At 36.8% G+C, this 72089-nt stretch overlaps 2 protein-coding genes across 6 annotated transcripts in view; both read left to right on the top strand.

Moving 5' to 3' along the window:
* Positions 1 to 135, top strand: part of LOC127965473 (dnaJ homolog subfamily B member 11) — a 4709-nt gene extending 4574 nt beyond the window's left edge. The window contains exon 10 of the mRNA XM_052566288.1: positions 1 to 135. This exon is cut by the window's left edge and continues 870 nt beyond it. The gene's annotated coding sequence lies outside the window, so the exon portion shown is untranslated.
* A 17488-nt stretch (positions 136 to 17623) lies between these two features.
* LOC127965280 (DNA-binding protein SATB2-like) lies at positions 17624 to 61363 on the top strand. Of its 5 annotated transcripts, XM_052566025.1 has the most exons (14): positions 17662 to 17757; positions 19277 to 19464; positions 28064 to 28279; positions 31811 to 31993; positions 41969 to 42095; positions 43215 to 43338; positions 44050 to 44152; positions 45203 to 45244; positions 45357 to 45934; positions 46864 to 47076; positions 47913 to 47999; positions 48821 to 48973; positions 51545 to 51739; positions 57147 to 61363. In XM_052566025.1, the coding sequence occupies exons 3-14, from the start codon at positions 28108 to 28110 to the stop codon at positions 57765 to 57767; spliced, it is 2598 nt and encodes an 865-aa protein (XP_052421985.1). In that variant the 5' UTR covers positions 17662 to 17757; positions 19277 to 19464; positions 28064 to 28107; the 3' UTR covers positions 57768 to 61363. The 5 variants fall into 5 exon arrangements, with proteins under 5 accessions (XP_052421984.1, XP_052421985.1, XP_052421986.1 ...); XM_052566024.1 differs by lacking the exon at positions 19277 to 19464 and having other exon boundaries at positions 17624 to 17757; XM_052566026.1 differs by lacking the exons at positions 17662 to 17757; positions 19277 to 19464 and adding an exon at positions 18827 to 18932.
* Positions 61364 to 72089: the final 10726 nt, after the last annotated feature.

The following is a 72089-nucleotide window of genomic DNA, read 5'->3' as shown; positions in this document are numbered from 1 at the left end:
TATGTTTCCTGTGCTCATTTGTGGACTCTACCTGAAAAAATGACCAACTTCTTAGGATAACTTGTGCACAAGTGAAGGATAATTTGTCATTTTCAAATAAAAAATAAAAAGTTTCTAATTATGGTTAAAAATGGATTTGATATGAAAACAGAGTATTTGTTTATTATTATTTTTATTTTTTTAGATTTCAGACACATGGCGTCAAATTTCGAGTTCCTTGCCTAACTGGATCTCTTTTAACTTTAATGGTTACAGTGAAAATCGAGTGAATATGAATTGGTGTAGTTTCAGCAGTAACTAGCTTGTCCTGTAGAGGGCAGCAAATGATAGATGATCTCCAGGATTAGTCTTCTCAGAGTTTCTTGAGACTAGAAGTTTGTATAAACTAATATTATGCAGTTTATATTATGCAGAATATTTGTTTAAATTTACTGAATTTAAAAGTTATACATTTATATAGAGTTATTATATTGTTATTAAATTGCAAGTGAGGGCAGTAAATGATAGATGATTTTCAGTATTACACCTCTTAGAGTTTCTTGAGACTAGTAGTTTATGTATGTATATATGAACAATTACATATATTATGCAATATATATTATGTAGAATATATACTATTTAAATTAATTGCTTTCTATTTGAATATTTAAAAATGTCATTTATTCCTGTGATCAAAGCTGAATCTTCAGCATTGTTACTCCAGTCTTCAGTGTCACATGATCCTTCAGAAATCATTCTAATATGCCGATTTGATGCTCGAGAAACATTTCTTATTATTTTTTAGAATGATTTCTGAAGGATCACGTGAGACTGAAGACTGGATTAATGATGCTAAATAATCAGCTGTGAAATCAATTATTTTAAATAGTAAACATATTTCGCAATTTTATGTTTTTTTTTGTTTTTTTTGCTGTACTTTGGATCAAATAAAAACAGGCTTGGTGAGCAGAAGAGACTTTTAGAGAAACATAAAAAATTCCAATGTAAAAAAATTATATTATTAAATCATTTAATATTATTTGTATTTGCAAAATGTATATGACGTTACTGGTATATGTATATGTATGTATATATACCCCCCCCCCCCCACACACACACAATCATATGATACATTACATGTGTGTGTATTAATGATGATATGACATTTATATGATGTACATTTTATGTCTACTGTGTGTGTGTGTATATATATATATATATATATATATATATATATATATATATATATATATAATTACATTATTTATAAATGATAAAATGTCATAACATGAAGGCAATCCCACATTTGTTTCTCAGAACTCCAACTGTATTTAGAACAGAGTTATTAATGCCCACATTATAGGCTGCATTAATTACAGCTCATTACAGATCAAAGGCTTTTTCTGTCTTTAATCATGCAGTGGAATCCCACCCAGCTTCATAAAAACTACTGTGCTTGTGAATGCCTTGTGAGCATGTGACCTTTTGGTAAGGAATAAGCTCCATATACTGAACACTCTTAATATGGAGATTGATGTGTGTCTTTGCTAATCACTGTCATGTTTGCTGATAATACAGTGTGTGTGGTGTCGTTCAGAGTTGAATGTGTGACTGCTTGTCTGACACGGAGTTCACCCATTACATTAGGTTATGACCTCTGCACTGCAGGTGGTTTTACTTAGGCTGTGTTGGAGGCACTGTTGCGCTGAGTCAGGCCTGAGCCCCGTTCTCCAAGTCCGGGGCGAGAGAACGGGTGGTCGCCCTTCTTGGGGAGGTCGTCTGTCAGGGTGTAGCCTGGAACTATTAGAAGCATCTGTTTGTATGACTGTTTTACAGTGTGGTTTTACATGATGTGATTTTCCCTCTGTGTATCTGTAAGGCTGTGTGTGAACACTGTACACATGTTTGTTAGACTGAGCGACAAGGATGAAGAGAATCCATCTGAATGTAAAGGACAGTCAAACCAAATGTGTATACGAGTGTTATGAGCGTTTGTAATTAAAGGGATGAAATAAGGCGTTTCCTTGAGGGTCTTGTAAGCAGTATAAAATGTACGCTTGGAGCAGTGTTGGGCAAGTTACTTTTAAATTATAATTAGTTACAGTTACTAGTTACTTCTTCCAAAAAGTAACTAAATTAGTAACTCAGTTACAAATTTTAAAAGTAACTAGTTACTTAAGAAAGTAACTATTGCGTTACTTTCAAGTAAAATTAAATTTTAAATGCTCAAATGTGACCCCACCTCTACCCCTCTTTAAAGGAACTTAAAATACATGTGCATGTTCAATTATTTATGATAAATCTGAATATTATAATGAAATGGACACTTAATACAATACATTATTAACAGAAACATGAAACATTGTACACACATCTAAAAAAAAAGTGAGACTAGCCTCCAATCAAATGGCATGTATGTTGATATTATGTTTATATAGTGGATCAATGCAAATAACACGATAGATTTTTGGGAACTTTTGATATTTCCTTTTATTGTTTCTTTAATTTCTTGAAGGAAAAAGTAATGTATATACTTCCATTTAGAGAAGGCTACTTTTGGATTATTTGGGCTCGTTGCCATACCTGTCTCTCGTTGACTGACTGGCTTGTGTTGTTCGTTGTGTGTCCTGTCCTGTCCGACTATGCGTTATGATGGGTTGTTCGCAATTCATGAGCGTTAGAGATGATGGGTCGTTCGCGAATGAGCGTTAGGGATGATGGATCGACTCGTTCGCGAATGAGCTTTTGATGAGTCGTTCGCGATTCGCGAATGAGCCGACTCTAAGAGCCGGCTCTTTTAGTTGAACTTCGGGAGCTGGCTCGCATATCTGAAGAGCCAACTCTATTTTTTTTTTATTTATTTTTTTTCAAATTTAGCCTATAGAAATTAAATAGTTATGTAATAAAATTGAAATATTATAGTCAAAGTCATTTAAAGAGCCGTTTGTGAGCCAAAGAGCCGGCTCTTTTCAGTGAGCTGAGTCAAAAGAGCCGAATTCCCATCACTACTATGCGTGCTTTCGAACACCCGCCCAACTCTACCTCTGATTGGCTTACAATGAAATTTTACTCTACCTCAGCCAATCGTCAGCATTTATGCGCTTGTCTTGTGCTCTGCCCACTTACCAAGGAAGAACAGTAAAAAAAAAGTATTTGCCTCTCGCTCAGAGATCTAGTTGGTCTGATGAAAAAAAAAAACAGCTTCATCATCAGTTATAGTAACGCGCCGCATTTTTTGGCAGTAACGGTAACGGCGTTATTAAGATGAGAAGAGTAATCAATTAGATTACTCGTTACTGGAAAAAGTAATGCCGTTAGTAACGCCGTTATTTATAACGCCGTTATTCCCATCACTGGCTTGGAGTATATGGGGGGTCCCTCTCAAACATCTCCTTAGCATCTGCTCAGTAGAGTCATTCACCCACAACTCAAAGCCACAGACTTCTCCATTTACCCTGCTATTTACCCTGCTTCAGGTTTCCTTCAAATCATTCTCAACCAAGACTTACTGTATGCCACTCTTCCTCTGTTTTTCCTCTCACATGGCCTCCGGAATAGATTTTCAGCATTCCTTATGGTTGCCTGCTCTCGCTGTACAGTATAAAGTTGTATTGAACTCCCACAAATATTAATACTTAAGAAGAGGGTGTTTCTATGGTGGTCCACCGCAGGGTTGACATAGCAGTCGCTTGAATCTGGTCTCAGTCTGACTGATTTAATAACTGCTCATGTTGTTCACTTTCTTAGCTGTGGTCTTCGGCAAATATAACTTTGACGGCGCTAAAGTTCATCCCTTGTGCTCTGTACCTACAAACAAATTAAACACTTTACTTGGCAGTTCGGTAAAAAATGAGTTAATAACAAAATAAATAAATAAAAATACTATTCAGTCATCATGTAGCCTACTCCTCCTGATGTTATTCCAAACCCGTATGACTAAGCTACTTTCTTCCACATAAATCAAAACAGTGAACATTTCTACTGGTCGCTTAATAAAATGGGGACTGAGAATTAAGCATCAAAAATGAAATGCTCTGTAAGTATAAAGCGGTCCATGTTCTTCAAAACACTTCAATATTAATTGTAAGAAAATATTGATATCCATGTATCTCTCCTCAGGGTGATAATGGGAGAATTTAAAAAAGCCCTCATTCTACAGAATTTCTCCTGTGTTACACAGAAGTTTTGCAGCCAAACACGTTTGGAGAAGCTTTATTAATTAACTGATTATCGGATGTTTGGTTTTATTGTGCTAATATTTTATAACAGACACATAAGCACAATAGTTTCCTGATGAGGGCAGTGTTCTCTTTACAATGGTAATGCAGGAACCATCTGTCACAGAAAGCTGGGAGCTTGGGATGTGTGCCACCGAGTGAGATGAGGTCTGGGAGCACGCCTGAACACACTGCTTTTGGGAACACTTTCTGAACAGATCCTTGAGGTTCAAAACAATCCTGTCAGGCCGTAGATTTTAATGGCACAATTGCAGAGACTTCCTATAGCTGTGCTGGGTCACAGCCACCCGCTTACCCTGTAGTTTGCTGTATGTCTTCTAAATGATTTATCATGTATAAATCATTTTCAGTCGGTTTCCTTTTTTTTTTTTTTTACGATAAGGATGTTTAATATAAATGGGCTAACTTATTTTCATTCATTCATACATTCATTCATATATTTTAATGAGACAGTTCCTGGATGTGCTGGCTCAAAGCACTTCCACTTACGCTGACATTGCTATATGTCTTGTTAATAACCGTATCTTTTTAATTGGTTCATTTTGACTCATTGTTTAATTTTTCTAAGTTTCGAGTCTCAATCAGGAATACTATTATTTCAGTTTGAATGGAGAAACCTCTAATATGCAGATTATAGTTTATAGTTTGAATTTAATAAAACCTATTTAACATCATGCATCCGTCTATGGTAGGTCTATATTCAAAAATTCCACAATTTTTGCCATCTGATAATTTACTGTACCAAAGTATGGTCAAAGTATGTTTTCCAAAGGGTTCAGCTATTACAATAACAATCTGTGTCATGTTTAGCTGCTTGTGGTTATCAGTGCTCCAACAACATACAGAAAGCACATAGTGTGGAAAAAACAGGGTATCCAAAATAGCAGTACTTGATGGACAAATCCAGCTATTTTGTGGCCGGAAGCCTGAAGTGAACAAAAGGCAGCACTTATGTAGAATAATACATGTCAGTTGTCTTCAGCCCACTGCTGCTTTGAAGGCGGCCATGGATGGCCAGCACCGTCCCATGGCGCGGGGAGCCTGTGTACGTCGTGGTACTATATAAAAGGCTGTCGATTCAAAGGCAAAAAGCCTCAACTATTTAACAGCGAGTTGTGGGCTCTAATTATGGGAAACGCAGGCAGGAAAAAGTGGCTTGGGGTTTTTCAGTCCGTCTGTTTGTGAGGACGAGATGCTGTTTATTGAAATATTTTCAGAGCTAAACATAGACAACTGTCATTATGGACGCCCTCCTGAGAATGTCACAAAAATACTGCATCCCTATTTCACAAGCTAATGTGTCGCTGTGGGGGCTGAAACTGGACTTCGGCATCCACATCCTCAGGAAGAGGTGGTAGAGTCTTTTGAAGCCAGAGACACAGACAGCGCTCAGACCACTGTCTGATTAAAAGAGTTCTGATGGCGTTTGACGCAAGGATAAGCAAGGCATTTGTTTCCTCTATGCAGGCATATACAGGCTACTGTACAAACATTTACAGGGTCATGTTGTACTAATATCCCATAATGGTTTGCTTTCAACTGGAACTGAGTGAGGCACTCTGTCCCATTTGACCTCCCTCAGCTTTTATCAACATTGATGTGGTTTTGAAGTAATATGCAAATACCATGGTACATGAATATGGTAATCACTCATTACCATAATATATACAAAGTGATAATTGGTAACACTATTTGATACAATCAGTGTACCATGGTATGCCACAGTATTATTTTGTAAGAGTATTAGTTTGTCCGTCCATGAGTTGTTGGTGAAATTACCCACTCTTGAAATGCTCACAAGATCAGCAGGATTTAAAAAAATGAGGTTAAATGTATGTATGTGAAAGTACAGTAAGTGTGTATTAGAGATGCTTGAGGACCGGAGCGCTGAAAGCAGTCTTTGTGTGGGTGTGGAGTCCATCTTACGCCCTCCCCGCAGCCGCGGTGGCGGATCACAGTTAATAACTGTGTGGTTGGCTGTCAAGAGCACTTAGCCTGATGCTGGGCAGGCAGGACCTATGAACAGAGCTTCCTCTGGCCGATTGAGCGTGCATGCGTGCGTGCGTGTGTCCTCATGCATACACTGGTATCTTGACCTTAAAGTAGAGGAGAAAAAACTTGCATGTGAAGGTGCTGAGATGATTCTGTAGCTCTATGTTCTTTCTGAGTTTAGGATGATATTATAGGAGTTTTTGATGACTCTTACTAATGTGTATTGAGCATTTTCTGAAGCAGGCTACAGTTACTGATTGTTTTACAACATTATGATACAAAAATGAATAGTGTAAATATCGATCAGAAAGAGCAGACAATGACATAAAATGCAAAATGCTAACTAGCTGTTCTCTTGTGTCTCTCACCAGTGTGAGCTGATATTTACAAGGAACTGTTAATGAGCAAAACCTGATTCAAATGGCTTTTATTTTGTATTCAAACAAAGCAAGCTATATATACACTGTTTGGGATTCAAAGTCCAGCTCATCCTCAAGTGTGTAGATTAGATAAAGACAGGGATACCTTCAGCTGTTTGCTCTGTTCCATTCCTATTAGCATCTGATCCTCCTGATAGAGATAACAAGGTGACTTCTTTGTATTGAGGAAAGAAGACATTATCTGTTGCTGAGGTTTGGGAAGCACATGGACAGTCACAACAATAACACAGAATAACACAGAATTGTAAATTTGGCATGAGTGAAAATATGTGACTGAGCAAGTGTTCCCTAAATAGCTTTTGGGCTGCCATTTCATGGGTCTAAGAAAAGTCCAATATTTTTGTCTCATCGATCATAGCTCATTGATCCCTTCCACACCTTTCCGCAGCCCATTTTTCCAGATCGCTTCATTGGTTACTGCTGCATAGGCTGTCAGTCAGCATGCTCCAGGGCTCCTGTATCAGACTCCCATGGGTGGAGGCTGGAAAAAGTTCCCTGCAGTCAGGCCAACAAATTAGATCCCAATCAGTTAGAAAGCCCCAAACACTGCTTCTAGCCAGACCCCCAAGTCTGCAAACACAAGCCACCTTGCAGCTCTGATTCCACCTAGAGCTGCACAAAGCAGAGACAGCTTTGGCCTTGTCCCTGACAAGACCCCTGAGCTCACCACCATTCCCTTCTCCTCTCCCCACACACTCTTCCTGAAAGAAACCAGGTGCTACAGAGGCCGAAATAGTGTTGGCTGTTCTTCTCCTCTCACCCCTGGAACTGGTACGCCATTTTCAACCACTTGGATCATTTGCACTATCACCTTTCCACTTGATTTTTCAACTTCTCGCTTTCCAGTTTCAAAGCAACAGTCTTTATTTGTAAGTCACTTCAGTGATGTCAAAATTGTACAGTGCAAATTAGAATGTGGAAAAGGTTCAGCTCGGTTTATCGAATGGGCAATTATTTACGACAACTCCAGTTTATGAAGACATGATGTTTTGTCTGTTGTATAACCGGCATTAAAGTGACATATGGATATATTTTTACTATTAGAAATAAAAGTGCAAAGTTATTATGATTCATATTTGTCCAGACTAACTCTGGATTGTTTTCTGTTAACTTTGTGTTACCCCTAATATTTGAACACGTTTTTGGTAAATACTATTTACGAAGAGGTTTCCCTCAATAAACTCTGCTTATTGATATTAAGTAAGGTTATTAGTGTTAAGGGATCTATATCTGGGTCATGCTGAATAAGACATTAATATGTGCTTTATAAGTACTAATTAACAGCCAATATGCTAGTAATATGCAAATAGGTAATAGTGAATATGTGTTCCCTAAAGTGTCATCAAATATTTAAATGCAGTCTTTTATCAGACTCTACTTACTGTAGCAACTATAACAACATCTTTGTGACTTGAGTTGTTGTGCAAGTTATTTATGAACTGTATGTGGCTTCATTTAGTGAACACTGTCTCCATAAATGAATCTGACAAGTTTTCCCATGCAAAATCTGAACAATACACCAGAGTTTATTAAAAATTTGGCAGTTAGTTGAACCATTTTTTTTTTTCAAACTATATACCATATTGTTAATTGATACTGTTTCAGTGAGAATAGACAAATATATATCACCAGATGTGTGAGTGAACAAATTAAGAAGGTGAATTGTCAGATAGGGTTACTTAAAAGCTTGTAGTTACACGACACTGGCCAAAAACCTGAGCCAGATTCATGCTCATTACTTTTCCATATTGCCACTCTGAGATCATATTTGTCATTTGCTTGAAAAAAAATAACAAGTTTTTGACATTTCCAAAGGCTTAATTCTGCATGTCTTGCATAAGAAACCAATACATTTTCATTTGACAATACTTGTGTTACAGAGTATAAAAATCCAAGTTATTATTCAGTGCCATCACTCAGATAATTCATTTCATTAGATAGATTGTGCTGAACTGAAGTCAAGCTGTTTGCATAACCATTAATGTACTTGCTGTTGGACCCCACCCTTCATCTGAGAGTCTTTATCCTCTAAATAGCTTGAAGGCTATTAAGTTAATTAATGGCACATGGAGAATGAGGATCACCCAGAATCTCAGTCTCATGCAGTTTTTATCCCATTGTTTTCTGTATTCTCTCTCTCTTTTTTCTTCTTCTTTTTTTTCTTTTCTCAGTTCTTCAGACAAGTCCAGTACACTAAATACCTCTGTTCCCAATCCAGGCAGAACCAATGGTCAAGTATTACTCATTCAGAGATTCCATTCCTTTTAATTGTGGCTCTGGCTCCACCTTTGTTCAATCCTGCCAGCATCTTTTTCTCTAATGAACTGTGGGTATGCTGTCATTGTCCAAGAGCTGAGAGTAAAATAGGTTGGGAACGAAACTGACACGGGGACAAGCAAATACATGGCAAGATGGCACTTCTAGGAAGTGAAGTTATCTCACGTGGTCCATTAGATAGAGTATCGAAGAGGAAGAAAGTGTCAAGAATGTGAGAGTCTAAGCAAGGAAAGGGGGGTTAACATCAGGGGGGAGGGTGCTAAACTGATCTGGTTTGCTCTCTGATGAATATATCTGTATGTGATTATTTTGACAGCAGTTATAAACCCATAAGGCCTGGCCCCAGTTCCTGCTCTTGTTGATTTAACCACTGAGCCTCATAAATAATGGCTGATTAAGTGGCTGTGCCAGCTCTCTTAGCCCAATTTACCGCTGCCTGGGTCTGAGTGCTGTGGCCCTAAATGTGTTCTACATTAGTATTACCGAGGAGGACCGGGAATGTGTGGCGACTGGTCCCATGAGCTGGAGGAAGCTCTCAATGAAAGAGAGCATCTTTTAATAATCATTTGAGCAGTCCTAAACTGTGCCTTGATTCAAAGGAAACATGGCAGAGATATACTTATGTCATAAACAGTCATAAATATGTCACGCTGAGTAAACTCATTAGTTACGGAAGTCTGATATTTTTAGATGCAAATACATGTACATTTGCTCTAACTGCTCTGTTTATGTCACTTTTTTCACTGTGTATCAACAACCCAGCTGCCTTTTTTAAAACATAATTTTAACCTTTAAGAATACTGTAATTTAACAAACCTTGCTAAACCTTGGCAACTCTCAAAATGAATATCCATTGTTCTAACTGTACATTAAAATGTGGTGATGCCTAAATAAAAAATATATTATATATTATAAGCATTAAAAATATATAGTGATTTATCTGTAATTTATTTAGATGGAATAGTATGGAATTTAGTGAATTATCTGCCATTTATTGGTTTTATGTCATAACATTACTTTATAATTGTCTATCAGTATTAAATTATAATATATTTTTTGTATTGTATAAACACTCAAAATTAGTATTTATATAGTGTACTTTCTACCATGCATAATAATTATAATTAAAAACATGTTTTCTATTTAAGTAATGCATAAATAATTGTTCTAATATTAAGGGTCACAAACTTAATTCATACAATTTTAAGATGGTCTAGTTATTTCAGCTTAGTTTTACTTTTACAGCAGACTTTGAATACTACTGTACAGTTGGCCACTGAAGTGTGAGAGCTCCCTCCAGCTGTCACTTATCCTGTTCAACAGTGCAACGACTTGGCAAGCAGTCTTTCTGACAAGGGAAGCATGCGCAATGGTGGTAAGTATGCTTTGAAATTTCATTTCCCCCCTTTAGTGGGATAACATTTCACCACTTTAGATTAGCCACCCCAGGTCCCATCAACACATTTAAGAGGGTGACCTCCACCCTCCCCCTCCGGGGCGCACAGTGAGACGTCTGAGATGACGGCGCTGTGTTAACCTGGCCAAGGGCAGCATAGCAATAACAAACACAGGATCAGAGAACCAGTGCGACCCCTGACCTCACAGCCCTTTCCCAACACCACATAGATTATTATCAACAGGAACGGCTTCCAAGACCCAAATAAGACAGGAGGAAATAGTCACACTAGGAAGTATTTTTATACATTGTTTTGTTTTCAATATAATAAGCATATAATTAATTTTTATTTTTTTTTATGTAACGTCTTTTTCTAAAAACATTTGTTGATTTCATGCAAACGTAGCCATCATCCACATTTAAACTTAAATTTCTGTTTTAGGACAGTGGTGGAAAAGGTCGCTTTAGTAACGCTAAACATTGACTAATGCTACACATCCATTTTAACTTTCAAAATAATGCAAAACGAAGGATACTGTGTGGTTTGCAGCCAAATGCTGTAGCTGTTTTCTTCAAATCTGTGATACTTTGCATTAAAACATGTCTCTTGTGCATGCCACTGAGTCATAATGGTAAATGAACTGAAATGTAGACTACAAACATGTCAGAGAGAAAGAGGAGGATCAAGTTCTGTGGTACTGCTCTGAGTCGAGTCTGACAGACTGCTCGAGTCCTGAGCTCTCAGACCTGATTGAGGTTTTAATAAGTAAGAGTAATATGACCTGGCTCCAGTCCCTGTTTCTCTCTCTCTCTTTCTCTTTGTATTTCTCTGTCCTTTCACTCAGTGTTTGAGTGCATCAGAAACACACAAATCTATTCCAGCTTTGGGAAACTTCACAGAGCCAGTGACGATTTAGAGCTGAGAAGGTGGATCAGTGATGTGTAATAGTGCTCACTGCTATAACCCTCCTTTAACAAACACATCAGCTCACGAAGCGGTTGCATTCGACAAAATACTCCGTTTGTCTGACTGGCTTAACTCTTCATTTTATTGAAGTTTGTCCAGAATAAACCATCAGTTCACTACTGAAAGCAAACTGTAAATCAGACACTTCTGACAGGCGACACGCCAATCAAAGACATTAGCTGGCAATGGCTCGGTTCTTCATTGGTGAGTGGCAGTAAATGATTCACACTAAGTGTCATAGTTCCGCCCAGTCATGAAACCAAACTTGTGCAGGCGCTTGCTTTCATTGATTGACTAGGCCGCTCTTTTGCCAAACTGTTGTCGGCAAAGGCAGTGAGAGTCAAAAAAACCAGATGACCTGATGAAGAGTGTCCAGAGTCATCTGCCTTTATGTTCTGGTTTAACAAGTGGTGAGTAAAAAGGGTAAGACCATTTCATTTGATATCTATCAGTTTGCATGTTTGCCTGAAGATATCTGGTTAAATGTTTTGGAAACATTCTCAGTTGCATTAATTGTAAAGCCCAAATTTACAAGTGGGATTTGCTGATGGCTGCAGCAGTGTATTGTTGTGAACTCAAGGGTGTGTTTGAGATGTGTGACTGATTGTGTTTGTTGGCCTCATTCCTTAGGAGTTTGTTTATTGTCCTAGTCACTATAAGATGGTGAACTTTGGTCCCTGTTAAGTTAGTGACGACAAAAATGGCTTCAGCATCAGTAGCTGTAGACTACTCCCATCCGTCCTTCCCATCACCTAAGTCAAGTCAAGTCAAGACTGCTTTATTGTCAATTCTTCCACATCTACAACACATACACACAGATAATTGAAATTGCATTACTCTCAGACCCTTGGTGCATACAGATAAAACTAACAGTAGAGCATAAAAATACAGATAGACACAGATTAAATATAAAATACAACTATACAAATACGGGCATGAGTCCTGAGACAAAACCTTTGATAAGAGCCTATACTCCTTGAGTGTGGTGAATGTGTCTGTGTAAATGTTGATTCTTTGTCTAGACATCTACTGGCTTGTGTGTTCTCGTGCTCCCTGTGGTTTTCCTAGAGATGCAGAGAAATAAACCACTTTTCTTAAGATGACTCTCAAGTTTAATTGTTGGGGTGTAAAGGATACTGTCAGGAGGGGAAAAGTACAGATGGGCCATTGAAATGAAATCATTGCTAAATCTTGTAGAATTTGGTGGGATCCGTTTTAACAGGTTTTTTTTTTCATAGACATAATGTGCTGTTCAAATGTATTTATTCATTAATTCATTCACTCACACATACACACACACACACACACACACACAAATACATCTCTTTTAGCAAAATATATCATATAAAACATTGTTGCATTGATTAAGCCTTTGTAACGTACATTGAAAATCAAATAAATAAATGGATTTTGTCAGTAAAATTCCAAGTTATATTTCATTGTAATGTTGCTTATAATTTTGATTATATTGTGTTTTCAGTTGGAATGTAATTTTATTAAATATATAGCTCAATGGGTGTTTGCCACTTATTTATTATTTATATTTATTTACAAATACAATTATTATTATTATTATTATTATTATTATTATTTTGTTTTTAAAGGGAGAATGCACATTTATCGACATAAGCACGTGTACAGCATGCAAATGTGCCAAACTCAGCCATATAGGCTAATTTTAATCTACAGTCCTGAAGTTGCAACACAAATGGCTAAATGACATAAATCTATAAAAGTCGGAAGAATTAAATATACCGACTTTTCAATATAGACTAGGCTACTTGTTCATGTTCATATAGTACAAAACATGTATAACCTAATTTAAATACGAATACGCACGTGGTATTTACGATACTCAAAAAGTAACTGTGTTTACTTCATAACAAAATGTAGCTTCCTTTCTGAGCAAGGGCTGTTAGATCGAAAATATATATAAATAAATAAAAACACTGCACACTTGACTTTATATCTTCCCCTTGTCCAGTAACTGTGCTGTGATTCTTACCTTCAGCACAGACCTGCGACGTCCCTTGACGGGGTTCTTTATCAGCTGAACTTGAATAAATTCATAAGGAACAGCACTGCGCGAGTTATGCGGTGGGTCAAAAACTCATCTTGCCCAAAAGACGTCCTGCTTTTCATGTTAAGTGGGCAGATCACATTCTTAAGGGCCCCTCCTCCGCTTACAAACGCGGGATCAAATTCTTTTTTACTCTGTTTATGTTATCATTTGTAAATTTTACCAGAACTGGACCATGAGGCACAAGGGGGAACTCATACACAGTCTAATGAAGTATTTACAGATCATTCCAACTGTCAAATACTTTTGTCCAGTGACATAGTGCAGAGTGCTCACGCTTAACAACTCGTGTTTGCTTTCCAAACCCCTCCATGAATGTTTCAGGTCAGGCGGATTTCGTTACAGGTAAATACTAATGCGAGGACCAGCAGAATCCGTAGCTTTTACTTTCTGAGGGTGTTTTACAGGTGTTTACGAGTGAGAAGATTGCACTTGTTGTTGTTGATGTTTTTAAAAAGAACTTCATCCTAGATCCCAGTGCATTCAAATGCTTTCGTGCTCTGGCGAAACGTTGTCGTAAAAGATTACAAATTTGACAAGCAGAATATATATATATATATATATATATATATATATATATATATATATATATATATATATATATATACAAGAGATGCACTTCCCTTAAAACGTCTGATCGTGTGTATTTAAAAAAAAAGATTAATTTTTGCGGTTATTTTAGGCTACAACGACAACAATAACAACAATAATAATAATAACAATAATAATGATAATAATAAAAATAATAATAATAGCAACAAACTGTTAATTTTGATCTCCTAAAATCTTGAAGGATGCAGACATGATGGTGGAACCATTAGAAGGGGAAAATGGGGGGAATCGTGACCTCTGAGTGGAAGTAATTGCCCTTCCTATTAGAATGTCGTTTACAAAACAAATGGGTTTAACGTTTATTTGGGGAGTTGTTTTGTTTTCTACCAAATTTTAGTTGGATAGCTAATACGTAGCACTGCCTATAATAGCAATATTGATAAAACTACATGAGATCATTACTTTAATTTTCCTTCAGGCCAAATAGCTAATATAGCCTAACGAAAATAACCAAATTAGCCTAAAGACTTGGAATGAGGATATTATAGGGAAAATGTCTTTCATTTATTTAGTGATGGTAAATTTGTATTTTATTGCATTTTCGTCTGCGGCGTATATAATGTTGGAAATCACACTTTTAAAATCATCTTAACATTTGTCGGGCGTTTTACGATTGGAGCAAAGCCTATTTCCTAAACTAATAGAATGCACGTTATAGAAGAGAGATCTAAAGTTATAATAAGGCCAAATATGGTTTATTTCAGAAATGTATACTGTGAAATAGGCTATTATTAAATATGAAATTATTGTTTGGTATGACATAGGCTAATACAGATTTTTATAAATTGTAGTGCTCAACTAATGAAAGGGCTGTATAATTGCACTGTAGCAATATGTAATGAAGACCTGTCACGTGGCTGCAGACTGCAGAATATCATTGTAAAGGCGATGAAACGGTTCTCGAAAATAGTGCACATTTCCTTTGCAACAATCAATTTGCATCAGTTGTGCGCCGAAAGCAAAACTATTAAGTTTGATATGTTCTGAGACTATGCATTCATGATTTAGGCTGGGAGCAGTAATAGAGTAGTAGTACTGAGGAGGAATAAATGTGGAATATTAACGGATAAAATATGTTTTTATCAAGTGTAATGTTTAATGTAAACAGTAGCCTATGTTGGTTGAACACAATGAACATTGATGTACATAAGTAATAAATATTTATTAAAGAAACTGTGTAATGAAACGAATAGAATGGACTTAATTATTTTGCTTAGTGTCTCTATATTGTCTTATAGCATATTGTCTGAGAACAATTGTTCAAAATCTGTAGGCCTATGGGTGAAAAAAATATCTTCATAAAAAAAACTGCTTACTACATTAATTTCGCAAAACGTGTTTGAACGTTAACAAAACTATGTTCTTTCATATCGTCACCTGAGGATTGTATAGTTTACCTGAGTTTCCATCTATGCAGGTGGATTATCCGTTTGTATAAATTCAGCATTCATTTATAATTTTTAATCTCCCACAACCTTCTATTCACCTCACCCCTGTGTATAAGAAAATATTTCCCTCAATACAATGCGATTCAATAGGCTACAACTAACAATAGCTACAATTGCACTGGAATCATGGTCATTTGAGGTGTAGTTTTGATTCTGACCACTAGACGATGCTATTTCCACATTTACATTTAGATCAGTCAGTGTAATCAGCAATGACCTGGAGGCACGATCCCCTTTTCAACACAGACATAACTCATACAAAACGACTAACATTTGTTATTCGAGATTATGCTGATGTTAGCTTTTGTCAGGTGAAGATACATTCACATTTGTATTGTGATTTGCGAAAACTGATAGCCTACTTTATTATTATTATTATTATTATTATTATTATTATTATTATTATTATTATTATTATTTTTATAATTATAATAATAATTATAATAATAATAAATCTTCACTTATTTTAAATGAGTCGTTCACTGTCGATCTGCATTAACTTGCCATAAAACTTTGTATTATTTACGGTTTCCCCGGTTGTTTTAATGAATTATATTTCTGGGACGTTATTAGGACGAAAATTGCAGATATTATTAATTAATGGCCCCATATTTTACCAAAACAAATGGTTAAATCTTTGATCAAACGTGCATTCAATAGATTTCAGTAATTTACTTTGAGACAATAGCCCAGGGAGTTGTAAACCGCCACGTAATTATTGTCTTTTTCATAGATTCGTCGGGGAAATTACATCTTTTCAATTATTTACTTTCTCAAACTGAATTGTTTTCTTGTTTACGAAGTCTCGGGAATATATATTTTTAATTGTTTCACGGTTTGACTCTTTCTGCTTGAATGTTGTTTTGATTCGAAGTAGTCAGCTAATTTTAGATCCCAAGTTACCCAAGAAATTGAAAGTAGAGAGCTCATGGGGACCGTAAGAAAGATGCTCAAAAAGGGTTCCAAAACCAGAGCTCAATAATTTAGTTGTGCTCAAGAGAACAAGCTTTTGCGTGCAATAAGTTCACATTAATTAGAGAAGCATTTTCCACGACAAATAAATGTTCAACCACAGTAATGTTCTTTCACAATTGGTGAAAGAGTGTATCAGTGTCATAGCTATTTATTATTGTTTTTGTAATATTTATAAAAAAATAAATTAATATGAACAGTTACAAAGCATTTTAACCAATATAATGTAATATACAAATATAATATAATACAATTTAGTAAAGAAACACTGAAACTGTATAAGTTTAGATACAGGTCATAATAGGTAATTATATTTTCTAGCATAGTGACAGTTTTGTATAGCCTATTACGCCTGAAATCTATCTATCTATCTATCTATCAATCTATCTATCTATCTATCTATCTATCTATATATCTATCTATCTATCTATCTATCTATCTATCTATCTATCTATCTATCTATCTACAGAGAAAGCAAGAGAAAGTGCGCGCTCTGTGATTTCAGGGTAGGCTATAAGATGTTTATGATTTTTATTTAACATGTAAGATATAACGAACAACAATCTAATCATTTTGGATTCAAATATTTATCCAAATATTTAGATTATAATTTTGTAAATAATTATGATCGGATCTTTGTTTGTCTCTTTGAAAATTGCAAAGGCTTAAAATGTGCGGGTTTTCAAAAGAGGACGAGACATTGATAAATACATTATTATTATTATTATTATTGATGTTTAACTTTTGTTTTCTGTTTTCCTATGTAATATAAAGACATGTTATCAAACGAAATATTCGTAATTTAACCATAATGTTACTTTTGATTAGTTGTGAAAGTAAAAGAGCATGTTGTTGAAACAAGCTTTAGCTTATGGGAACATTCTTGTAGATGTTTTCAATCTCTCAGTGACCACCAGCTTGAATGCCACTATACATCAAAATAGGAATTGACCAAAGTTTATACGAATTGAACAGGCTCTGCTTCATATTTTATTTATAACTGCGTTTTGTCAAATTCAACGATGAGTACAGTTAAGAAGTGACATCCAACTCTTTAATGTGTTTTTTGTGGCTTCATTCAGACCAGCGGACACAAGAATTTCAAGTTCCACATCCTAAGGTCGACTGCATGATTTAGTCCGTATTAACAACACTATTCCATTTAGCATTTTACCTGCCACGCAACGCTGCGACACCATCATCATCGTGGTCATTATCTTGTATTATAATAGTGACGAATGAGGTTGGAGAATCAGCAGCGTTCGCTCACACACCCCACAGTGTCTCAAAGCAGCAGAGCAGCCAACAGCACACACCATTGTGCAGTTAATGAGTTCTCATTAAACCATCACAAAGGTAAGGTTTTTTTTTTACAAACATTTGAATGATGCCTGTAAATCTGAACGTCTGCATGCATTTTAATATCCATGTGATGCATCTTATTTGTGGCTTTAAAGGCTACCAAACTAAGTGCATTGTTGTAGAATTTAACAAACATTTGTGTAGGATCTGTTTATATTGTCGAGAACGAGTGTTCAGGTTTGACAGCTTGTATGGTGATTTGAATGTGGTGAAAGCATGAAGACAGAGAGATCCTAAAACATTGGGCTTCGACATGCACTATGCTCTTTTTTTCCCTAACCCGTGTTCCAGTATTACTTGTTTCTTTTGGACACCACCGCTTCCAACGCACATTACAAACCGTTTCACAATCTAGAAGATTTTCAGGCTTTATAGCTTACGACTTGTTGAGATTGTGTCATTTGTGCTGTTGTGAGTTGTCCTCTCGATTTAAGATCACCAAAGATGAGTCTGTCACTTCCAATGTGCTAGAGAAATCAACCATTAGAAGATTATTCCGTTAAAACAATAACAACTCCGCTATCGACTCAGAAACTACATTAGCTGTATTTTGTGTAGACGTTGTTTTTTCATTAGCCTATACGTTTTAACATTAACCCACAAATCCAGACGACATGAGATTGCACGTTGCATACTTTCTTCTGTATGTTCTTATCTTTAACGCCTGCAGTGCAGAACAGTCATCATGTCTGTGTAACTTTATTTGATTAACAAGAGAACATTTACAAGACAGCGATGCATTCAGATCGCGTAAAATGCTTTGAAAAGAGATGCCGGTGTGCAAGTGATCTGAAACAGCTTTTCAATAGAAATGCAAGCTAATGATGGAAGTAAAATTATAGCCAGCTTTTGAAACGGATGTCAACACAGACCGCCCCAAAATAATAATAATACTAAAAATGTTAAAAACAGAAGTCAAACTAAGAAGCTAAACAGAAATTCAGCCGCTGTATTGATAACTTCTACGTGGAGTGCATTAATTACTTACCTTGGACAGCCTCGTCCCTCCCTCCCTGCATGTCACACTTCCACGTTTGCTCTCCAGTCCTCCTCCCCTCCCACTCCCCTCTCCTCTCTCGCCTCTCCGTCAGTCCGCGCGCCGCGCAAGGGAGAGATTGAAAGTGACACACTCACATTGTTGCTCTTGAGATTTCACGCCGCTGTAATAGGTAATGTCCGCATCGCACAAAACAGACCGTTGACGTCTGTTTTTAGCTCGGTTTCTCTTTGTGTGCATGCAGCAACATAGATGAACGTTTTTTAGATTTTGATGTTCTCTTTACGCCCGCTGCTGAGGTTTTCAGTTCTGCCACGGACACTCGTGACTCAAACTCGCGGTAAACGGTGAGCAAGATTCTGTACTGCCGGAGAGATTGTCGTCGGTCGCCTGTCGGAACTTCTCGGATCTCTGTGCTGTGTTCAATCTCGTGCACTGTCCTCTCTCTCTCTTTCTCTCTCGCTCTCTCTCTCTCTCTCTTCATGCTGTCTATCTCCTGCTACCTGTACCCCTCAGCTCGGAGTCTCTCAGTTCCAGTGGCTCAGTCACAGCGCACAGTGCACGGAGCCCAAGTGTCCAACACCGAACCCGACCGTATTCAGTCCTCCGCGAGGCAGCGAGAAGCCCAGCCCTGGATTCAATACTTTTAATCAATGGACAGAGCCCTCTCAACGGCCAACCGAGGTACCGACACGCCATAAGCAGTAAGTGCCACAGAAAGAACTTTAGTCTACTTTCATCCGATGCTTCTCACATTCATGTAAACTGCTGCTGTAACTGTAACAGCAGGTTCCATTTAGAACTAAGTAGCATTTCGAAACCGAACTAACTATTCTGAATACAGATGAACATAAATGTTGTGTTTGAAGATAAGCGGTAAATTCGTGGAGGCCTTTAAAAAGAAAACAAGTGTAGGCCTTTTAAGCAGTTTAGAAGGCCATGTTTTACATATTCCCACTTCCAGCTTACTTTTCCTTAAGACACGTTTATTTTTTATACGTATTTTAATAATTAAATAATGTTGCTCAAGGTTATAAACCTTAGCTTTGAGTGACTGACGTTGAAGAAATAAAACGCATCGGACGAGAGCAAGAACGTTCAATGGATCGTTACGTTTTTCTGATATTGACCACAATATTCATGTTGTTATTAAACAGCTCAATAATAATAATAATTTAAGATGTTTTTTCTGTATGAGTTTATTTTCAAATATAATTGCAACACACGAATACTAGCATCTTGTAATTATGTTTCAAAAGTTCAGAAGAGGAGCACCGGAGTCATGCACCTTGTGCACTGTCGATCGTGTGGAATTTTTAACAGTAACCTTTTCTTTGATGAATATAATATAGCCTAATTTGTATATTCGGTTAAAGTTAAAGCATTGATTTAATAAACCTGTCGAGATTGTCTGATGAAATATAACTTTTTACTGACGAGAGTGTTTAAACTGTTTTGAGCCCTTGAGGTTGAGCTGGTTTAAATAATAATAATAATAATAACAATAATAATACTAATTAATAACAATAATAAAAAAAATATATATATATATATATTTTAACAAACAAAAAGCTAGCGAAATAATGCAAAATTAGGCTATTAAACATTCTGAAAGCATTTTTTAAGGGGAAATCCCGATTTTACTCCAGGCCCTACAAGATTAGGCCTCAAGTTAAGCTTCACGTGTGTGACTTTTATGTCTGTGGTCTCTTCGCCCTCAAGTCGCGTGTGTGTGTGTGTGTGTGTGCGCGTGTGTGTCTGTGTTTGTGTGTGTATGTGTGTGTGTGTAATTGGCATTTTCAGATTTTTTTTCTTCTATGAGAGGAATCTGAGACTTAATTTCGAAAACGTTATGCTATTATTAAAAACAAAGCTACTATTCTGTTCAATGTGTAAAATAATTTTCAGCCTTGAGAAAATGACGCTCATGGTTAGTTTACCCGCAACTTTTTTTCGTTTAGCAATATTGTTATTGCACTGTTTTTTCTGTTGTTTAAGAAGGTTGTCACATGTGCTTGTATACATTAAAATAGCTGACAATATTTAACTGTTTATGTTTTGTTTTAAGTACCCTACCTCACGTTGTTATAAAAAGCTGCTGATTGAGTTTCTATTCTTTATGAGGAGGCATGATATTACGATCGTTTTATTTAACGAAAATTACTTTTAAACTCTTGTGTTTCGATTAAATTGAAACAAATTAAATTCTATTAAATTATATTTCGAATTTATTTAATTATTATTACTATTTTAAGTGAGGCTGGAAACTCTATAAAGACAGTAATTTAGGTGTAAAACCTAACACAGACACGCAGCACATAATAAATCAGAATAAGACAACCAGACAATGCATTTTTTATCATCATCTGAGAGTTCAAGATGTTTAAATTTCCCAAGTTAGAAATAATTGCAATGAGACGAAATAAACCTGTGATCTGCGTTTGCTTAAGTAGCAGGTAGCCTATAGTATGAATCATTTGAGCGCAGAAGTACTCATAAAAAGTCAAAGATTTCATGTCACTGTTTTTCCAGAACGCACAATATTCCTCTTTTAGTAGACCTGCACATCTTTGAAGTGGAAGAGATTGAGCCTTTTCCCTTACAGAACCCGTGGATTTCTCTTTAATATAAGGATGATGGATGTTAACTAAATCGTTTTTGCTTGAAGCAAAAAAAAAAAAAAAAAAAAAAAAAAAAAAAAAATGAAATGAAATAAAATGAAATGGAATCGCTATCCCTCTGTTGTCGAAAACAATACACAATTAGATAAAAATGGAACCATAATCCCGAAGACAGCTGTACTCTTATTAGACACTGAACTCTGAAGTAAATAGTTAAATTAAAAAAAAACGAAAAAACACATGCCGAGTGCACATGATTTGTTATTATATTACATGCGATATTTTCCCCCTGTCAGTTCAAACTCTGAGTTATGTATACATAACTTTAAAACTTTACAGCAATGTATTTGAAGAGTCACTCACAAAATCATGACTGTGCAAGAGGGGGGTATGGTTGCTATATAGCTGCCATCAGCGGTAGAGATCATTCTGTTTCTTTTTAAAGTTACATTGATGTATCCATTATTCATTTGCACAAACTTGGCCCCCAAAGCCAACGGAGACGTTTTCTTAACCAGGACCAAAAGGAAAAACAAAACGTTAATTAGCCTCCGTAACAGAGAGGCTCTATACGTCTCAGTAATTTTGCAATAGATGGAAGCCTCCGAGGATACTTTAATCTCGCGCTTTGGGGAGCCCATCAAAATGGAGACAATCCAGCATTTATTCACGGCATGTTTTCTCCAGCCCTATACCTTCAGGGACTTCAGGGAGAGTTCAGCGCCAAATCCTATTTACTTTAGTCTATACTTACTATACCTGTTAATTATTTTGTCGTTATATGGACAGTTATGTACAGTTTTTAGGTGCATAGAAATGTCAAAATAAATAAATAAATAAATACCCTTCACACAGCGAGAAACCACGTGAGCCTATTACAATAGCAGTGCCTTGTTGCTTTTATAAACCGGCTACTTCATAACTCTGATATTTGACAAAATTTCAGTAAAGCATTAGCCTATTTATTATTCAAATACTTGAAACGTCATTCTTCCGCTGGAAGATATAGTCCCTGACGGATTAAACCGGGCTTTAGGGTTCCGAACAGTGATTCACAGATGCACATTTGTAAAGTTAACAGGTGTTTGTGTCATTGCTGTTTTTATATTATGTGTCTTAGCAGGATTGGAACACTATACCGGAAGACAAACTCGCTGGACCAGAAATATTCGTTTAGTAGAATAGGCTTAATATTAATTCGCAGCAAATAGCTCGTCAAGGCCTAATTTGGATTTGAACGCAATTCCTTCGAGTTTGATAACATTATAATTTAGCAAATTTATTTTGTTTAACACTATTATTATTATTTTAAATAAATAAATAACTATACATTTTTTCTCTTCAGGATTTTTTTTTCTTTTTCTTTTTCTCAGAGATATGTTTTTTCACTGTCAGCTTCTGGATTGCATACATCAAGTCTCGGCTAAGACGAAAGCTATTATTTCGATCGTTATTGACCATAGAAAAATACTGTCATGCCTTTTATTTCTCATTAAGCACCCTATCAACTAACTCTTTAGTTTAATTAACTTTTTTTATTATTATTCAAACAGTTAAACATGAAAAATTCTCAAAACAACAAAAGTTTAAAATGTAGGCCTACATTGTACAAATATCAAGTTATTGTTTTAACCCACAAATATTGTCTTTAATATTGTAAGATTATTAAACCTTTTTTTTTTAAACATATGACAACTTGAAATTTATTTTTGCCTTGAGGGCACCATTCAGCCTTTCACACCAAATGTCTTTAGGCTAGTTGACTCTTACTATGCAAACATGGTATTACTGGTATCAAAATTTGAAAGTTTAGTTTAGAGGATGGAATTTAAAAGGTTTAAAACCTTGTAAAACCACTGCTAGAAAAGTCACATTTTTGTAACTGAATTTTTGACTCAAAACCTTACTGAGATTTAATCCTAGTGACAACTTTCCTGTGTGACAGCTAGCCCCATATATTTATATATAAATATATATCAAACCATTTAACACTACATACCTAAATCCAGACCGCAGTCACCGACTCTGTGTGTGTGTGTGTTCATGTGTGTTTTATAGCCCTGCTCAGTGTAGTCTACCATGTGTGATTTTTGTGAGTCAATGTGTGGTCCCTGGAAGTGTCAGAGCAGTGAGCCTGCTCTGTGGTTTCTGTGTGTTGAGTGTTTGTGTACACTTGTGTTTGTCCGTTTTAGTCTATGTGCGAGTCAGAAAGCAAGGGATTTAGGGAGAACATAATAAACTGCTGCTCACTCTTTATCTTTTACTGTCTAAGATGTATATTAGCAAACTAAATGTGCTTCCCGGATGATCTGTCGAACTTTCTCTTCGTATCTGAATCAACATATTCTCCACACATGTCCAGTACACTTGAACTCACCCACATTATTGCAACTGTATTTGCCAAATCAGTAATATCTTATGAACACTTATTCCCTTCCATCTAACAGGACATTACCTTTTAGTTCATATAATCATAAGATAAAATAAATATATATATATATATATATATATAAATATTTACTCATACATCCAAGAAAGTCTCAGTATCGTGCTTGTCTTACTATGTATATTTCCAGTGTAATCATCTGTCTTGGTTACAGTTTGATCTGTCATCAAATTCATGGGTGATAAGCTGCTATCTATGTATTCTTCCCTTCCCAACGCACACACCTGTGAGACACCGAGGGGCCTTCAATACGAATCCCTCAACCATCTTCACCTGCTTTATCTATACCCTGACTGAGCCGATGCTTTAATAACCCTGCAATAAATGAGTATCACAGCCCTATTCCCTGGTCAATAAGGTTAACGCCTTTACATGTCGTCAACACAAAGATACCACGATACCACCAGGTTCTGAACAACACACGGCTTTATCTCATTGCTCATTTGCATACGTGGCTCTATTAGTTGTTATTAACTGTAGTCGAGTAAAGGGCTTTTATTACTCTGAGTTGGAAACGAGCAAGAAATTGGACACCCTTGTCCTGCCAAACAGTCTTTTCCATACCTAATTTGTGAAATTGCTTTTAATGTCATCTTTGTAGTCAACATTTCTCCTTCTCTTTTTTTTTCCCAACCTTCTGCTTTTTTTCTCAGCGTCTCTCAATATCGTTCTCTTCTCTGTGTATACTGACTGACAGTGTGAGTATAGTCAGATCAGCAGTGTGTCGTTTACTGCCCTCAGTTTCCTGTGTGTGGTACAACTGGCAGAGGCCACTCTCATTGCCAAAGAAAAGAGTGCAATGTGGAGGGGAGAGGAGGGTTAGCAGAAAACGTATATCGCATGCTTAGGAGAGAGTCTCTGCAGTGTGGTCGTCGTAGTTTGGAAATTTGAATCTCATGGGATCGGAGTTCTGTTCCACTCCCTCGTCTGGCTTCTCTCATCTACCCCTAAACATAACAGTCATTAGTTATGTTTGTAATGTGTGGCTGCAAGCATTACAAATAAAAATGAAACCGTGTATCTGGTGGTGAATACCTATTGGTAAAACACTCAAATGTAAGGTGCTGTGTATCTTTCAGTTTCATGTTGCGTGTCATTTGTCAAGTGGGCTGGTTACTATGTATGCTTTTTTATTAGCATAGCTATAAAATAGCTGTACTATTTTACATGCTATAACCTATATTTCATAGTTCTTCCTGCTATTAATCTCCTTACTTTAAGCAATTTCTTAATCTTGAATCAAGATCTTGTTTTCATTTTTTTATCTTCATAATCTTTGTTGATTATTCTAGATAACTTGCATTGATTAGACATTTATCTCTATTTCTAATTGATGCTGAACAGTTGGAAGGACGGGGATTAAACAAGTCCAATTACACTTTTATGATGACTGTAAATTAAATAAAACTCCGTCATCATTTTCAGTCCTTCATGTTGTTCCAAACTTGCATGACTTTTTTCCTTCTGTGGAGAATAAAAAATGAATGAAACAAACAACAATACTGACATTATCAATATATCTTACTTTGTGTTCTCCAAAAATGAGGGTATATAAACAGTGAAAATAGGCTCATTTTCGGGTGAACTCTCCCTTTAATAACCTAATGTAATTCATGTGATTATGCTTTATAATCTTCTAATGGTTCGTTTTAATTTAGAAATAAATAAATGAGTCATTCGGTAATTTTGTTTCCCCAATCTGTTGATGAAATAGAGGAATACACTCTCTGTTGATAAAGCTTTGATGAAGCCGTCTCACCGTTAGCTCAGCAAAATCTGGATGAGATCTTGTGGTGCTGAATTACAGAGCTTTTACCAGCATAATCACACAATCTCTTTCACCTCACATTTGAGTTCATGAATTCCAAAACCTTGAATCACAGTAGTTTGTTGCAAAAGTGTCCAAAGTAGTGTATCATAACTGTGAGAGTGCCTCTTCCATATTGTATTGATTAGTTACAGCAGGTGTGTATTGACCAGAAGAAACTTTTACAGCACTGTCTTTGCATAGTCAGTGCCATCTCCATCCGTGAGTGATGGGCAGACACACTGGAGCTGTTTTATCTCCCCATCAAATATTTGCCGGGGTGGAGGAGGATCAGAAAGATAGAGAGAGAGCGAGAGAGATTGGCATAGAGATGGGAGAAACGATTCAGACAAGGTCTTGATTGGGATCGGAAGACTCATTAAAATCAGGCAGGTTTAGACCTGTGAAGCCCAGTGAAGGAGGGAACAAGGACAACCCATCAGTGCCAGATGAACTAACACCGATAAAAGACTTTAAGGGTTGTAATACAGTGTGACTTGCAGGCAAACAGATGAAAAGCTCTCAGTGTCACTGATGGCACTGAACGCATCAAGTACAATGGCCATTGTGTCCGTTTGTGGTTTCATCCGTCAGATTTTCTCGCTCGGTTCCGTGCAAGTATCTGAAACATCTCGAGACACTTTTTGTGAAGAGATTTTATTTTACCCCTGGGATTGCAAGTCTAATGGGCAAGCCCGCATCGTAGACGAGCTGTTAATTAAATGCAGATCTGTTCGCCTCATACAGTTGAAGTGGATCACAGTGCTTTAACTCATAGCAGTGGGTTTTATCTGTTATATTTTAGGACCTTAGTGTTTTATTGTTACTGAAGTGCAGTATTTTCAAACTTTGATCCATTTTGAAAACTTTGGCATGACTAGCACAAGAGAAATGAGAAATAATAGCTGCATGCACACTGAGGGAATATCAGTTTTAATTGGAAAGCTGTGTTTAATGGGTGCTATTAATTTTGTATATACATGCGAGTGTGTTTTCATAAGCATGCATGTCCATTGTTGTAGTGTATTGTTCACACTTGAGCTCTATTAAACTGTCTCATAGGCTCTGTAAATTTCTTTTCTCCGTGTGCGTGTGTGTGTGTGTGTGTGTGTGTGTAAGTACAGTGTGGACCATCAGTTCTTGTTCCCTCAGCAGCACACTAACACATTTTTTTCCATTCAAATGCTCTGAAAGTGTTTTTCCTCCCACCCGCTTATTAAACTCTAAAGAATTCAGACACTTGATTTCTGGACCCGCATTAGGTTTTTAATCACGCAGAGGCTAATGTTTTTAATTTATTATTCATTTTGAAAATTTAGCTCCAGCTTGTAATTCTCTTTGGACTTTTTTATGTTCCATGATGATGTTTTTCTCATCAGGGCCAGAGAAAAGAATAATGTTTTCTGCATAACCACTTTGAGAAGAATAGCAGTGAGGGTGGACACTGAAATCTATCTATCTATCTATCTATCTATCTATCTATCTATCTATCTATCTATCTATCTATCTATCCATCCATCCATCCATCCGTCCATCCAACCATCCATCAGAATCCCTCTGTATTTAGGAAGTAATATGCAAATAAAAGCACTCCAGTGGGGAGTTTGTTCCTAGTCTTTAACTTTTGGCATGGGCTTAATACAGCCTGGCACTGACTCTGATGGACATTACCAATATTAAAGGTTTGGCTGAAAAACAAAGACCCTCGAGAGTTGTCCCCATGGAGCGCTATGTGCATTCAGAAATACTATATTTGCACGCATGCATACACAGATATCATTTGAACAACTTAAAGTAACTTAATAATTCATGAAAACATTTTGAGCATCTTTGCTTTCATATTTGCCTAGAGGTCTGTCGTTTTGGCTACACAAACACATTTAAATGCACATACACATTCATTTACATTCCCCAGATGCTGGAGCAGAACGAGACACTGGGCCTCTGCTTTTTTGTTTGGTGATAGTGTTGATAAGATGCCAGCGTCCTCTTAAACAGTTCTCTGTATTTCAGGACATAGAGTTTGATGTCATTGTGTTGTTCTCTGTTAGCCCCTGTTGTTCAGTTTGTGAAAGAGTCAACAACAGAGAATACTTTGATTTGAGAGTCTCATGATCAGAAAACTTCTGAAGAAAAATGCTAATAGAATTGAATTAGTTATTTATAAGTTCTTAAATAAAATTTTATCTTAACTTAAATGTTATATCAATTTATTCGCTTTAGGGTTTCTTGGATTATCACACAATTTTTTCTGGGGTGTGGACGGGATTAATAATTATATTATATATTATGGTATAATTAAGATTGCCATGGTTTTTCCAACTCATTTTTTTATTGAATATACAAAACAAGTTGTTCATATGAAAGTGTATGCATTGATATTGGCTGAGATTTCATTAGGTCTCTGTCGACCCCTCTCTTTGTTTCAGGTCCTTATCCTCTGGCTGGTGTTCCCCCTGTAGTGTGGAGGGGGATGGAGCGTGGCGGAGGAGAGAGCCCTCGTTTACGGGAGAGCCCCGAGCGACGTGGGAGCAGCAGTCCTGATATCGGCGGCCCCCCACCAAAGATGGGGCGTCTGGAGCTCAACGGCAGTCCCACAGGTCACCGCAGCCGCCACAATGGGGCCCCACAGAGACCTCTCAGTGGTAAGACACTGACAACTTTTACTGTAACTGCATTTATATCATATATGTTTTTTTTTTTCTGCAATACCACACACTAGCACCGCAGCTTAATGTGCCTAGACCAAAAATTCTAACCTCTACACCAATGTTTCAACAAATATATTGTTTTTTAATTAGTGAGATAATTGTCAAAGCTTCAGAAAAAATAATAATACATCAAAACTGTACATCTAGCTATGCATTTGTCCTGGTGCTTAATTTTATCTGACATTATTAAAAGAGTTTGTGCAAGATTTAATACATTTAATCCCATACTTTACTATGGGGGTAGTGTGGCCACTAGAAACTCAGTAAATTAAGTAGACCTGATTTATTCCCCTTAGCCTGTTATTGACTGCTACAGTAACGTGTGTCAGAAGGGGGGTCATATTGATTACAGTGACCCCAACGAATTGCCACATACAGTGGTGTAGTCGCAGCTGTGAATATTGAATACCTTTTAAATGTGTTTTTACACTTGGGTAGTTCACACATAACATTTACATGAACTTTTTTTAATTCAGCATCAAGATTTTCACAAAATATGACATCAGATATTGCAATTTTTTCTTCAAGACAAGTTTATTTATTTAGTGTTCAAGTAGAGATTTGAATTTATTAAGCATCATACTACTAAGAAAAACAATTCTGGGCAAAAAATATCAACAGTTATCTCATATGTATTATCTCACTTGTATTTCTCCTAAGAAACAAAGGTAATTTAATAGACCTTTTGTAAAATTTATTGTAATATGATAGTAGCACAACAGCTTTCAACATAGACTATATAAGGAAATGTTGCTTGAGCATCTAATAAGTATATTAAAATGAAGGGTCATGTGACACTGAAGACTGGAGTAATGGCTGTTGATTAAATTATATTTTAAAATACATTATTTCAAATTATTATTGATTTTACTGTGTTGTGATCAAATAAATGCAGCTTTGGTGAGCATAAGAGAATAATTCTATAAAACCAACTCCAAAATTCTGAATGGTAGTGTGTGTGTGTGTGTGTGTGTTGTATTACAGTTTTAGATGTATAGCATACCATACAGCAGGATACTGCTTTTACTGTTTCAAATATGTCAACGTAACACATATTTTTCTAACGAAACATACAGTCTTTGTGCAGTAACACACAGCCTCAGCAAAAGTGTTATATGTCTCACATTGGGCCAAAAATTCACCAAGGTCAAGCTGTAATTCACCTTGACAGTGAACAATGTGTGTAGCCAATCATAAAGCCATATATCAGATATAGATTAGATTTTTTAGAGGCCAGAACGTTAACAACACATAGTTTGTATTTGTTCATGATTGTGTGTATGGGTGAGTATCTGGATGTAAACCTCTGAGGCAGATTTGATTTGACAAAATATCTAAGTGAACAAACATTTCTTTCAAATGTTCTGGAATAGGTAGAAGAGGAAAGTTGCGGGGCTTTCTCTTCCTGTGCACTGGCAGATTGGTCAAATGGTTCATTTTAATCAGAGGTTGTCTTGAAACAGTCTTCTCCAAACCACAATGGAACACTGAAGAGTGGGCCACACACGAAACAGACATTGAAGCAGAATCACTCAGACACATGCCTGAAGTGCTAAAAATCTTTTTAAAAATCTTTTTTTTTTTTTTTTTCAGCTAAAATATCTAAAACAAGATGGATTTACTTGCAAAAAAGGCTTTAAAACTGGTGTTCAGGACATATTTAAATAAAAGTTTATATTTTTTACCCCTTCAACAAATTATTTTAAAACAGTTTGCCAATGGAATACAGAATAAATGTTATCTTTATACTTTCTTTTTTATACTATTAATATTTATATCTAATGCATTAAATGTATCTTGTTTTAAAGCTGTTTAGCTTTCTTTATGAGAATCAAGAAAAAATAAAATAAAATTATATAAATATATAAATTTGTTGTTGTTGTTGTTGCTTGCAGTATGTTCTTAACTGCTCTATTTCATAATAATTCAATATTATTTAAATATTATCGTTGCTTTAGTCAATTGCAGTGTCACATCTTTAAATAAAGTATGAGAGTTAAAGTTTATAACTCAAAATAAAATGTTCAGGCATTAATGTGCATTAAAATATATAATCAAAGAGACCCAAAGACTTACTCAGAGTGAGTGTTGCACAGAAATGAAACACTCACATACACACAAACACACATAAATGAGTCAGACACAGGCTTCACACACATGCTGTTATCTTATGATGAAACCGTGCTCATACAGGGTACAGGGATGAGCCCATGGGAGCTAGAAAGAAAGAGAGAAAGAGAGAGGGGGACTGCTGGGAGCTGCTGTGTGTTGACAGTTATATTTCCCTGTTGGGGGAAATTCACTTACTTGAATTGGCATCGGCCCCTGGCCTGTAATTCACTCCATAAGAGCATTCTGAACTGGAAGCCAGGGTGATTAATGGAAAGGAAATAGAAATATAGGAATTGACTGATTAAACCAAGGGGCTTGGGGAACGGTGCATGAATGTATATGTATTTGTATGGAAGTGTGTGTGTGTGTGCATAAATTAGGAGAGAGTTTTGAACCGCTCTGCTCTTATTAGTACATCTGGGATTTTGCCTAATGCTTTCAACCTATCATTTCTAAGGGGTATTAATTAATAGTCAGAAAGCTTTTGAGCATTTCATAGAAATATAAAAAAAAAGAAGCAATGCATAGGTTAGGCCTAGATTTACAAGAGAAAACTTGGGTGGGATGTGTGTTTTTCAGACATCATTAGATACTGCATACTTTTTCTCAACAAGCTGTGAATGACTATGCATCTCGACATCCCATTAAAAGACGGGACTCTGTACCAACCGAATCATTTGCCAACATAGTTTACAGGTTAATCATAAATGTTTTTAACTAAAATGTTAACAAAGCCAACACTACTAAAATAATGTGTTAAGTTAAAGCGCAATGAGCCGTAACCTCAAACACTGAAGGGAGAAAGCTTTGCATAACCGTTGGAGGCTCATGCAACTAATTTTATTAAGTGACCCAGCCGTTAGCACGCAGTCCATTGACTTGAGGACATATCAGCTCAGCTGCACTGACAAAGTGAAGGGAGGCACCATAAAAAAAAAAAAGATAACTTTAATCAAGTATAATGCTGCTGGTTTGATGGCTGGTTGGATACACAATCTGAACGGCTTGTTCATGTTGACTATTTGCATTGGGCTGGGAAACCTAAGACAAGCGATTGACCCTGGTCACCTTATTCAAATGCAAGTAATGAACATATTAATCATTAATGATTTCTAATGAAAACACTTCTCTTGTGAAAAGCATGTGGCAACTATTCAAAATAATGCCATGCTTTAGTTGCGAATGAGATTTAGACAGGAATATTTACAGTATGGAAATGAGTCACATTTGTAGAATATCAGCTAAGTCACTGGACTTTATTTTTAGCCAATAATAATGAAGTAATTCAGCTCTTCTCACTTGACCATTGTTTCTCTAATTATTTCTATACCGTGTTGCTCTTCTGTATTGCAGGTCTGATGATTCCAGTCTTCTGTGTGGTGGAGCAGGTGGATGGAGGGATGATATCAGATGGAGAGAGCCGGGAGGAACATGCCGAGTTCGTGCTGGTCAGGAAAGACATCCTCTTCACTCAGCTGGTTGAGACTGCACTTCTCGCCCTTGGATACTCCCACAGTTCTGCAGCCCAGGCACATGGTGAGTTCAACATTGGGCCAGACTCAGTGTATGTTCAAAACAGTTGATGAATTCAGTTATATTCAGTTAAAGTTAATAAAATAAAATAAAAATAATGATTAGAACTTGACCTTCCATTTCCAGTGACAAATTAGAACAATATCAGGTATTTTAACTTTTTATCTTGATTTACTAACAAACTGCCAAATGTTTTAATGCCAAAAAATTTCTAATAAAAATCTGAGAATTGTGCTAAATTATATTGAATGTGCACTTAGTAGCATAATTTAAATCTTAAATGTATATAAAAAAAAAAACTGCAGTATAATCTTAAGGAAAAAAAGACCTCTTGAATGTATATTTAAGGAGAGTACAGTTTCATGACTTTTTCCGAACACACTTAAGTATACTTTTAAAAGAGTACACTGTGTAATGATGTCAAATTAAAACATTTACTTTAAAGTACATTTACAAGTGAAGTTAATTTTACATTCATGTTTTAATAATCTTTTAATAACATAATAAAGCAAAGTACCTGAGTATAATATAATAATTATTTATTTATTTTACCCGTTGTGTTTTATTTGATGTTTTAAATGTGCTAAATTGAATTCAGTAGAATTTATATTGAGGTATATTTTTGTTTATCATAAATGTTTGTCAGTACATTTGGCACTTTATTTTAACCATCTTTCAAAAACAATAAAAGTAATTATGAAATTACATATAAAATGTTCTTCAGTTTAGTTTGCAAAATATCAATTTAAATAACAATGAAATGCAATTAAGTATTTGAAAACATTACATTTATCTCCCACTTAAAGCTGCAGTCCATAACTTTTTTTATTTAAAAATTATCAAAATCAATATTTGAGCAAGTACATAACCAGCCAGTGTTCAAAATTATCACCTTACTTTACAGCTTACAGCTTAAAATAATGTTTTATAATTTAAATGGTACTGGTAGGTTTTGCGGGAAATTCTAGCATGGTGCTGCGTCATTACGTCACGTTTGTAAACATAAAGAAGTTTCCCGGATACTCGACTATCACATGAGATGATCCTGCAGGTGGCGGATTGTTTAATTATAGCCTATTCCCACAGAAGCTTTTGATATCGAGATTTGTAAACACTGAAAAACTTTTGTTCATTGCTAGTTTGTGATACCTAATTCATTAATTAATGTTATTATGGAATGAAACTTATGAAAATGCTAAAGAATCTTATTTATTTCTGATATAATTGGATGCCATGCAATTAATCTTTGTAATCATTACATAAAACATACTCTTTCGATTATATTTCAGGCACTATGATAAGCAGTGTACAGTATATATTGCACAGTATGCAGTAAGAAGTATGCTAGTTCTCAATTCCTTTACAGTTCAAAGCGATTAGAGTGGCATGGAGTGCAGAGAGGAGGTCCGGCTGTTGAGATGTTGACAGGAGGATATACTGTTTTGGGCTAATGTGTCTGAGAACACTGAGGAGGAAGAGCATTTGTTCAACATAACTGAATCACAGACAGTCTGAAAATCTCATTAAACAAGAACAAAGGATATGGCGAGGCAAAGAATGCGGTGTTTTCACGTCACCAAAAGATGCGTGTGAACTGTATTTATGCATATGTGCTAACTTTGTGGCAATGCATGTTTGTGTCAGCTCGAGGTCTTTGTGCTTGCATAGTACGCGTTCATTTTCTGTGTGTGTTTGTGTGTGTATATGGAGAATGTTTATGAGTGTGCGGGCCAAAGAAGCAATATAATGCTTTAATTTATTGTTGTACACATGATCGTCATCTCCCAGAAGATTGAGAGTTTACTTGTATTCTGTGAAGTATGAAGAAAATGTAAAACAGTCATTACTTTATGTTGATCTGCTGCAACAAAAGACATCACGATTTACTTCATAGGTTGAGCATTTTGCCATTTTTATGTATTGTTTGTATTCACAGTTCACGGTCTGTACGTCTGACTAGAATAGAGTTTGTTGCGCGATTTGATAGTGGTGCAGTTTATTGAAAGTATTGTCAGAAAACAGAGAGCGAAAATTGAAGGCCACATTTCAACCTTTAATTAAATGATCATTTAAGTCAGGCTGATGAAATGTCTGCTACGTTTTTGTAGTGATTGTAGTTTTTAAAATGAAATGCTGCGTGGTTGTGTTTGTGTGTGACTGAAGCTTGTTATTCATCAAAAATAATGTTAAATAAGCAAGCTTTTCTCTTTTTTTGACAACTAAATATATGTAGTAACAAAAACAGAAAAAAACATGAGTCACGCGTAGGTCAACAGTGTGTCTTTAAATTCACTCGAAGCGCCCTTTAGAGATTCCTTTGAAGAGCCAAAAACAGATCAATATGTTACCCACACAGCGACTCGAGCCATTTGCGTAACCTCCAAAAATACCGTTCTGTGCTATAAAATTCAACAAGTATGCAAATTGATAGAAGCGGCATTATGATTGGAAAGGCAAAATAGTCCTGTCTGGCCCACACAATGGCGCCACATCTGTGAGGAAGTCCCAGACGCTACTCCCCTGAACACAGAATCACAAGCGGTCACCTCTCAGGACAGGACCAGCAGTGGAAAACAAACCGTTTAGGCTCAATATAATCCACACACCCTCACAGTGATCAGTTCAGATGAGGCCAGATAAAATAAAAGGAGAGGGATACGGCTGGACGCATACTAACAAGATTCTCTCATTATGGAGAACTGCACTGGCTTCAGTTTATTCCTAAAATGAGTAGAGAATGAACGATAGAATGAGAGAGGGAGAACGAGAACTCTCCTCTCAAATGAATACTTTTTGTTTTTAAAGCAAGCGTTTATGTTAAATGAATAATTTCTGGCTTAAATTATACATTTTTTCCTCTGCGGTTCACAACCAAAATTACACAGAGTCCCATCTATTTTCTCCCTGTTTGAATTGTGTCCTGCATAGCTCTCTCGTAGTGGTATATTTAAGATGCTCTCCCAGCACCGCTGCCTTTCTTTAATTAGCCTGACCAGTAATTAACTGGGAGATATTGTTTATTTCAATTATAAGGGTCTGAGTACTTTTATAGAATCGTATGGACAGACCTGTACTTTAAGGCTTCAGACAATTAACAGTGGTGATGGATTACAGCACAAATGCATTGTTGTGCTGCCACGTTTGACATTAAGCCACGGCAGGTCGAACTGGGCCAGTTTGATGAAAATACGCTCTGTTGCCTGATAGAGGCTCGAACCGTCCCTTCACATAATATTGAGCAATGGCAGCTAACTAATTCCAAACTGTAGTGTGAACATTGGAGTGGCAACATGTGCAGATGATGTATTGATTATCTGCTTCATACTTAAAGGGATAAATCACCAAAAAATGAAGATTCTGACATCATTTACCTCATGTGTTTCCAAACTTATGCTTTTATTCTGTGAAAAATTTACAGTATTAACACTGCTCTTTTACATATAATGAAACCGTTATTTACGATTACTGTCATGCTTCAGAAACAACCAAATTAATAAATAAAAGCACCACAAACTAATGTAAACTAGCTGCAAAACCGAAAAACACAACTTTCGTGACAGAATTTTCTCTTTTTTTCAATCTACGTCTTACTGTTTTGGTATAAAATGAAATTTAAAACTACTTCTGTCCTCAACGAATCTTTTAGATTTATGACCAAAGCAAGTAAGCTTTCCATCTGCCGTCTGACACACCTGGCAGCCAATTGGAAGCAAGTCAGTTTTTTCAATTTTATTGCCAGGGGTCTTCAATGCTCTGTCTTGTCTGGTCATTTATGACAGCCAGGTCTTTCCCATGCAAACTTTTATATTACGGTTAAACTTCAAAATAAAATGAATCTGTCCAATCCATAAATCTGTAATCTGGAGCATAGTATAGGCCTATGTATTATTTCATAAGTCTATGGCATGTTGATATTATTTCTAATGGTTTTAATTCCAAATTTAGAAATTATGACTTCAACCGCCTTACTTTTAATAAAAGTTACCAAAAAAAAAAAAAAATATATATATATAAACGGCTAAGACCAGGGGTCTCATTTATAAAACTCTCTGTAGATTTCATCCTAAAAGTGTACGTATGCACAAAAGCTAGATTTTGCGTATGCACAAAAATGTCTAAAAACATACATACACCAGAACCTGCGTAAAAAATCCCTTTATAAATATAAATGCCATTTGTGCCAAACAAAATTTTTATTGTTAAAAATCATCCAGTATCTTTGTTATGTTTTAGCATAAATATATACGAATAAAAATATATAAAAACAACTGTTTAAAATTGTTCTCAGATAAGTATTTTAGAATAGATTTGATCTCATTCTTTTCCACGGGCCAAATAGTATTACAATAGTCTTAAACAATTCAAATCGAATTTAAATTTATGCAGGTTTGCTGGTAAGGTTAACATCTTTTAGCTATTTTTAGTCTATATTTATTGCAGTGTAAATATAATTGTCTGACTTGGCGCGTCACTGACAAAATAGCCATTTTTTAAAAGAAAACATGCAAATTATAATTTTCTTCAAGTTGCATTCTTTAAATTCAGTGTTATTTTTCATCATGTTTTCAACACCTCTGTAAAGCTGCGTTTGTAGAGTAAGCTATTATCATTGGTCCTATACTGGACAATGGACCGTTCGACCTCTGAATCCAGCAGTGTCCACCATAATATCAAACTAAATGCCCATCATTAATCATTGTTCTTGCTAAAATATTTATCATAATATCTGTAGTTTAGTTTAAAGATTAATTATTGTGCACCTATAGCACTCCTCGCTGTCATTAAAACATAGCATGCCACAGGAAAATTATGTAGCCTATTGTTAATAAAATTGTGAAATTATGTTTTTTTGTAAAATTATGTCATTTCAGTGTTTATCTTCATTAATCTGAGTGGAGTATTTAATGAAAATTTATATATCAACATGAAAACAGAGTCTAAAATCATTGTTTACTTCATTACTTGTCTTACTCCAGGAAAAAGAGTTAATATGCATGGTCTAGAATGTCCGTACGCCGCATTCATATTAACGGCAAGTTTATTTTTTTATAAATCACGATATGTGCATGGAAAATTGCCTGTGCATGTTTCTATGCCCATTTTGTAAATGAGACCCCTGGACTGTTCGATTTATGTTAATATATTGTTTCTCTAGCTGGTGGATCATCATCGCACAAAGCCTTTATGGTGACACAGGTTGATCTGATTAGAGAACTCTTTGGGTTAAATATCCCTTTAAAGGATTAGTTCACCCGAGAATGAAAATTTGTCCATCTTCTACTCACCCTCGAAGCATCCTAGGTATATGTGACTTTCTTCTTTAAGAATAATCCAATCTGAGTTATGTAAAACATTGTCTTTGATTTTCCAAGTCTTTCAGAGGGGGTAAGTGGGTGTTTGTTGTCAACAGTTCAGAAGACGTGAAATAAAGTGCGCCCATCTGTAAAAAAAACGTCCCTCACACGGCTCCGGGGCATGAATAATTGGCCCCCTGTAGTGAATCCATGTGTTTTTCTTTTAAAGATAAATATCCAGATTTCAAACGTAATAAACAATTTATTTCTCACTTTTGCTGACTGTTGGGAACCAGAAGACGTACAGGTGGATGTCATAGTACGTCAGCGCTGTGTTGTTAGTGACGAGCGCGGAGAGAGAACAAAATAAAACGCTGGTTACGTATTAAAAGGATGAGGATTTGTAAAGAAAACTTTGGAGGATTTCAAAACAAGCCAAGAGGAGACTGGTTTTCCTTTGCTCCTACATTTCCCAGAGGCGCATGCGATGTATACGTCCTCCATCTTCCGCCTGCACGTCTTCCGCGTCCCACAGTCAGCAGATGTTATAACGTTTGAAATCTGGATATTTATCTCATAAAAATGCATGGATTCGCTATAGCGAATATACAGGGGAATCTATATACAGGGGGCCTTTATTCACCCCCCGGAGCTGTGTGAGGGACGTTTTATTACAGATGCATGCACTTTATTTCACATCTTCAGAACTGTTGACAACAAACATCCGCTTACCCCCATTGAAAGGATTGGAAGAGCAAGGACAATATTTAATATAACTCTGATTGGATTGTTCAAGAAGAAAGTCACATACACCTAAGATGCTTTGAGGGTGAGTAGAACATGGACTAATTTTAATTTGTAATTAATTTAAAACTAACCCTTTAACAAGCCTTTACATTATGGCCCCCCAAAAGATCATTTATGAATTTATAGTATTTCCACCAAAATACTTATATCATAAAAAATATAGAGTTAAATGCTTATATTAGGATATTATAGTAAAACCATACAGTGCATTCTGGAAAGACAGATAGTAGTTATTAGGCCTGCATTTCCTATTTGATTTATTAAATCTATATAGATACATTATTAATGATTTTTTGTAACAGTCTGTGGTCTTCATGACTCATATAGTGGGGCGTCCATTTAGAACAGCAAACAGTCCAGTGCATCTATCCAAACTAGCTCTGCAGAGTAGTGTATGTGTACTGGGGAACATTTTCAGACTGTGTGTGAGGTTGTGTTTGTGTGTGCGAGTGTGTATGTATGGATACACATAAGCTTTAGCCAAGCCACCAGCCGACCACATTAAAGCCCAGCACTGGGAGGAGGAATTTTAATGTGGCAATGGGAACAATGGTTTGTACTGGGGGAGGAAAATGACAAGGAACAGATTCTTTCCAAGTTAAAAATGATTCATTAATGACACTACCACAAGGCTCTGTAATGCTAGCTCATACTGTAAATAGGAATACATTTAACCACTTTTTATTAGAACAGAGCTCTCTTTTTTTTAGATTGGTTGCAGTGAGCTCTCTAACACTTAACATGTGAATTAGGTAACCTCGCTGACATTCAACACTTACAGCAATTTAATGAATCACTGCTTAACTTAAAGAGCATTAATATCATCTCAGTTCAGTCTTAATTGATGCTACTGCTCAAAGTGGGAATACTCAAGAAGTGTGTACATGCATACAGCATTGCATGAGATAAAACAGCAATGTCCCTCAAAAATCAAAGCAAAACCAGTAATATAAACAAAGACTTGAAAAAGTAGGAAAGATCTTAAGGGGTGGGGGGAGGAGGGGGGCTTGCTTGGCACAATCACACAAATTGTCTTCATCTGTCTGACTTGCCTCTCGCCTTTAACTCAATGTCTGGAGAATACATCTCCACAAATACCTTTAGAACAAAGACAAGAGGCCTGTGTATCAGAGGATAGAAGTTCACTGTAGTTTCAAGGATCACCAGCAGGGTCAGCTTCTCTTGTAGTGGTTGTCTGGGACTCCAGCGTACTGGGGGGTGCACAAAATAATTTATAATAAATACATTTTAAGTAAGCACAAGTGACAATCCTAGACCTTTTCCCATATAATCATTACATTTTCCTGATATCATAAATAAAAGTAGCAAAGACTTGACAATTTGCTTACATTTGACAGAAAAAGAAAATGAAAGAAAAAAAAAATCATGCACGTTTAGAGCTTAAAGCACTTTTGCATGGCAAAACAGCATCTGTTAAAGCAGAATTTTTGTCACGCTTTCTAAAGAATAATATGGGGAAGAAATCCAGGCGCTGCTGATGAGAAGTACAATACAAGAAATAGGAAAAATCTAGATAAATTTACTTTCTATATAGTTATTAAATATAGTTTTTTTCTATAGTTATTATTTATACATTTATTTTATATTTATATATTGAGGTGTGAACATACATTTATAGGACCTATTTAATTAAATTTTGGGCCATATATCATATATCTTGCATTGTTTTCTTTTTCTTTATCCATTTGCAGTGGCTCTTTCTATTGTTCTACATTAAGACTATTTTATAAAACAATGAAGCCATGTTGATGATCTAAGGGTCTAAAGCTCTGCAAAAACACACTGGCCTTGTTTAGATTCTGACACTGATAAGCTCCCACAATCATCCAATAGTGGAAGAAAAGAGTGGAATAGGTCACACAGAATGTCTTGTTATCTTCTCTAGTCAAAACACAAACACTGAACTGAGGGAAACAATGGAGCCCTTGCTAATTTGCGAAAGCAAATTCTGTCCAAAACTAACTCTTTCAATCGGGCTTTAGTGGCAGCAGTGGCATGACAGTACAGTGTCTGGATGGAGGTAAGTGATCCATCGGCATGTCTGTGTGTGATTGAGCAACTGGAGCTCTTCAGATGACACAAACAGCCTAAAGCACAAAAAAAGACAAAGAGAAAAAAAAAGGAATGAGAGAGGGAAGTTGGGCAGCGTCTGGGTCTCATTTAGTGGATAGTAATGTGATTAGCAATGTTTACTTTTCACAGCTTCAGTCAGTCCCTCCTTAGACCATGGGAAATACTTTTTGTGTGAGAGTTTGTCTTTGTATCTCTTCATGGCACACACTTCGTTTTTCGTCAAGTTCGCTTCCTGTTGTCGGATGTGTTGAATATATACATTTGCGCAAGGGATGTACATCAACTGCACATGCACACGAGCAGTGCGTGTCGAAAAGTGTTTACGGACGTGTGCAGTGTTTGGAAAACGGTTAATAATGCAAAGAGCAAAGGGTCCGGTTTACATGTACGGCGCATCTTGACAATGATTGCGACATCTGGAAATAAATAGAGCGAAGGGCATAATAGATTCAGCTAATTCATTTTTAATAGCACAGTGTGGTTCTTGGAAAAAATTATGGCACCCTCAGTAGATACCACTGCTGCTTAGCTTTTATCCTGATCTGTAAGCTTATTCAGGTTCAGCATATTTAAAGGAAATACCACCACACAACTTTAAAGAGATAGTTCCCCCTAAAATGAAAAGTGTTTTTTGTCAAATTAAATTAAGTGTCCTGTTAGATCAAAACTGTTTTTTTTTTTTTTTTTTTGCAGCATATATAAGAATAGAATTTACTGCTAACCAATTTATAGGTTTTTACTGTAACTTTTTTACATTCTTTTAACATTAAATTTTCTACTGCTTTTATGTTCTGCAGAAGAAGAATCAGTGCGGGATGGCCTTAGTTACCTGGAGTATTTACAAAACAATCAGACGGCTTCGTTCAGAAATATGGCTTTGTCTCATAGTGACACCCCGATTACAGATTACTCCTCAGCCATAAATGCTTGTCTCTTCCTTTGCACAACAAGAGGCATTTATAACAGTCAATTTGGGTTAATCATACAATCATTGACCTGTGTTTATGATGGACCATTAATGGAGAGGGGGATTGGGGGTGGACGTAATTGTCAGAGGCAGCGATGCGCTAGACGAGCTCCTGCTTTCTATATATATATACTTTGGCTGTAAAAGAGCCACAGGCCCACAGTTATTGGTGCAGCCCTCAGTATGTGTGTTAGCTGCTTTTTCCTGACCTGATAAGTATTTAATAGATAAAGCCTTATCATTGGTGCTATTGTTCCTTGCTGTCCTCTTTTATAGCACAAGATGAAGCTCTGTAGAAATTAAGTAGTAAGAAAAACAAAATATATGACTTCCAAAATGTTTGATGCAATAACCCACAAGTAGTGTAAATAATTTGGTAAATGATAAATATATGACTCATTTCCCTCTACGCTTACTTGTCACTTAAGAACTATGTGTATAATTATGTATTTCACCATATGCTATAAATTAGGTTGGTCTGCCACCTACCTCAGTCCCCTCTTTTCCAATCACACAATGTTCTTGCCTCACTGTCTTTCAATCATTATGTTTGTGTGTCCTTTAATGTTGATTTTTACTGTAAGTGGGTGCTGGTGTGGTGATGTAATGTGCCATGTTTGGTTCTGGTTTGGTGGAGCTGCCCACTCAATGGAGAGGAGCCCCTCCTAACTTATTCTTTTATTGAGATTTCATTACAGCCATCATTGACATGAGGCCATCTCTGATGATGTCATGGAAATATGCTACACAAATTTGTGGCACAATGAGATCAAGTGGGGTTAATTGACTCCCCCAATCTCTGCATCCTTTTCACAGGCATCATTAAGGTGGGCCGCTGGAACCCCCTGCCCATCCATTACCTGACAGATGCTCCAGAGGCAACGGTTGCTGATATGTTGCTGGACGTTTACCACATGGTCACGCTACGCATCCAGCTACAGAAGTAAGAGACCACAGAGCTTTCTTAACAATAACATTTCTTGGTTCAGAAGATAATTCTCTCTATAATCTTTATATGCTTTATAGTGGTCATTTTAAATCGCTAAATAATATATAATATAAAACGTATATTTATATTTCTAACAACAGCACCTATTATTATTATTAGTAGTAGTAGTAGTAGTAGTAGTAGTAGTATAATGTAATTAAATAATTAATTATTTTGGACTTAAAAAGTTTTAAATAAAAAGCACAAAAAAATATTAAAACATATTATTATCATTCATAAATGAATGAATGCATGAATGAATTAATAAATAAATAAACAAATAAATAAATACATTTTAGATTTTGAACAGGTTATCTTGTGGTGTCAGGTTGCATAACCCTTCTAATTGAAAAATATAATTTAAAGGTGAAGTGTAAACTACATTATTTAAGTGTATGTACACATATGTTTTATGTTTTTCATTTGTATTTATTTTATTATATTTAGTTTTATTTATTTTCTGATGTTTGTGACGTTAAGTGAAATCATTTCAATTAAAAAAAAAACAATTTGATAAATATTGTGTCCTCTGTCTACAAACTATGGAAAAATAACATATTTGTTAATTATATAAAAATGTAATTTATTAATAAAATAATTATTATTTTGTAATAGATTGTAAAATAATATTTAATAATTATAAAAACTAATAATAATATTAAGTATATTTATGTTTGCACTGAGGAAATACATACAAAAGTTTCCCTTTTCTATATATTGTGCTCCTCAACAAGTGATGAGATAATTAAGGGATTATTTTGCTTATGTCAATGATAGAGAGTTGAGCAAGCCTCTAAAGCCCTGTGCATACATAAGAGCCAGGGTAAACTTTTTATCTGCACTTCTCAATGAGCTCTTTCGTGCCCAATGATTGCAGTTTACTCTTGAATGCTGAGGAGATAAACATAGGGTCCAAATGAGAAGATTGTAGTCTTTGTGTAGTCGTGTACCATCCAGGTTTGTTTCCCTGTGTCTCCACGGTGATATAATTGTTAAACTGGCCTGCTGCATGGTTTATTGATTAGGAAATGAAGATAGTTACTGTAGAGTAATGAAGGGATTTGGGATTTACAGCTTTGCAAAACTGGAGGACCTTCCATCAGAGCAGTGGAATCACGCTACAGTACGCAACGCCCTCAAAGAACTGCTCAAAGAGATGAACCAGAGCACTCTGGCCAAAGAATGTCCACTCTCCCAGGTACAGCTGCTACCCACTGTATATAACATATATATATATATTTTTTTTTTCAAATCCAACACACATAGATTTGACATTTAAGATGATAAGTAAAACATGTACTGCCGGTTCAACTCTTCCAAAACTAACAACATAATACTTAGCAGTATAACATAAATGAAAATGTTGGGCTCAGTATTGCATTATGCTTGCAGATGTTTCAATCAGTGGCGTCAGTGCATGGTTAATGTAGCCTAAATTGCCTTAGCGTGTTTCATTCATCAATTTGAAATTTACTCAAAAATTCCCCACATTCATGGGCCATTTCTAAAACCCAGAAATTACTTCATCATGAGAGAGAGAGTATGCTTGTGTGTGTATCTATGTGGGTGTGCATTTGCGATCCTTGCTGTGCTCATTTCCAAGTAAGCGAGCAATCTTGGAGATTTATGTATCTGTGCATGTTGTGTTTAAGTGGAACTCTGTGGGGGTGTTGGTCCTCATATCAATTGTTTGCATATGTGTGTGGCTCTTCGTCTCTACTTGTGTCACTGCGGCTCGAAGCTTGTCGTGGCGTTCGCTATCCGCCTTGCCTGGGTGGCTTTCCGCAGTAATGTGTTTTATAGACCATTTATCATTGTAATTTTAAGATGAGTTATTTCCGTTATCCTCTGCCGTTATACAAATTTTTTCCTTTTTATTGACCTCTCTTGTTTCTTTTACTTTTTCCAGAGTATGATCTCCTCGATAGTGAATAGCTCCTACTATGCTAACGTCTCAACTGCCAAGTGCCAAGAGTTTGGTCGCTGGTACAAGAAGTACAAAAAAGTTAAAGGTAAGGCTTGTACTGATATCTTTTTGGTTTTATTTGTACTCTGTTCAAACAAAATCCAGCTCAAATCAATTCTTCATCAGATATTTGGTGCCATCTAAAGTCAAGTGGAAAAAAGACTAAAATGCTAACCAGAAATTAGCAATAATAGTAATAGGTATTAAATTTGATGAAGAACTTGTTCTATACAGCATTAATGTGTGTAATGTTAATGAAATCCGGACGTACAACATCTGCCATGTTATCATTGTCATGTGACTCTTGGCATAAGTTATGTTGCTTCATTTGACTGCCAACTCTTTTCCTGTGGCCTTAAAGGGTAGTTAAGTGTCCACTGAATGCACTTCAGAAGTAGGTAATCAGCTGTTTTATGAATACTGTAAAATCTGACAATTTTTCATATACTATATAGTAGGCAACTAGGCATATTTGAATGCAGAGAATGTGTTTTTTCTAGCATGTGGTGATGTATTCAGGGTCATAAACAAGTCTTGAGCTTTGTGCTGCGTTTCATACATTATCTCTTAATGACTCCTCTTACTTGGGATGGGGTAACTTAAGCCTCCTCGCGGCCTAATATAAACCACTGTTCCTTTCCCAAAAATGCTGCAGGGGGGTCTCCCAGTGGCAGGTTCTGCAAGGAGTCGTCCCACAGCTCCACTATTTAAGCCTCTTAGCATCCAAATGCCTGTGACAATTTTCCTACTCTCGTTGCCCCTTCAAAAAGTGAAATAATTACACAGCAGGACAGATCAAAGTGGGGGCTAAACCCCAAGTGCAGTGAGAGAGCAAGCGCCAACAAAGAATAAAGCGATCCTCGGCACGCTGACAGGGTAAATGGTGTTGAGTTACAACGAGCCTCCTCCATTAGTTCTGCTCCTTGCCTCCCAGAGCTAAACACATAGCCCGCATTGCCAGATGTGTGTGCCAGTGCAGAGAGACCCTATTGGTTGACTCATGTGTCCGTCACACAGTTGTAAACCAAAGTTATAAAACTTTCTACTCATGAAAGAACATGTTTTGTCATTTAACAGTTCCTTGTGTTTGTTTCAGGGGACTATTTGTGGCAAGGACGGGAGAGCTCAGAAATCAAGGGTAGGCATCTACATTGTGATATTTATTTGGGTAAAGCACTGTCTTTGATCTGTCAACTAGAAGACTAGAGAGATTGTTCTAGTGTCTCATACACATCTCCATCCCTCCTCAGTTGAAAGGGACAGCCTCACGGACTTCTGTGTATTAGCCCAGCGTCCGCCCCCTCACCTGACTGGTCTGGCGCAGCTTGGTCCGTTGAACAGTGGCAGCTCTCTGGTGAAAGGCGGATCTGGAGAGCATCAGAATTCAGCCCAGTCTCAGCCTCCATCTCAAGGGCAGCCGCAAACTCCATCATCTCATGGACAGCTCCATCATAGTCCTCCGCTAAGAGCTCAGGTGCCTCCTCCGCCTCCGCCAACCGGCCTGCAACCTCTTTTGGCACCCGGAGGACTTCTCTCACCCCAGCTTAGTCCACAGCTGGTGAGGCAGCAGTTAGCCATGGCTCATCTTATCAACCAGCAGCTGGCCGTCAGCCGCCTCCTGCATCAGCATCCACAGGCTCTTAACCAGCAGTTTCTCAATCACCCACCCATCCCACGGCCTAGCAAGTCCGGTTGTCCTGGAGAACCCGGGTCCAACCCCTCGGCTGCAGAAGTCTCCTCTGATATCTACCAGCAGGTGCGAGATGAGCTGAAAAGAGCCAGTGTCTCACAGGCAGTGTTCGCTCGAGTTGCCTTCAACCGTACACAGGTACAGTACAGACTGCATGGTGGAGAATATGTTATTCACTTAAAGGTTCAAGGATAAACTTTGGGAAAGAGTGAGACACTACACCATGTATAGTACAGAAACAGAAATAGTAGCAAAGAGCCTCTTCAGAACATACCAGTCACTAGGGTGTGGTGAATATTCATGATATATTTGTAATGATTTTTGTAAATTATGTAATATTGGGAATATTGCAATGATTTTAATGCCCTTTTATTTGGCCATTAAGTTTCTGCAAGTTACTGATTATTTATATTATTTTTTAATGAATTAATTAATTGTTTTATTTATTTAATTTAACAACAACAAAAAAACAGTTTTCAATTTGATAGTAATTAATTTTTCTGAATTTATTCTGAATTTTGTAATACCATTTAATATGGTCATATAGCATAAATAGTGACAGATCTTTTTTACTTTATTGTGACTTACATCCAAGTGAAATGTTTTATCAAAAAATGTTGGTTCTCTCAGTTCAATATCAATTGAAAGTTTTTTTTATTTTTATAAAACATATACATACATAGACTCTTTAATAATTGTTCAATAAAATCAATAGCATGCATTGAGAAATACACTGGGTTAATTTACATTTCTTCCTCAATTCAAAGGTTGCTCAGTTCAATTTTGTCATACAATTACAGCGCTTAATTTTTTAAAACAAACTAAAGATTTTTAAAGACAAAATACAAAGTACATGTGTGTTAAGAAGTATATCGAATGTCAACAAAAATATGTAAAATATAATATCTATAAGATTTATCGCCAAGCCCTAGTACCTATCACAAACACAGACCAAATATAAAAATCATGGTGCAGATGAAGTAACAGGATAGATGTGTTGCCAGAAAATGAGCCTTCTACAAATCGCTTCCCCTGTGCTTACGTGTGTGTTTATGTGTGCACACCAGGGCCTGTTATCGGAGATCTTGCGAAAAGAAGAGGACCCACGCTCAGCCTCTCAGTCCTTGCTAGTTAACCTCAAAGCGATGCAGAACTTCCTGAACTTACCTGAGAGTGAGAGGGACCGAATTTACCAGGAAGAGCGAGAGCGCAGCATGAATCCCCCTGTGAGTCTGCCCCCAAGCACAAACCCCAGTCCTGGTGGCGCCCGCCTTTCTCAGGTACCCCACTTTCCCACCATTGACTAGGTCCAGCCCCCTACACATCTCTTTTCCCCTGTTGCGTCTGTGTTTGTATGTTTGACTGGGTGTAGAAATACCTGAAAGCTTATGTTGGGTCTGATTCTGAATTGTTTATCTGTAGGCCTATGAGATTGCTTATGTTTCTGTCTGGATTCATGTGATCTGTTTACTTGTTATGTTTGGCTTACACTTTGTTGTTTTCTTTGTATCAGCTTCTCTGTTATGAAGCTTAAAAAATGCAAGAACTTTAGTAAAAAAAAAAAAACACTGAAGATTAGTAAAGGCTGGAATTGACTACATGACTTTTAAAATCTGAACATATTTTAAAATAGGCATCACACACTTGCCGACCTTGTAAATAGGTACATAGACTAAATAACTGAGGATCAAACACTACCAGACTTTTTTAAGTTCTTCTGAACCCAACAAACTCACGCAGAGACATGTGCCTCTGACAGGAGATGCATGACATGCATTCTAAAATTGGCATTAGCATTGACTCCTCTTGAGATTGTGAAACTGCGGGAAAATATCTAGGTATAAGTCATGTAGTGTCTTCCAACCTAAAGCCAGGTAGCAAAGGTCAAATGTTTAGCTCCTATGACATCTTTAGCTAAAACGCACAGTGTTATGCTATTATTTTCATATGATGATGTTTCTTTGAATATTAATACATATAAGCACTGACAACAAGAATACGGATAACTCACTAAAACAATAACACTGCCTTTCAAGACAGTGCCCTCTAAGGGTAAATGCTAAAATCTGACTGCTACATTTTTATTGCTAACTTCACACCATACCTCCCAATGCAGAAACTGTGGGAGCGCAGCATCGATGAACAGTTAACTCCTGACGCATGGGCATCTATTTGGAAGAATAAGACCAAAATCACAAACTCGGTGAGGATTACATCAACACTCACATCATTTCCTCATAGAGTGTACCTCATCCGAGACCTCCAAGATCTGTAGTGATCAACTATATGCACAAAACGTTCCCCATTTTGCAAATAAAAGCCAAGCTATGACATAAGGTCAGATTTGTATTGTTTATATTGACGATTTACAACCATATACATGTTTGTGCATGTTTGATTTTAAATGGTGCACACCCATTAAAACATGGAGTACACAAGTTCTTGCTCCTGATTCTCTAAAATGACAAAAGCAGAAAAGCATAACTCTGCTCTTGTCATGGCATGTTTATATTAAATGACCTGGAACCTGGTGCGTGGACTTTCTAGAATGCTTTTAGGAATCATGAATATGGCTGCTTTCAACCTCAAGACCATTGTGAATGAACCCATGCAGATAATACAAATCTTTCTGATATGAGAACAAAGTTCTCATTCTTTGGTTTTAGGGATTGTGGTTGTGTATTATCATTACTATTATGTCTGTAAATGTTTATCTCACAATCGTTTTTACTGGGGAATGTGAGATTACTTGCCTGTGCCTGCAGGGCAACTTCAAACATTGAATAAAAAAAAACACTCCACTCTAAAATCAATACACCATACTTCAAAACACGTACTACAAAGAGTTTACTAACGGGATGCTTTAATGATTTATCTGCTAAAATCTCAGTACATTCCAGGTATAAACAAGGGTCTAAAATGCCATCCATGAATATTATCTTGTATTGTACTTTACCAATTATGAATATTTATCTAACCAATATGTCTTTGTTGGTTTTACCTTTGACCACTGGACCCACACAGTCTAAAACTTCTGGTCCTAACCCTGACATTCCTCTGAAACTGGAGCCACTGGTTAACATCACCTCAGCCATTTATGACGAAATCCAGCAGGAGATGAAACGGGCAAAAGTGTCTCAGGCACTTTTTGCCAAGGTGGCAGCCAACAAGAGCCAAGTAAGAATTTACTTTTTTTCATTATGGTTTATAATCCAGACATGTTTCAATCCATCCTAACATAAAGCCAAAACTAAAATACAAAAAATGTAATTCTAAACTAGCCTAATCTATGTAAACTATTTTACACAAAAAATACAAAGAAAACCCTGGTCTTCTACTTTTCAAGTATGTCTTGCATACTGGGTTTGCATTTTATTGCAATGAACTGGAGAATTTAAACAACTTAATATGATAATTGTTAATAATATATTTAATGCATCTAAGAAGTATACACTACCTGTTAAAAATAAGATTGTTCATGTGTGGTGCTTTCAGGTTTTTCAGCTTAAATGGTTTTTATGGCTTCTTTAGAGACCCCTTTTTATATATATATATATATATATATATATATATATATATATATATATATATATATATATATATATATATATATATATATATATATATATAAAATATTTAAATAAAATATTTAAATACATATTGCAATAAATAATTAAACAATAATTAAAAAATATATTTTTAGTTGCTGGAAATATTAAGGGATAGGATATTTAAACATATCGTGATTTATTTTATTCTGAAAAGATGTTAATAACACTTAGCTTACATATTCTTTCCTCAGTCAGTGTAGGGGAAGTAATGGTGTCCATATGTGCAGACTGTTATATCTGATTCTGGCGCGCCTCTGCAGTTGATAAACAAAAACATCAACATCAACAGATAGCCTGATAAATGCCTTGCATTTATTCATCTTTGACTTACCATTCCAGACCCTGCCAAAGTTTCTTTCAATGGCTTTGTCAATCTCTCCCATTCCATGAGTCATCGCTCATGTTGTGATGCAGACGTGCATCCAGTGATCCATAGACTGATCTGATTTCTTTCCTCCTACCTTTTACATTGACACTTGTTTCCAGACAACTGTATAAAGAATGCATAATATTGTGACTAAAAGTATACGTCACAGAAGTATAATAGTCATGATTTAAGGCCATGGAAAAAACTCTTAAACCTTTTCTAACTGAATTAAACAGTCATAGCAGTTATAATAAGCATATAACACTAATCTACTTTTGGTTTTTGAAGCTTGAAGCATATTCATAAAGCTATCCAGAGTCTAAAATTAACACTTGGCAAATGCTAAATAATCAAATACAAATGACTTGCTTAGCAATCGCAATGTTTGAAGCAATTTCAGTTTCTGTTTCTATATATGAATTTCTTCATCAGCATATTAGAATGATTTAATGATAGTGTATGATGAGAGTATGAATATTCACTTTGCCATCACAGAAATAAATTACATTTTAAAATACAGTATATAATAAAAAACTGTTGTAAAAATTGTAGTACTATATATATATATATATATATATATATATATATATATATATATATATATATATATATATATATATATATATATATATATATATATATATATGTTATATAATAATAATAATAATAAAATAATAATACATATTTTGGCACCCTTTTCTTATTCAATACCAAAAACGTTTTCTTCCTTTTCTTTCCCATATGTGTATATGGATTGTAAAGGTATGGGTGGGAAATCATTTTGGACCCATGCCACACAGTGTAAAAGGACACCAACAGTCCTATTCTTTAACACAAACTGGAAAAGCATGTCATTAATTTCAGAGTGTTGATAATTTTTTTTTTTTAAGCTTTTGGACCATTTGTTTGTCTCTGTCTCATTTATATGAAAGAGGGCTAATTGATTTAGTCAAATATGATCCCACTCCCAGCTGCGCCTAATTCTTACCATGTAATAGCCTGAGAGAGCTTCAGTCTCTGCTGCTTGCTTTACTGAGGAGCTCTGCGTTACTGCAGCATGGCTTTGCAGGTGCTGCCACCTCATCTAGAGGCATGTGTTAGGGGCGTCTTCGCATGTTTGCATGTATGAGATGTGTCAGCAAAGAGCTGCTCTGTAGGTGTGTGTATATATGAATGTGTGTGTGTGTGTGTGACAGATGTGTTTAGGTCTCACAGGTCTGGGGTCGGGTGGGGGGGTTATGGCTGAACGCGCCCATCTGCTGCAGCTGGCCAGGAGGAGCTGAGGGAGACGGAAAGAGAGAGAGAGATGCTCAGGTCATTAACAATGTGTGCTGGAAGTGGTTGGCTGCACACAACAGCTGGTGTCAAAGACTGGCCCAGTCTAGCAGAGATAATCAAATCTTCCTAATCTCCCACCATTTCACTCTCTCTTTTACACACTCTCCGCTCTCTCAGTGCACTTGTGATGCTTTGTGGTGCTAGCTGTTTTTTTGTAAAGTAAACTTTACAGTCATAAAATAAACATATTCAAGGAAAGGAGTGAATTCAAGGTTCCACATCCCATTCTGCTGATCATTTCCTTACGTTTTTCTAATGTCCCCTGTATAATTGATATAAATGACCGAAAAAGAGAAGAAAGACTCTGTACAGGTGCTTTAGTGGGTAATCTAGTAAGAAGGCAAGCAGCAAGTTGTTATTATTTAATGATATTGTTGTAAAAATTCCCTCACCAAATCGAAAAGTGTAATGAACACTCATCCTTTCTACAAGGGATGGCTGTGCGAGCTGCTTCGCTGGAAAGAGAGTCCCAGCCCCGAGAACAGGACTCTCTGGGAGAATCTGTGTACCATCCGGAGGTTTCTGAGCCTTCCACAGGCAGACAGGGATCTGGTGTATGAGGAAGAGTCCCGCCATCACCACAGTGAACGGATGCACACTGTACTACACTTGCCCACTGACCCTCAGGTAAGTTTATGAAACTATTCAAATTGCATATACTTTATATTACAAATATGTAAAGCAGGATTTGCATTGAGTTTGTTGGAACAACCTGTATGAGTTTCTTCTGTTGAATACGATAGATATTTTGAAGAATGTTGGTGCCCAAACCGTTGACGGAAACAATTGACATACACAATATTGAAAAATAAATAAATAAATAAACAAAAATATGGAAGTCAATGGCTAATGTCAATTGTCTGGTCACCATCATTCTTCAAAATACCTTCTTTTGTATTCAACAGAAGAAAGAAACTCAAAGGTTTGCAACAAGTGGAGGGTTAGTAAATAATGACAGAATTGTCATTTTTGGTTGAACAGTCCCTTTAATAGGCACAGCATCAAAATAAGCCCCTGGAAAATACAAAGAAAGTTGTTCCTGATCAAGAATGGTCCAGTAAAATGTCATTTACCTATTTATTGTGTTTTATTTAATTTTTTATAATTATAATTATAATTCTAAGATGGAAATTGTTTTGTACAAGAAACTTTGATTAACATTAAAAATAAAAATGTATGATTTGACTGCTAAGTGTATAAGATTTGAAGGAAAGAGTAAAAACAATCTCAAGATCTGCCTGAATGTTTTAAGCATAATTCTCTTTAGATCATATAGATGTGTTCATTGTGCACACTTCTTTGAGGTTTCAGTTTTAATATCAGCATCATTTATGCAGCATTCCTGCCAACATCTAATAACCCCACACACCCCAGCCTCTTTAATAACACACACACACACACACACACAGAGAGAGAGAGAGAATTCCAAATAACGCGCTACTGATTAAATGGACTTTCCCCTATGCCAGCCAGGGTCATTATAGTAAAGACTGTGGAAACACACTTTTCCAGTATTACCATAGACATGCATTCATATACAGTGTACACACACAGGCACACATCTACACACTAATACTGATATGTAAATACATGCACACACAAATGGCATACACATAAATCTACAAACACTTGGATCAATGCTTTCCACCTTCCTTTAACCTACTCTTCTTTCTCACCCTGCCAGTAAAGCATTGCAATTTAATTCACTCACAATGATTGCTGTTTATTAACATTTATTAACTTAAGTTGAGCAACCATATTAAGATTGAGTACTAACAAATGGAGACAGAGTGGCTCTCTGTTACTGTCTTAGCCCATTACGTCTCTTTCTCTCTTGCTCGCTTTCTCTTTTATGTCAGTGGAATAAACAGTCTGTTGTGCGTGTGTGTGTAAATATACTCATTTATGTGTTTTGGGCGCAGAAGGAAATGCCCCATTAGGACACACCCTGACAGACAGTGCCACCACAGCCCTGATATTAATAATTACGGGAAGAGAGGGAACACACACACACACACACTCACACACACACACACATAATGACTCAAGAGACTTCACTACAGTAACTCTCTTTAGTAACTCTACACTGGCTTTGACCATGAACTCTTGCACAACATTGATCATAAAAACATATGTTGAGGATAGTCAGAGCATTTACTAAAGCAACATGTAACTAAAAGTATAATTATGTACAAAGGAACTTTTTTTTTGTTTATTTATTTTATTCTCTATATATCATAAAGGGCAAATATATATCATTGTTGTATTCATATTCATATTGTTATACTTATGTAAGAAATATTAATATAACATAACATTTTCTTTTTAACTGTATGGATTTTTTATGTGATGTAATATTTAACTTTTATTGACAGTGAATATATATTACAAAATTGTTTAAAAAATATTCTATTTATTCTGTACATATCATACTGAGCACATATATAGCATTGTTGTATTAATTAGTAATAATATTGAAATAATACAAATATATTAAAAATAAATAAATTTAATTTATTAAATTTATATTAAATATATCAAATATTATATAAATACAAATACATAGCATAGCATAAATATCATATTAAATAGAATATACTATAACATGTCTAACATAATTAAAAATAATAAACATACAATAAAATACATAAATTACAAGATATTGTGCTGTGTCAACATGAAAATGCCATACATGAGCATGTTTCTTTTTTCTTCTTCTCTTTTTTTCTTATTTTTCTTTTTGGGAGTAGTAGTAGAAATGAGGGACCCTCCTCAAATTAAAATACCCAGCAGCCCCCTCGGCTCCAGCCTGCCTGCCACCACAGCACATGTGTCCCAGCTGCTTATGCAGACATGAGCATGTTAATTAATGAACACATGCAGCACATACATGTGAACAGTTTTTTTTAAGCCGATACCACCTCAGTGTGACCAACAGAATTCACTGATGTTTTATTTGACCCTTATAAGAACATCAAACGTGACTCAAAATATCAGCACAAGTCCTGTAACTTTGACATGGTCAAAAATAAAGTGAAATCTTGTATTAAATCTTGTTATTACCCGTTGAGAACTGATTTAGATCTGAAGAAAAATGTATGTTTATTTATACAGAGCATAAATCATGAGCATAAACATGTTCTAAAGCAGTTTTATATAGAATGTTTGATTTTGTAAAGATCAACCCCCCCCCCCACCCCCCACCCCCACAAATTTCTGTATCCTACTTTAAAATCATGAATCATGACATCGCTGTGTGTGATGTTTTTAATAATTTTTTTAACCACTCCATGACATGTCCATGTGAGTCCCTGGGTGCAGCTCGCCCCACCTCAGGGATACACTCAAACTAACGCACACTAGATTGCTGATCCGGTCCCACGTTGTCTTCACGCTGTTTCTGCAATGCGTGTGTATGGTCTTAAGTGCCTCCCTTTGCTCATTTGGCAAGACACTTCTTATGAATAATTTCTTCTTTGTTTTTGCTAAATTGGATGCTGAAGTGGAGTGCCCTCTAGACCCTGCCATGTGGATTGGGACCTCAATTGAGTGCTGGGGTAAAAGGAAAATGATAATTGTAAGATAAAGTTAAAAAAAAATTTTTTATAAAAAATAAAGTCACAAATGTTCAATTTAAAGTTACACTGTGAGATGTCACATTTACTAAAAAAAGTCAATTTTGAGATCAAATTGAATTAACGTGTTTTTCTGCTCAGGGAGTAACAGCCTTCCATACTAGGAATAGTGAGTAATGCATTTTAATTTTGTGGATTGACTAAACTTCTGAAACAAATATGAAGACACACACACACACACACATATACATGACTCACCCATTCCTGAGGTATTGCAGTGTGGCAAAGAAAATTATGATGCACATGATAATTGGAGAAGGTGAAGTCATGCACAAGCAAACCAACAGGAAAGTGTCTTTCTCATCATTACATATTAATCTGCCTGTTAATGGCGTCTCCAGTGGCAACACAGCCCCCCTTAATCCTGCCTTTGTCCCCACGAGGGCCAGTCCTCATTAAGAATCAACTGAATGTTTTATGTTCTATAATTCTTTCATACTTCTTCTCCATAATTTGCCTTGATTTGCGTTTAAAGGGGAAAAATATACTCTTTCTTAATGCAGTGAACTCACAGACCCATCCCAGCTTGGAATTAGAAAAGAAGGAAATGGTGGAGATAAATATTGAAAAAAGAAAGGCGTGCAGGGAAAAATGGCCCTGTGTCCAAATGTGACTCCTGTGGTTGTGAAGACGTTGTTTAAGAACTGAGTAGGTGAATGAATTGGATGGTGGAGGAAATCGGAGGTTGGCTTTATAGCTAAAGCAGGGTTTTGAAATGGAGTCACTCCTCTGGCTTGGCAGAAGAGCTCTTCATTAACGTCCACCGTTAAGAGTGCAGTAACAGGCATCTTAGACACTTTACTTTGAATGGGCTGCTGGAGGACTCACTCCGTCTCTGAATTTGAAAATATCTGATAGGATGCCAAAGCAATGGTATGTAAATGCGCAACGTCATTACTCAATGTTTTTGTTGTGCATTTTGGAGTGTACTGTATATATGTCTTTGAAACGTACCTTAATTGTTCCCAGAATTTCATATAATAATATACACAACAAGCAAACATATACAGGATGAATGAGTTTGTGAATGTGTGTGTGTGTGTGTGGTCTCTTTAGCTAAGCTAATGGGTGTTTTGCGCTGTTATGCCTTGTGGTCAATCTAATTATTCACCATCTTCAAACTTCTTTGACATTTCTTTTTCACGTCCTTTTTTGTGGCCTCTGTTTGTTTCTCTGAGACATGGAAAGTAATACATTATGGAGAAACAGAGAAGAAAAAGAACAAACCTACACACTTCCTGTAAAGCGCCAGCCCAAAACAGCCCCCACAAGTGAAATCGGAGCAATTTCATGGTCTGGCCTACCCTCAATATTATTTAAAAAATACCCTGTTATTATTTAGGGAATAGTGAGAGAGCAGGAGAGAGACAGAGAGAGAGGCGCATGACTATTATCTTTATGTAGGTCCTTTAATTTTAATTCACCGCAGATTTATAGCTTAGCATTCCAGTGTGGAGGCACTGGGCACCCCACCCTGGTCATAAACTCAGCAGGACAGCGCCACAGACTTCGATAGCTTAGCTGTGACACACTGCACCTTCTCTTGTATCAGACCTCACCAGATACCTCTTTTTCCCTCTCACTAAATATCTGCTATTTATTCCTAATCCTAATATACCACTTAACCACTTCATCCTCTGTCCCCCCAGTCCCCCTTCCCTGTTTTGGCGCCCGCACTAGAACAAAATGGAAGATTTATTGAGAAACATATGGTTGGTCTGGAAACCTCTGTAAAAGCAATAGTGTAGCTCTTTTAGTCTTCAAACTTGTTGGAAAACGCTAATGATTACACTGTGTTTGTACAAGAAAATAGCATATGCAAACAATCTCACATCTCAAAGTCAAAAGTGTCATTTCTTACTGTCTGTGCTTTTTTATTTGTTAAATTTAGCAGTCACTAGTCTGTGCTAACTGGGATGGAATTCATCCCTGTCAAAATGACAGATGAAACCAACTTGCCACTATACTTCAAATGGTTGTTTCAAAACACATCTCTTTATAACAGAATCTTTTGATGTAATTTATTTTGGTTTTGGTGTGTATTTGTTCAGCTTCTTCCTCTGTTGAATTTTATGTGGTCGATGTGTCAGCTCAGATGCTGTCATTCGCCTTGATGGTCTCAAAACATGATGCAATGACAAAATATTTAATCTTGTGGAATTATGTGTACAATATACATAGTTAAACAATCATAGCCCAGAGCAATTTGGTTGGATTTTTACCAGAGTTGATAACATACTCAAGTGCACAGAGGACATTAACTTCAAGAGACATTCATTGAAAGGACACTTTGAACTTTTAAGTAGTTTTAAAATTATTCCATACTGCTGACTCTTGTATATAAGTTTAGGTAAAAGATCACTCTGGCCCAGCTAATAACTCTCCAACTTTCCCACCAGGCACTTCACAGACAGCCCATACAGCCACTGAAGGAACACTCTCCAATTCGAGAAGAACCTGTTCCCAGTTCTGGAGCTGAAGAGAACCCCCAGGCTAACGCAGGTTCAGGCAACAGCGGAGGGGTCAGCAACGTCACAAAAAAACCTCGCTCTCGCACCAAAATCTCTCTGGAGGCTCTAGGTATCTTACAGAGCTTCATCCAAGATGTGGGCCTCTATCCTGACCAGGAAGCAATCCACACCCTTTCAGCCCAATTAGATCTGCCCAAACACACCATTGTTAAATTCTTCCAGAACCAGCGTTATCACGTGAAGCATCATGGTCGACTGAAGGAGCTTGGATCTGAGGGTGGTGGTGTAGACGTAGCCGAATATCGTGATGAGGAACTGTTGTCCAGTTCGGAGGAAGCAGAATCCAGTGAAGATGGCCACGAGGAGATCTACAGTGGGCATGAAAGCGCACCAGCTGGAGCAGTCAACTCGGTCTCAACTCCAGCTGTTTCTTCAGGCCAGGATGAGAATAAAGATAAAGGCCTGCCTCTGGGATCAGCCAGACCCAGCTCCCTGCCCCCATGTGGTTCATCCCCAAGTCCCCGAGATCAAGCAGAATATCAGAGATAAAACAGTCTCAACAAAGACTATACTGTAGGTGGGGAAAGGCACGGAGTGAGCACTTACAACTATTCTGTAGTGGAGGAGAGACAGCTTAGAAACTTACTGACAAAGACACAGTGTCCTCTGAGGACCTGTAAAAGGCAAACCAGACCAGACAAGATCTGCATTTTGATTAAGCTGACATGTAAAGTTCTGGTGGTGAAAGATGGGTTGTGATCTACTCCTGGCCTCATATGTCACGAGTTACTTACAGGGATGGCATGGTACAGATGCAATCCCTATGGCGAGCTACAAGAAAAGAATTTGGTTGGCTGGAAAGCATTCTTTTTCTAGATGTAAATCATCAAATTAAGGCAAGATAGCTGCCTCAACCCTAAGATGTCACAAGTATTCAAACTTGCATGCTAAGAATGTCAAGAAGGCCAGGCTTTCTAATCTGAGAGCAGGGGGTCTCTCACAAAATACCACTATCCATGCCCCCTTTTTATCTATACAGGGTTAAGATGGCAGGGACAGTGCTTTAGATGAGCCAGTGATCTCCTATAGGACACAAACAACTTCACTCCTGTCCGGCCAGGGAGTCTAGTGGGTGGCTGTGGCTGTCCTCATCTTCCCCTCCATGACGGGGCATTCTGGCGGTTGCCAACTGAGGGCCATGCTTGACTGTTAAGCGGTCGGTTGGGATGGAGGTACATATGAGATCTTGGGTGTACACATCAGCCCAGCCTAGGAACCCTACTATAAACACATGTGGTGTGCTGAAAGGTCCACAGTTAGCCCAGTGGCGCTTTTGAAGACCACGCCATCCTTCCCACAGCCAGCCACAAGCGTCATTCCAAGCAGTCCTACACGGTTCAAGAAATCACTCCTTTACCCCCACCACCCATGCACACCCAATAAAGACTGTGCACAACATCCCAATCCATCACTCCTGTCCACTGGTTGAAGGTTTGCTTTATACAGATATGTTTAGAACGTAGGTTTCATTCCAGGTTTGCTCTCTCTACACTTAAAAGACAGTGAGAATAAAACATAATTGGCGGGAGGATTGACTGCTACGGACGGAAGGACACTGGTGAGGGTGCAGTCTAACTGCATCTGCCTCTGGCCTAGTGGAAAAGAGCAAAGCATTTCCAGCAACTGCGCTTGTGTGGAAGTGCGGTAGTTGTTCTCTCTTCCGTCACCTCCCACAGCTTTCTCTTTTACTGACTGATGCCCACAATGTCCTGATTTGACCACACTTACCCACATCCAACTCCAACTCCACAGCACTATTTATTGCTATCTTCACCCTCAATTATTATTGTTGTTATTGTTATTATTGTTATTATGGTTGTTCTTGCTGTTATTTTTAGTTATATTTTCATGTTCTAATATCAGCTTTTGGATGCAGCAGATGTTTTGGTAATGAGAGACATTGTGAAAGAAAGAAACACTGCCAAAACAGAGAGGAACGAATTGGAAGCAGTTACTGAAGTTACTGAGTCAATCATGTGATATGTATTGCAAATTCTGTCCGCATTATGTACTTTTCCAAAGAGAACACCACTTTGCAGATGAGGTGTTGAATATTAAAACAATAGAAATAAGAGGAATCATTGGAATTTTTATGATCCTTTTGTGCATACGATGACAATCCTTCTTTTGAGCCAATCAGAACTCAGCAAAGCATGCATTCTGATTGAAAATTTGATTAGCATAACTTGAGGCAACAAGGCCACCTGTTGCAAATCATCCATGACACCGTGGCAACTCTTGGATCCAGGGTTCTGATTTGTTTTTGAGAATCAGCTGCTACTTACTCTTTCACAGACAAAATATTGTTGTAAACCTTATACTAACCCTTAAACTATTTTTGTTTCAAACTAGTGATAATTGTGGTCTATGTCCATGTTTTGTCCACTACAAATGGAAATGTTTTCTTTAGAATCTTTAATGTACAAAAAAATGCTGATGTGGTTCTTCTAGGTCTTTTGATCATCCTGACTCTTTCACATAGGCACAGTGTCCACACCTGCACATGCCTTTGACTAACACATTCCAGCAAAACATTAGTTAAAAATTGGGATACACATAGTATTCTCAAAAGGTATAGAAGATGGCACTCCAATCAGAAGGTACTGTATATAACCGTGAGAAGTTGTTCTCTAGTACATTGATCATTTGTACCTGGTTATGATTTCATTGTGACCATTCGGCATTTCTCACAAATATTCAAGTGAAGACCAGACAAAGGCATCAAGGACAAGAGCTCTCTAATAAGATGTGCAGGTGGCAAAATAGTCTGGTGTGCTTTATACCTAGTAACTGTTGACACCTAGACAGCCTTAGACTATGATGTGCTTCTCTGCTGTTCAACTCTCCAGAGAGATTGAATTATTTGAACCATTTTCTCTCCAATTCACCCATTTGCATCATCGCCTCATTTCAATTTCACTCTTGCTGTGTTTGCTTGATTGCACCCTGGTCTGCATTTACCCAAATCTGAACTTTATGGTCAATCATAAGTGATTATACAGACCTGATGTACCTCCTTGTCTTTTATCATTTCTCCCATAAAAATCTTACTGCAAACAACCTAATAATATCTTTTTTCATGATCACTGACATTTTTTGTTTATTTCACCCTCTTACTACTCATTTAAAACCTTTAAGGTTAGATACATTTACGTATCATCTTTAAATGTTAGAAGTTGCATTTGATAATGGAAAGAGCTACCGAATGACGAGATACACAATCTACACTATGAAATCTTGGTTACCTGCAGGTTTTGCAAAAGGTCTTTAATAACATGGTAGTGATCGCCTGCTTGATCTACACCTTACTTAAGCCTGTCAATCATCCACCCCTTTCGTTACACTGTGAGCATCTACTCCAAATCCTGCCACCCCGCCAAGTCTAGATCAGCTGGAGACAAGTACTTCTGATGAGTCCGTCCCTATACACCTCCCAAATTACCCTCATAAATGATGAAAGCATGTGCACGCATGTGTCTGTGTGTCCTAGACTGGTGTTTAACCTACCGTGGGGGTGGCTTACCACTCAGCAGGAGAGAACAACCACACACTTCTTCTCCTCCCTCCTCTCCGTCTTTGTCAGAGTTAGTGGCGAGAGTGACGCAGAGGAGAAACAAAGAAGATTCCAAGAGTCCCTGATGAGCACTAGGTCAAGGTCACTGCCCAATTACCCATGTCTTTCATTTTCATTCTGTCTTTTCAGTTCTCTCTACCATCCTCTCCGTTTCCTCATTTTCTCGTTCACCAGGCGGGAAAGTAATCGTTGTCTCCCATGCTGTGGTGTCGAGGTTAAGTGGAGGTGATCATGTCTCCTTGTGGAGAGGCTAGTTCCTTGAAAGGCATGTCTGAGAAGTGTTGCAGTTAAGACAAAGGTTTGGTCTGACTTGGTGTCTGGTCGGCTACAAAGCCACTATCACATTAGGTTGACTTTTTTAGGTTGAGTCTTGAATGGAAAAACTGAATGCCACTTTCATGTATTTACACACCCTATTTAGACAATTCGATTGGGACGACCTAAACTTTGACTCTCCAAGTGTTTATAATTTATCGCTTTGATGTGAAATTTACGGGTACACAAGAATGTCCCAAACAAAACAAAAACAGGATCAATCTTGATTTTCAATACCCCATAAATTTCTGAGGAAAGATGCTCATCTTGCTAATGCTTTTGTTTATCATACAGTGCCTCTGAACTAAGCACAATGCTCCAGTTCTTTGCTTTGGAGAAGACAAAATTAGACGATCTCATAATTTTCATCAGTTTTCATTGTTTTTGTACTCATAAATGCCTACAATGTGAATCAGGACTGCCACTCCTGAATTGGTACTTTCCTTGTCAATCGAATGCATTGTCATTATCACTAAGTGATAATTAACTTATGTGCATCATTTGGCTTCTTTGTTTGTATGACAATGTTTTTTTTTTTTTCAAATGCTGTTGTTTAAATAAAGTGCATTCAAGGAAATGGGACATTTGCGTGTGGGTTTGTTGTACCTGCAGACTGTTGACTTAACTGGGTGGTCCTCAAGTCAAATCACTTTATCCTTAGTCCACATTATGGTCACAGAAGTTAAAAGAAAGCAGTGACTAATACACAATGCTATGTTGTATTGAGCAGAGGGATTAGAAGTGGAGACAAATGAGTGGAAAGAAACAAAATACAGTTTCACTTGTACATTAAAGTAATCAAACAAACCATAATAGGAAAAAAATGTTACTGGAAATGACAATGTAGCATTTCGTGCTTATCCATTTAGGAGAATTTGAATAAATAAATCACTTGATACTGCAATCTGGTGAGTAATGAAAAATATTCAAGCATATTGCTTCAATGTCTATCTGAAGTGTCTCTATAAATCAGACTTGCATAAGTAAATTCCTTAGAATCGGACATTATTCAAAATATCCTTTTGTCCCAACTGAAAACAAACCTGACTTTCATTTCAACACAATAAACAAGAACTACACTGAAGAAAAGTTTCCTGCATCAATAATTCCACGCCTTATTGCATTTTACAACCTGATTGCTGCAGGCTTCTTTGCATTCATTCTATTGTGTGCTCTCTTGGGCTTATTGTGGGTTATGAAATGCACATTTGCATACAAGTGATGAACTTCCACTGGGGTTAACTCTGCTGAATTGCCGCAGCATATATGACATTTTTTGTTATCATTTATTATTCTGTGCAAAGATAAGAATTGCTTTAATTACATGAAACCCCATCAGTCCCTTGACCGCACGTAGACCTCAGTACTAAAACCACCGCCGAACTCAGAGTCCTCTCTCTGGCCACTTGCCAGGCTTCCCTCCTTTCCATGGTTCCCCTTCTCTCTAGAACAGCTTGCAGTGGTGTCCTCTGGTTTTCATTCCACACCAGCCCTCCAATCTCCTAAATTGAACTTATTATTCGCTTAATTGGCTTGCTTTAACCCTTTCTCCCCCTCCAGGTCTGGGCCTGTATGTCATTAGCCAGAGGATTTTTCGATTTTCGCAGCGAAAGCGTCAGGAGCTGGAGGGGTACAGCTATAAACCCGTGGTCCCTGGCAGGATTTGCAGTTGCATCCGCTGGAAAAGAGTCAGGGCTCATTCTATGAGTGCAGTGGAGCCAGACCACCCAGAGAGGGATGTGTGGCCCAGTTTGTTTTCTGGCTGATGAGTTTTAGTCCCAGCTGATAGCTTTGGCGACCTGGATCGCTCTCTTTCTCTGCTCATTCATTCTCTGTCTCTTCATCTCTGACGTCAACTAAAATCTGTTCGAAATCTGTTGTGTGCACTCTTTATCACATATCAATAGGACAGGGTTCTATAACTATATGGATATTATCCAATGCCAAATGATAAGAATGTAAAGTGCAGCTTTAGAGGTGTCAGATAAGTCATATAAGAAAATGTGCTAAAATGAATCCAAGCTTGCTCCTTGAGTTCATTTGCTTGAACAATGAAGTCCTCAAATACCATATCTCTCAGTCGAAAGAATGCTACCTATATTAGAGACTTGGGGATGGGCAGACATTATGGGAATCAAGCTCTTAAAGAAACACTAAAACAATATATCACATCTTGTGCATCCCACAATTTATTGTTATTATTAAAAAATTATATAAATTATGGGCAAAATGAATAGTAAGATATATAGCATACACCCCCTTATTTGTTTTTTGTTCTTCTGATTGTAATATTTTTGTGATTTGTTTGTAAAAATTCTTGATAATGTATTATTATTGTGATAAATATATGTTATGATTATATTTACATATAATATGTTTTGTACATGTACATGTTTTAGTTATTTATTTAGTCTTTTATAGAATATATGGGTGCTACAAATAAATGAAAAAAAAAGAGATTTCAATAGATCTATATAGTGTATTTCACTTTGTTCTCTAAATAATGTCTGCGGAATTAAGGAATAAATTCAGATCACAGAATCTTTTGGTATTTCGTACAATTGTAGACTGTCTCATAATCTGAATTATTTTTTTTATTCACTGCATTGTGCAAGTTTAGTGACACAGGTAGTGAAGATTCTCTCAGTGTTCAGTAGAGTTTACACGTCACGTTTTGGTAATGGCACGGTTCACTTGGAACCTCAACCGAGGTAGTTCTAAAAAAAGTACCAGGTACCAGCTACTGAACCCAGTGGGAAAACCCCCCAAAAGTGAACCATACCGAGCCATACCATGCAGTGGAAAAGCACTATTTGAGTGGTCACTTGTCTGTCCGACGGTCTCTACCTGTCTAATAAGGCGGTTATTGGACAGAATAAGCTGTGAGACTAGCTGTGAGGTTTAATACCGGAGGGTCTGCGACATCCTACACCTCATGAAGCCTCATAAACAAGCAATGAAATGTCTAAGAGCATCGAAGCAATGAAGCAGTGAAATGAGACAAATGTCTATGAAACCTCATCAACACTCATATCAACACTGTTTGGAGGGATCACAGCAACTTCTTTGGTTTGTGAATATGACAATCAGGTCAGGGCCTCTGGGTAAGTGGGCATCACTTGGTATGAGCGAAACATGCACCCCTGAATAAATACTGGCCCTCCATAGCACCATTTCAAATTTCTAACACTGTGCTGTCTGTTTGTAATTATCAAACCACAGAAGAAGTGCGTGTGAGGAAACTCAAGGGGCCCATGTGGCCAAGGGCTTTAAGCGGACACAATAAAAGGCATCATTGTTTCTGTGGGAAAGGTTTAGATGTCGCACTCCATGTGACGGAGAGCTGTGAGGTCGTGGCTGTATGCGGTTTCCCTGTGTTGCTTTGTGTTTACATCATTGTGTCTGCGAGCAGGTCTGTGTGTGGCCTTTTTGACAAATACTTTGATTCTGTTTGTTGTATCAGCCCTCGTTAATCCTTTTTAAATTGTGCCAGGGACTCGTATTTCCTGATTAAGTGACAAAAACATCCTGGAAAACAATGGTTTGCAACACTATGGGATTGCATGACATTAAATACACATCGAGCCTGGCTTCGCCTGGAGATTTATGGACTTTTGATGTTGTGTGTCTTAGATGGAAACTGAGCGGTTAGACACAGAATGGATGGTGATGGACAGAGAACAGATGAACGGAGATTGACAGCTCTCTGCCAGGGGAGAGGGGGCAGCTGCCAGGGCACTGCTGCTGGGGTATTAGGGCCTGATGGCACCGTGATAAGGGGCCATTAGAGGTGAGAGAGAGGGGGTGGCACAGGACGCAGGTGCACCAATGCCTGTTATTACCCAGAATTCAGCGGGGTGAAGCGTTAACACACACCTGTGGTCTCCCGTTGGCACGCTCACTACCCACCCCCCTAATCTCACTCCCGCACATTAATACACACACTGATAAACACGCTAATACTCAGAGCACGCTTTCATATGAGCGGCTCCTTCCTCTCAAACCAGTTGGCCTTTCTCTCACATTTTATGTCTCTAAAAGTGATTTTCTGACTAATACAGTTTTTCAAATGCATTGCTTTATTAAAGTTATAGCTATATTAAACAACCCATTTAATCGGATGCTGTTTACTTACAAGGTTTAATGGATAATTCTGCCCAGTGTTTTTGTTCACTAAAACAAAAAAAAAATAATAATAATCAAAATAGCTAAAATAAAATAAATCTAAATATTAGATGAAAAAAAAAACATATAGGCCAATACATAGATATAGCTATATATATATTTTACTTTATTTACATAGTATACTATAATGTATATTGTCCTGATAACTAACTGAATTAAAATAAGTTTAAGCACTAACATTTCCAAAACTAGAATAAAACTAAAATATAAAATAATAAAATTAAACAAAAAAGCTAAATAGTAAAAATTGACTAAATCTTAAACTAAAATTAGATTGCAAACAGAAACAATAAAATGTTAATTCAAAATCGAAATAATTTCAGTATACACACTGATTCATTTATAAACCCCCACCTGCATCACTTTCTTAATATATATTTTTTACATGTTTTAACTGTTTTTGCCGCTTAAATGAAAGTCAGGTGACAAAAAATAAATTTTACAAAATATTTAGTGTTTCCACAGAATAAAAACAACAGCCGGACAGGCTTGGGAAGACATTTTGACAGAATATACATTTTTGAATGAACTTTGCCTTTAAGAAATGATATTAAGATGGAACAAGAGTCAGAGAAGCTCAGTGGAGTTCCTGCTCATCATTTGAGCGAGAGATTGAAGATGGGAGGAAATGTGAGCTGTCATGATGACGTCCCGAGGGAGATCGGGCTAAAGCAGGGCATCTGTCACTGGCCCGTATCAGAGTGTCATACGATGACACTAATGCACCAAACAACAACATTCACATGAGCACAACCCAATCAGCTCTCATGAACAAACATTCAATTACCTCAACCGAGCATGAAAATCAAAACTGTCTCCATTTGATCGGTGCCCCTAATTAGCTTGACAGCAAAAATAGAAATGGCTTCTGACAAACACAAGAATACTTTTATTTTGTGTTTCGCAAAGTTAAATACTGTTTCTGACCTCAAAAGCAGGGATCTGATGGAAAACTTTTTTACTAAGTAGGATATTAAGATTTGGTGAGTTTATGGAGTCCGAATAGGAGGGTCAGGTACATCTGGAAAAAAAGATATTTGTTTTAAAAAAACAAAAAAAAATAACAACAAGGGTTGCAGTGGGTTTGATTTGTCTGATTTGATCAGTATCCCCGTCAAGCACAATATTCAATATAAGAGGCCAAACAGCTGCTGCAATTAAAAATGTATAATGCGCCACATTTCTCTAAATCCCAGAATAACTAATCGTCTCTGCAACATGAAAAAAACATGAGAGGAAATGTAATGATTTCATCCATCAAAAACCTGAACAAACACACCAACTCAAACATTAGACGGTCATATACTATCTGTGATTTATCCTGCGCTGCCCACTTTCCACTCAGTTTTAAAGGTGATGGGGTCTTTTAACTTTCCGAATATGCAATTTTCCCGTAATTCAAAAAGAAACAGTATTAAAAATGATTGACAAAAATGTACGTTGGTATAGTAAGATTGTTGCAATATTTCGATTAGTTTAAAGTCCACATATTAAATGGGGGAGACTTAAATAAAATATTTTTGAAAAGACAACTTAATAGTAATGTTAGTCAATGAAAATCATCATAAAACAAGGCTTTGTGATTTTAGATTTAGCAAAACAAGTTGCGATTAAAACTGCAGAATTAAACATCAGTGAAAATACAGGACAATATATCTAGTCTTCATAAGTCACATTTATGTGAAATGTATGCTCTGTGTAATCGTTAAGATGCAAAAATATGACTGACTGACTAATTCATTGATTGATTGATTGATTAAAATATTTCTTTATACTTTTTCCAAAAGTGGACATCCCCAGATTTCCCCAAAAGAAAGTTTTGTTAAACTAACCTAAATTCTGGAGTTATTTGTTATTATAACTATTATGCCTATCTATACAGTTGCCAAGTAAACTATTCCAGAGTATTGAGAAGAAGAAAAAGAGGACAGTACACCTGGTTAAATCTTAGATATTAGCAAATTGGTTACTGATTAGATAGTCCAGAAAGCACAGCAGACAGTATGAGTGTTTGGAAAACAGTTTGGAAACACTATTTTTGCAATTCTGTTTGGTGCCTTTAGTGGGACAGAATTAAGGCCAACATTTTTCAGCTTGAAGAAAAATTAAACACCTACCTACATAAAATAATATGACACTTTCCTATGAATGTCTTTTGATCAGATTCGTTTATGAACCTGTCCCAGGTTAAAATCAATAGGAATAGTGTTTATGTGAATGACACTGATAAAGGAATGCATTTTACAGGATTCTTCTAAGATGCCATCACAGTCGCCTCTCATGCCCAAAGGCGTCCAGGGCACAATGACAGGTGTGCAGAGCCGGCCTGCCCGAGGGGGTCCCGGGGTGAAGTGCCTTCACCCCATCTATAGCTGATGCTTTCTGACAGTCAAGGACTCTTAGGGAGACAAAGCTGTAAAATTTATCACAGTTCAAAATAGTACTTTGTTGCCATTTCTTTGGGACATTTGTTTTATTGACAACAAAATCAATATTGAAATGTTACAAAATTTCAAAATCCTTAAACATAACAATAAGAATGAAAAAAAAAATAACACTGTTCGGTTCGAGAAAACATGAAAGATCAATATACTACTCCCAATTTAGCTTAGTTCCTCAGCACACCCGAAAACAAACAAAGCTAAAATGTGTACATAGTATCAAAACAATGGGCTGTCCATTAACATTTAATTCTCTCAGTGGATTTCAATATGCTCCCTCTAATATCCTCTTTATGCAGTGACACATCATCCATGAATGATTGACCCACTCAGACGTGACATTGGCAAGTGCTGGACTCACTTCGGACATTAATCACAATACCAGACGTGACTGCACAGCCCATCTCCCCATTACTGATTGTCCCTTGACTGTTTACCTTATTAAAGTCTGACTGATGGCTGTCATTCTTTTATCTATCAGAGTGTTTCTTCCGCAGACTGTTTTAATATGTTCCTTTGTATCTAAAGTAAGCAAAAACTTTGTAAAGATTTCCTATGCAAAAATAACTATACCAAGAACTAAAGTGTGACATCTTGCGTGAACATAATTAGGGCAGCGCTTGGTTTGCTTGAGATCTGTTAATGGTTACTATTATCACCATGGAACATATTTGTGGTAAAGGAATATGATGAGGGACAAAATAGAATTTACCAAGCACCTAATGCAAGTAAAAGATAATAAGCTTTGATCTGTAAAATTGCATTCCTAGTGCAAGTGTAATATTGCTTAATATAAGATCTCAATAAACAAGAAGTTAATAATAAGTAGTGTATTTTTTACACATAAAAATGCCAGTTACTTTGTCTGTTTATGCTCAGTGATTTAGAACAAAACACCTGAATGAATGATTCACAAAAAAAAAAAAAAAGAATCCTCTGTTTTATTACTGATTGAATTAGTGTTTCAGAACCAATTAGCTGAGTAAAAGATTCAATGGGTCACTCATACAATTATTATTATTATTATTATTTCCTGAATGAATCTGAGGTTTTAAAACCCCTGAGTAAAAATGGATGCTTTAAAAAATAATTAAATGGTTTACTTAAGAGTCACTTGATTTGTTTCTGAATGCATCAGTGTTCTGTAGGAATTGGTTGAGTGAATAATTCAATTACTTAAAGACTCCTAAAGTCACTTATAATGTCACTTGTTGCCACCTACTGGTGAGGCAATGTAACTTGCAGAAAGAATCATATTTGCATGTAATTTTGACTGTTAAGCATTTGAATAATCCAAGATTCTAGCCATCAAGCACCAGGCCATGTGGTCAGTTTATCTTTACACTACATTCACAGACCCACACAAAATATTTGAACCCTTTTTGTATATGTGTGCTGCACACATACACTTGTCACATTACCACACAATCCCACGCTAATGTAGCTTTACACACATTATTCAATATTCATCAGCAAGCTGTCACATAATATACTTCTACCGCCAACTCAATCACCCTACGCTGGTTAACATCTGACAGAGCAGACCGACCCCAAGAGCCCGCCATGTCTCCGATCTCCCCCTCCCGCTAACCCAGCCACTGTGGAATGGAGGTTTTTTGGAGGGGCTCTATGTATAGCTGTCTCAAACATCGCCCGTGAGGCCACATTCTGTGGACACTTGTGGCGGATGGTGCCGTTTACAATCTGTGGGCTCCAGTGATTGTTGGTCAGGAACGTCTGTGTAAAAAATAGGAAATAATGATGGGCTTGGTGCGTATTGTGCCTCTTCATGGTATTAAAGGTCAGCACTGAAAGCCGAGCAAAAGACACAGAGCTCGTAAACAGGGCTCAGAATAGCCCAAGTCCAGTAAGCAGAGAGAAGAGCGGCACTCCCTGATACAAAGCTCTGTTAAAAAAAAGGGGTGAAGAAATGAAGGTTTGCAAGGATGTTGCTTTAGTCATTTCCACTTCATTATCTTAAGTTCCTTTCTTAAAATTTCAAGTTGCCATGAAATAAAAACTACCACCATTTAACAATAGCCAACTGAAACATTAAATTATATCAGATTAAAAGAGATGTATTCAAACTGCTAACTTTGTGTACTGTACATACTTTTCAAATGTTAGATATAATGAACTTTGTCTTTCTTTGAGTGATGTGCAGATCAAAAAGAACCTGTTTTCTTAAAATCAAAACCATCACATTAACAAAAAAAAAAAAAAAAAAAAAAAACTTGAGACCACACACAGAATTCAACCTTTTATTTGTGAAACGTGACAAGGTTGCGTAAGCTCAGTTATTGATCATTTTCAGTAGAGGAGAAAATTTAACACATGATAAAATAACTGAAACTACAAAATAAAAAATAAATAATAATAATAAAGAATAAAACTGTCAAATTTTATTCAGACAAAGAAACCACATATCCTATGCCCCGGTGCATGCTGGGAAGTGGGTTAATGGGACTGAACCACAAAAACATTTTCAGTATATGCCTATTTGGGGAAGAAAACTTGATGTTCTTATTAGTTTGCCTTAAAAAATTAATTAGTCTTTATAACAGAAGATTATTCATAACAGAAAAGCTGTACTGAAGTGCCTAAAAAGTTAACATTTAGGTATACTATATATTCTTTGATTAAATTTTTTTATCAGCCATGCAAACTGTGAAAAACATCATGAGGTATGTAAATAAATACATAACACTAAACACATTATATTACAGGCTCAAAATATAATGCTCAGTTTATCAGATTAATCAAATATGTAAATAGGGTCAAGTTTTTTGTTTAGTCATTTGTATAATTTGTTTTACCTGTCTACCATTTCCACGAACAACATTAATTATAAAACATTATATAAGTTCATAAAAATTAATTTTGCCCATTCAAAAGTTGTCCATGATCACCCCCAGAGCTGCCAAAACTGTGACAGACAAGTAAGCTTCATTTGAACAATGAGTAATTCTATTAATGATAATGCTTTGGTGTTGATAAAGGGACCTTACTGTTTGGGCACCAGAGGTTTCTATAACAAAAAACATTAAGAAACATATGTAAATCAATATGTAACATTTTCTGACACCAGTCTCTGCTTGCATCTCTCTCTCTCATCCCCTTAAGCAGTGATTAATGAGTTCCCAGACCGGTATGTATGAGAAACACCGCTGATTTTTGACCCCTCAGTAGTTAATGGCTAAATGTCAGTCATTAAGTCAGTCAGTGCTGTTGGTATTAACTTTCCACTCTCTGTATAGGTTACATAAAGATACTCAAATGAATCACGGAAATTTTCCATCATTGCAAGAAAAAGAGAATATACTCACACTCCGTTCATTTATTAATTTTCATGCTACAATTCAGTGTGAGATATTTTGAATTGTACACTATTTTAAGTCTTGCGTACATGCCGTGTGTGTGTGTGTGTGATCGTGCGTGTGGGCATTGTCTTTGCATTACCCCGTGTGGGCGGCTGTATTAGCTCACCTGTGCAGCACAATGCCTCATGTCTCCGCGGTCACACTCAATTAGCCGCCACTGAGCGCGTGCAGGGCTGCCTCTCTTGTTTGCTGCCATTGGCTGATGGCCCCGGTGATAGCATTGAGCTGCTGTCTCCTCTTCAGCCCCAGCATGCAGCGTTCTGTCTGCAGATGGCTGCGATGATAGCATTCACAGCTGCACCGGGACACTTTCATCTGCTGCACATCTCCCGGCCCAATGCCAGGCACAAGCAAGTAAGGGCATGAACTATCTCCAGCCACCCACTGCCTTACTGTGGCCTGTCCAAAGCAGAGGTCACACAGGCTAGGGTCGCATGAAATAGTCACAATAGGGGGAAAACAAACTTTGGTAACAATGTTAACACTGCTAACTATGGTTAGTCAACAGAAGAGTGACAGGAAAAAATCCTCCTCTAATCCACAGTAAAGTCCTAGGATCAGGATTTGCTTCCAGTACTTTCGAAGAATATCATTTATCCACTGTCAAAATTAAATTGTTTTCTATGTTTCTCTTTTGGATATTTTAAGTCTGATTATAATTAAACTTTACCATATTTTTAACTTGATACTTAATCAGAGCAAACAGTTTAACTGGTATAAGGTATCTTAAGAATACATTGCTGAATACAAACATCATGGATTTAAATGCAAATGCTTCCTCTCATATGTTAATAATTTATAGTGTCCCCAGACAGCAAGCAGTTTTGGCCCAGATGAAATCCATGCAGGCCGGATCTGGGCCGGATCTGGGCCAAAACTGCTTGCTGTTTGGGTAACGGCTTATAATGTGAAATAC

Source organism: Carassius gibelio, chromosome B9 (assembly GCF_023724105.1).
Source record: "Carassius gibelio isolate Cgi1373 ecotype wild population from Czech Republic chromosome B9, carGib1.2-hapl.c, whole genome shotgun sequence".
NCBI classification, from domain to species: domain Eukaryota; kingdom Metazoa; phylum Chordata; class Actinopteri; order Cypriniformes; family Cyprinidae; genus Carassius; species Carassius gibelio.
This window is presented reverse-complemented; position numbering and strand designations above follow the sequence as displayed.

What these genes read in the sequence shown, in the direction of transcription:
- LOC127965280 (XM_052566024.1), top strand. Translation starts at nt 17,640, where the DNA reads ATGAGGTTGGAGAATCAGCAGCGTTCGCTCACACACCCCACAGTGTCT. An exon ending in TTCTGCAGCCCAGGCACATG is followed by an intron (nt 31,994 to 41,968) that starts GTGAGTTCAACA and finishes TCCTTTTCACAG; the next exon opens with GCATCATTAAGGTGGGCCGC. An exon ending in AGACCAAAATCACAAACTCG is followed by an intron (nt 48,000 to 48,820) that starts GTGAGGATTACA and finishes GGACCCACACAG; the next exon opens with TCTAAAACTTCTGGTCCTAA.